The sequence below is a fragment of the Cnephaeus nilssonii genome (genome assembly GCF_951640355.1).
Source record: "Cnephaeus nilssonii genome assembly, contig: SCAFFOLD_46, whole genome shotgun sequence".
NCBI lineage: Eukaryota > Metazoa > Chordata > Mammalia > Chiroptera > Vespertilionidae > Cnephaeus > Cnephaeus nilssonii.
Window position 1 is genome coordinate 3,836 of NW_027645402.1, and position 72,089 is coordinate 75,924.

The 72,089-nt window shown below is 47.2% G+C and overlaps 1 protein-coding gene across 1 annotated transcript; it reads right to left on the reverse strand.

The window, feature by feature from the left end:
• Positions 1 to 6,236: 6,236 nt before the first annotated feature.
• On the reverse strand, positions 6,237 to 7,800 carry LOC307096648 (ubiquitin carboxyl-terminal hydrolase 17-like protein 6; the record flags this gene model as incomplete). Its single annotated transcript, XM_079800962.1, has 2 exons — positions 6,237 to 7,608; positions 7,655 to 7,800. The coding sequence occupies 2 exons, from the start codon at positions 7,798 to 7,800 to the stop codon at positions 6,237 to 6,239; spliced, it is 1,518 nt and encodes a 505-aa protein (XP_079657088.1).
• Between the last annotated feature and the right edge of the window lie 64,289 nt (positions 7,801 to 72,089).

Here is a 72,089-nt window from a genome sequence, read left to right on the forward strand (position 1 = left end):
AAGCAGTGCACTCCTGAATCCTGTCTGGAGGGGGTGGAACAGGAAGGACTCTCCCCAGGAAACTGGTCCTGTGGAAGCGCTGACTTGAGAACAGTGGGAGAAAGTGCTCACAGACTCCAGCTGGCTGCAGTGGACCCCAACCCAGGCACCCCCTCTGGTTCTCAAACACTCGCTGGAACTCGACCCTTATCTCAGGCACCCTCTCTACCCCCCACACTGCCTGCACCAAGACGAAGACATTGCATCCAGGTCTCTCCTCGCCCTTTCCACAGGTGCCAGCTGCCCATTAGAGCTGGGCTGGAGTTGGGACACATAATTCACCTCAAGGTCTCCACTGGCCCTCATGTCCCCGGCCCCTTTCCTCGTGTCCTCTTTCCCATCACATCCTGGCGAAAGCAGGGATGGAAATTCAGCTACAGGGGGTTCTCCTTTTGCCAGGCAACCGCTGTAACCACACAAGCTGGTTAGAGCCGTGATACAGAGTTCTGCTCAAGGTCTTTCCTGGCCACGTACCCCAACAACCACTGTGCCCTTCACAGCGGCTGGAGCAGGGAGGGAGAATATGCCTGCAGGTCTCTCCTTGCCCACTGACTCATGACCCCCTTAAAGGTGTGTTTAAAGGGGATAAGTAATTTGTCTCCTGTTCTCTCCTCACCGCCTTAGCCAAACACCTGCTCTGCCCCTCACATACTGGTCTCAAGGCAGAATGGAAATGTTGTCCCAGGTCTACTACATTCTTCCCCAGACACCCCTCATCTCCTTCATAGCTGGTTCAAACCAGGATAGAAAACCTGCCTCCAGCTCTCTCCTCGTCCCTTACCCCAGGACTCTCTGTGCAACTCACAGAGCAGATGACAGATATGGATGATAAGAATAAAGATCCCTACTATAAAGGGCTCCTGATGAATAACTGAGCTCAAATTTAGCAACAACAATTAAAAAAAAAAAAAAACAACAGAGCCTCGTGTTCATTTCTACACTGGGACTTCTCATACAAACTCAATTCAGGGAGTGACTGCAAATGTCCTACTACATTACACTCACTAATCAAGTTGTCTGAAGTGAGCAAAGAGGAGATGCCAGGACCAGACCAGAACACACAGACTGGAGCACAGTGGAGCTGAACTGTGTCACCTGAAAGGGAATTCACTCACGGCAGCCTGACCCCAGGGTTCCTCAGGGCATGACAAGGACTCTAGTTGGCGTTGAGCTAAAGGCAAGCACCATCATTAACACACACCAGACAGCAGAGCCAGGCTCTGGACCCCAGAAACAGACCCCGGTCCCCACAGCAGCCCACGAACCAAAAGCTAAACCTCAGACATAAAGCCAGACCTTGGGCCGTGAATGCCAGACACCAGGTGCCAGAGAATGACACAGGACATCTTACATCAGGCCCTGATGTCATAGCTGCACGTGGGCCCCACACAGGAATGCAAAAAACCAGCCACACCCAAACAGAACCCAGAACCCAGACAAAGAGCTAAACACAATTCTCCCCGAGACCACAGACACTGCAGTCGGAACTCAGATCTGTGTTTAGGAACCCAGGCCCCTAAGTAGGCACTGGACACCAGACACCAGTTACCAGATGCTAGACACAGGAGCTGAACCACAGGCCCCAGGCCTCACACTGTCAGCAGGGCTCAAGAGCAGGGGCCCAAGAGTTAGAAAATAATTAGAACTGAATTATAATAAAAATACTACATTACAAGACTTACAGAAAAATGTGCAATCTTAGTGCACATGTTAGGGAAAGAAACAAGCTGAATATTTACAAGTTTTACACCCTTCTTGGAATCTAGAATAGTAAATTAAATCCACAGAAAGCAGAGGAAAGGAACTGTGCATGTAGAATTGTCTGGAAGGGCATGTACTTAAAACAAAAGCAGATTTTACCTCTTGGGGTGAGGTTTTGAATTAATTGTATATTTCTGTTTAGTTTAAGTAGGCTGCAAAAAACAAAGCCATTTTCATTTTAGAAAGAAAAAAAAGGACTAGAGGAAAACATGGGATAGTGAAAAAGTATAAGAACCTGGATTGCTGTGGTGAGAACACCAGAGGCCTTTTCTTTGGGCACCCAGTTTGTCTCCTGGCAGTCAGAGGGGGAAATTATTCCAAACGTTTTAGACCACATTCGCTCCTTTTCTCATTTGCACTTCTTCATGTGTAATTGCAGCAGTTCTGGTAGAGGGAACTCCTCTAAGGCTTTGGTCTCTAAAATTGATCTGAGCCTGGGTCTGCATTTACAAGCCATGTTCTTCTGGACATGGAACAAACCTCTTAGGGTCTTTTTTCATTACTAATAAATTTATCATTTTTATAGTTTTCCACTTCATTGTTGAAAAATTTAGGCTTAAGACTCAGCTCTTGTTTCTGAAAGCCTGTAATGTTGGCCCTCGCAATGCTCAAGTAAACTGGGACCAGAACTGTACACTCCTAAATCCACTGTCCAGTCTACAGGATGAGCTCACGGAAAGGTGGTCCATGGTTGGTCTCACTTAAATTGGCACCTGAGACTTGTACCCCAGAAACAGTCCAGGCACACTTTTCTGGTCCTCACAGGCTGGCTGTACCTGCTCCCACCCCACCCCCACCCCCAGCTCACCTCAAGGCCCCCTCACTAGGCCCCATTGCTCACCTCATGTTTGGCCTCATCCCTTGTCTGCCTCACTACTCACCTGAGGTGTGGACTTCGGACTCTGGGTCGTCCTGGCCCAGCTTCTCATTTCAGGTCCTGGGTTGCCATTGTCAACAATTGCTGGGAAGAAGAATCTCAAGGAATTGACGGAGAATTGCAGTTTTTCACCTTGTTTTATACATTACCATCAAAGGAAGTGACTCACATGAAATCCACTGGTGATAGATTAGGGAGGTGGGAGAAAGCAAAGAGGGGGAACCTTGGGATGAGGTAAAAAGTAAAATGATAGACATATACTTCTTTTACTTAGGTGGGTGCAGGATAGTTAATAGTCCAAAATTAACATGATAAAAATAACAATGAGGGAAATTATGGTCTCCGCCCTGATGCATTGGTTGTGCCCTGAGGGGTCCAGAAAAGAGGAAGTTACAAGTTACCCTGACCTGCCCCAAGATATCTTAGATGCAAAAAGACAATAGGCTCAGTTAGACCAAAGTTGATCTTTGTCAGGGGATATACTGGCCTAGGACATGACTACTCACCATAAACTGCTTTTAGTTAAATTTTAATTTCAGACCATCCTTTGGTGTGACTTTAGGTCTCTGAGTTTGCAAGACTGTCATGCAGGCCTTCCCTGAGCTTGTCAGGTCAGCACATGGCCCCTTTGGTCCACAAGAACCAGGAGAGGCAGCCAAAGAGGAAGTAGTTGTCGGGGTTTACCCTGTGCTGCCAATATTTTGTTTGATGGGTCACGGGATAAAGTGAAAGCCAACAGTTACAGGACACTTACTCTACAGGACAGACAGAGTTATATCCACTCTCATTTAATCCTCCTAAGCACATTCTGAGGTATGTTTGTCCATCAGCCTTCTGTGAGTTTGGTTTCTGGGTAACGGCCTCCAAAAGCCTGATTCGCTCTGGGGACCTGATGATACTGAGGATCTGAACTTGCAAAGTTAAGAGTTGGGACATGGGGACTCCACCAACATGCAGCTGCCCAGGATGCCAGGCTGAGGCAGACGGCTGGGCACAGAAGAGATCATCTGTCCCAGCCCTTGGTCGACCCAGGCAGCTTTTCAAAGTCATTCGTTGCGAGATACGAGACTCCAAATATGCAAACTCAGATCGGAACAGCGACATGCCATGGAGGTCCAATGAGTCATCTCTGGAAACCTGAACTGCTTGCATGATACATGCTTCACTTTCGAGGCTTGTAAATAGAAACAAGAATGCGTTCCACTAAAGCAGGTGATGTGTCTCAAACAGCTTATGGGGGCAAAAGAGGGCATGGGGCAGGGGAGTGCATTGGCAAGGATTCTAACTGCTCAGGAAAGAAGAGCAAAGCCTGCTGCCCCAAAAAAGCATCTTGATGGACAATTTGAAACTTAGATCATTGACATCACAATCTTGCCACAATATATGAATATCTAAAAGGAGAGAATCATTATTATTCTAACTGCACTCTGAGCTGATGAGTCCAGAACGCTATTGCCCTGTGTGTGGCCTGTGGCATGAGGAGCACCCATCCGCTCTCTCAGTCGTCTAAGCCAGCAGGGCGGGCGGGGCTGGCGCGAACAAGGATGACAAGCTGGCTAAGTGACTGGTTTGGTGATTAAACCCTTTATTACAGTCTCAAAAGGAAAGCCAGGCCTAGCAACTTTGATAGTGAAATATTTCTACCTTCCTCCAGACTTGAATACTGATTCAGAGATGTAAGTTTATAGCAACAAAGAAATAAAAATGGGTGTTGAAGATCACAGACAACTTGTCAAATAGTACATACCTAGGATCTGGAAGACAGTGAAGAGAAGGGGAGGGAGACGGGAGACGCAGACACACCGAAGCTGACCTTGGAGGTCGTGGGAGGCGGACGCTGGAGTTGAAGGCACTGGGCCAGCGACGCCAGAGGCCACCACCAGCGGCCCCGCCCAGCGACCCCAGAGACCTCAGACGGAAAGGGGTCCCGCAGGCACCTTGATTTTTGACTTCTGCCATCTGGACTCTCGGGGAATGCCTTTCTCTTCTGGTAAGCCACCTCGTTGGTGGTAGCGGGACAGGGCGAATCTAGGAAATGCATAGGATGCCGTCCTTAAGACGTGCTGCACGACGTCTGTCTCTCAAAACCATTTAATCGAATGAGGTCAGTTTTCCTGTAGATGTGATCACAATCTCGCGTGAGCGCCAAATATCATACGCAGACCCGAGCCACGAGGAAAACAGCCACGGTGAATCTCCCAGACGTGGATCACTCGGCAGAAATCTTGGTAGCCGACCTTGTGCTGCCACGTGTTCGCGTGTTCGTCCGCGGTCTCCCTGGCACACTCGTTGATTGAGTGCTCTGAAGGAATCCATGAGCACGCCCCTCCCCCCACCTACCACCAGTCGCCTCGCTCCACACACCCCCCCCCGCCCCCACAAGTCCCTGCATTCTCATAGACAGCGCTCCTTGCAGGACGTTCCCTGCCCCCCCCCGCCTCCCCCCCCCCCCCGCCGCCCCCGCTACCCCCTCGGGTCTCCCCAGACCTGGGGAGGTCCAGGCACCTGGCTCTGCCTTCCCCAGAGGAGGCTGCGGGGCGGACACACACACACACACACACACACACACACATTGGCGCTCATCGACCAGCAGAGGGCGCAACGGGCCTGCCGAAGCGTTTCCTGGGCTTAGAGAGGACTTGGGAGATTCCGAAGGTGCCCAAGGACCCCCGCAGGACACCTTCTCCACGTCTTGCAGGGCGGCACCACCGTTTGCTGGGTCGGAGAGGCGACCACACATGTTTAGACAGGATCGGGTGGGCCCAGGACAACCCTCTTTGGCAATGGCGGACGGACGCGGGGGCTGGGGGCTGCGGTGCAAAACCTGGAGGACGCTGGAGCAGCTGGTCACACATTTCCCGGCCTCTCCAGGGTGGCAAGAGCAGTGACAGCCCACCAGGGAGGGGTTGGAAATGTTTTGTGGGCTCTCGTGCGCCACACAAGCCTCCCCGGCTGTGCCGGGCTGCTGATCCTGGGATCCTGGGAGGGCGCCGGGGCGTTTGCCTGCAGTCGTGGCCGCCCTGCGGGCATGATCCACCCGGGTTCACATCAGTATAGCTGGGCATGCGCCTCGGGAGGGGGACGTCGAGCCATTCCAGAGATTAGTCCCAGGAGTGGAGACCCAGCTCCTCCACGGGGCAGAACTGGGGCCTGGGAGTGCAGGCAGATTTGGGAAGCGGAGGCCAAGGGCTGATGGGCTGATGGACTTCAGGACGCGGGGCACGTGAACAGAGAGACTAAAATCAATGCGCACAACCACGCCCCTTCCTCCTCCTCCCACCTTCCTCCTGTCGCCCCCTTTCTCTCGCCCCTCACCCCCCTACATGGGTTCAGGAGTATCCAACTTTGCCAAAATTGCGATTTTGTGCCGCCCATCACTGACCCTTGACCCGGCACCATGGAAAGTAACCCCCCCCCACACACACACACACAACTTCCACACACCCTCCCAATGCCCCCCGCACCACGCCCACGACGCCCGCCCTCCCCCCCCCCACAACCCCTCAGCGCTCAGCCCGAGGCTCTCCCGCAGGCTCCTGGGCCACTCCTGCTGCTGGCATCACTGGCACGCGGGCACGGACCTGTGCCCCTGCTTCTTCTTCTTCTTCTTCCTGTTCGCCTTGGCTCCCCCTCTGGGACCAGGGCCTTGGCCAGTGCCCTTGGCCCCCCCGGGGAGGACGTCCCCGGCTGGATGGTTGAGCAGGCGGTCGGCCGTGCCCCCTCGGTCCCGGGACTGGTGAATGAGGACGGCTTCGGCGGGCACCGCACGCGCGACCTCCCTGAGGTTGGACTGAGGCTTGGGCCGGGATGGCTCCTGGGGCCGTCGCCGCTGCTCTAAGCTGGTGTGCTTGACTGGCGCCTCTCGCGCGGGCTCCTCGGACCCGGGACCCGGGAAGTTGGGGGCACTCTCGGGGCCCCGTTGGGTCGACGCCGCGACCTTGTGCTCGGTCCCGGGGCATGTGGGTTTCCCACGGTCTCCTTCCAGTTCACTGGTCTGGACGTAAAAGAGCACATAGGCGCGTTGGCTCAGGGCCTCAGAAGCGTCGCAGGCGGTCACCTGGGCGTCGTCCATCTTGAACCACCGGCCGCCCGCGGTTCGGACGTAGCAGAAGTAGTGGCCGCTGTGGCAGGTGCGGCCCGAGTGGACCAGCACGGCGTAGAGCCGGTACAGCAGCGGGCCCGCGCGGCGCCCCTGGGACAGGTAGGGCCGCAGGTCCAGGTGCTCCGGGTAGCGCACGTCCCGCTCCACCTTGCTGTCCGTGAGCGCCGAGAACCGCTTCAGCACGAGCGTGAGCACCCTGGAGGCCGCGTGCAGGCGCAGCGTCTTGGTGGCCGGCACCTTCCGGCGGCACTTGCCGCACTGGTAGCCGTCGGCCCCGCCCAGCCGCTCGGGCCTCACCAGCAGCTCCAGGGCCTGGGTCACGCTCTGCGCCGCCTGGATGTCCAGGCCGATGTCCAGGTAAGGGTCCAGGGTGTCGGACACACCCTGGCAGCGGAGGCACTGGATCCGAGATCTCCAGTGGCCTCCAAAGACCCGACGGATCAGGGTGGCGTCCTCCTGGGAGGGCCGGCCCGGCGGCGACGGCGGCCGCTCCTCAGGCACACAGGCCCGCTGCAGGGCGTCCAGCGTGAACAGGAGGAACTCGTGGGCGTCCTCCTGCCGGTACGCGTGGAAGCCCGTGAGCAGCTCCCCCTCGGGCACGATGACGTCCCCGGGGTGCAGGAGGGCCCGGGTCACGTGAGCCTGCAGGGCGCACAGGGCGCAGGACGCCCGCCGCCCGCAGGCCCCCGAGTGCCGCCCGGACAGCAGGTAGCGGGCCAGGGGCGGGGTGTAGCTGAGGCACTGCAGGGCCGCGTTCGCGTAGCAGGTGTTGCCCAGGTTCTGAAGCCCGGCCCCCACCGCGCGGGGTCTCCCCGGGCTCCAGCTCCCACTCGGAGGAGGGGTGTCGGCGGGAGCCAGTGGGCCCCGCGGCGCACCCGCTCTCCCGGGGCGGTGGTGGTCCCTGAGGCCCGCGGGGGCCCCAGTGGACTTCCGCAGCCCCTTCACCGAATCCAGCGGATTCGACCTTCGGGGGTTGCCTGAGCTGAAGCTCCTCTTCCCGGTGCTCAGAAGCGGCCTCCATGTCCGCGGACAGGGCCTTCGCGAGATCTCTCCCCTGAAAGCTCCCTTGGAGAACGAAGCGTCCAGGGCGGAGGAGGTCTGAGAATGAAGGCCCCGGCCGCCCCACCCGCCCTTTTATAGGCCCAGAGCGTAGTGGGAGGAGCCACGAGCTCCACCAATCAGTGGCCCCCAGGCTTGATGGAATCAACTTTAGGGTGTGGGCCCTCCTGCCCCAGGCGGACACAGGCACGCCTTTCAGGTGGGATTAACGCAAGGGTCTGGAGAAAAGGTGCTCCTGAACAGAGGCTGGACTCCGCGCCCCACGCCTGGTGTTCCTCGAAGATAAGGGGAGGGGGACGGGAGACGCAGACACACCGAAGCTGACCTTGGAGGTCGTGGGAGGCGGACGCTGGAGTTGAAGGCACTGGGCCAGCGACGCCAGAGGCCACCACCAGCGGCCCCGCCCAGCGACCCCAGAGACCTCAGACGGAAAGGGGTCCCGCAGGCACCTTGATTTTTGACTTCTGCCATCTGGACTCTCGGGGAATGCCTTTCTCTTCTGGTAAGCCACCTCGTTGGTGGTAGCGGGACAGGGCGAATCTAGGAAATGCATAGGATGCCGTCCTTAAGACGTGCTGCACGACGTCTGTCTCTCAAAACCATTTAATCAAATGAGGTCAGTTTTCCTGTAGATGTAATCACAATCTCGCGTGAGCGCCAAATATCATACGCAGACCCGAGCCACGAGGAAAACAGCCACGGTGAATCTCCCAGACGTGGATCACTCGGCAGAAATCTTGGTAGCCGACCTTGTGCTGCCACGTGTTCGCGTGTTCGTCCGCGGTCTCCCTGGCACACTCGTTGATTGAGTGCTCTGAAGGAATCCATGAGCACGCCCCTCCCCCCACCTACCACCAGTCGCCTCGCTCCACACACACCCCCCGCCCCCACAAGTCCCTGCATTCTCATAGACAGCGCTCCTTGCAGGACGTTCCCTGCCCCCCCCGCCTCCCCCCCCCCGCCGCCCCCCGCTACCCCCTCGGGTCTCCCCAGACCTGGGGAGGTCCAGGCACCTGGCTCTGCCTTCCCCAGAGGAGGCTGCGGGGCGGACACACACACACACACACACACACACACACACACACACACACACGCATTGGCGCTCATCGACCAGCAGAGGGCGCAATGGGCCTGCCGAAGCGTTTCCCGGGCTTAGAGAGGACTTGGGAGATTCCGCAGGTGCCCGAGGACCCCCGCAGGACACCTTCTCCACGTCTTGCAGGGCGGCACCACCGTTTGCTGGGTCGGAGAGGCGACCACACATGTTTAGACAGGATCGGGTGGGCCCAGGACAACCCTCTTTGGCAATGGCGGACGGACCCGGGGGCTGGGGGCTGCAGTGCAAAACCTGGAGGACTCTAGGGCAGCTGGTCACACATTTCCCGGCCTCTCCAGGGTGGCAAGAGCAGTGACAGCCCACCAGGGAGGGGTTGGAAATGTTTTGGGGGCTCTCGTGCGCCACACAAGCCTCCCCGGCTGTGCTGGGCTGCCGATCCTGGGATCCTGGGAAGGCGCCGGGACATTTGCCTGCAGTCGTGGCCACCATGCGGGTATGATCCACCCGGGTTCACATCAGCACAGCTGGGCATGCGCCTCGGGACGGGGACATCGAGCCATTCCAGTGATTAGTCACAGGAGTGGAGACCCAGCTCCTCCACGGGGCAGAACTGGGGCCTGGGAGTGCAGGCAGATCTGGGAAGCGGACGCCAAGGGCTGATGGGCTGATGGGCTTCAGGACGCGGGGCACGTGAACAGAGAGACTAAAATCAATGCGCACAACCACGCCCCTTCCTCCTCCTCCCACCTTCCTCCTGTCGCCCCCTTTCTCTAGCCCCTCACCCCCCTACATGGGTTCAGGAGTATCCAACTTTGCCAAAATTGCGATTTTGTGCCGCCCATCACTGACCCTTGACCCGGCACCCTGGAAAGTAGCGCACACACACACACACACACACACTTCCACACACCCTCCCAATCCCCCCCGCACCATGCCCACCACGCCCGCCCTCCCCCCCCCCCAACCCCAACCCCTCAGCGCTCAGCTCAAGGCCCTCCCGCAGGCTCCTGGGCCACTCCTGCTGCTGGCATCACTGGCACGCGGGCACGGACCTGTGCCCCTGCTTCTTCTTCTTCTTCCTGTTCGCCTTGGCTCCCCCTCTGGGACCAGGGCCTTGGCCAGTGCCCTTGGCCCCCCCAGGGAGGACGTCCCCGGCTGGATGGTTGAGCAGGCGGTCGGCCGTGCCCCCTCGGTCCCGGGACTGGTGAATGAGGACGGCTTCGGCGGGCACCGCACACGCGACCTCCCTGAGGTTGGACTGAGGCTTGGGCCGGGATGGCTCCTGGGGCTGTCGCCGCTGCTCTCGCGCGGGCTCCTCGGACCCGGGACCCGTGAAGTTGGGGGCACTCTCGGGGCCCCGTTGGGTCGACGCTGCGACCTTGTGCTCGGTCCTTCTGCCAACATGTACACTTGTCTCTCCACTGTTGTACAGTTGAATGCTACTTTACAGTGAATTCTATTGGTTTCAAAGACTGGTTTAATGTGCACTTGCTCTATTCCAAGGATTTCTGCAGTGTACAACATCCTTTCTAGACTATAGACCTACATTTTGGATGTCTTTTCAACTTGTTCTCTCACAATTCTTTTATATTCATTATTATTTGCTCTGAATTACTACTGGTTTTTTGCAGTGTCCTATAATTTGCCTTCTACTCTACTTATGAGACTTCACCACATGTACAAACAACTGTATACACTCTTCTTTGAACTTGAGAAGCTATATACACTTGTCTCTAAACTGTTTTACAGTTTAATGCTACTTTGAGTGGATTCTAGTTGTTTCCAAAGCTGCTTAAATGTGCTCTTTGTTCTATTCTAGAATATCCCGCATTGTATGAAACACTTTCATTACTGTATGCTAACATGGTGATTTCTTTTCCCCTTGCTCTGTCACTATTCTGTTCAATTTATTGCTATTTTGCTCTTAGTTCCTAGTCTTTCTTAAAATGTCTTACAATTGGCTTTCTGCTGTAATTAGAGGCCTTACCTGCATTGTACAAACACCTTTCTATACTCTTCTGTGAAGTTGAGAAGCAATATACACTTGTTTCCCAGGTATGATTTACAGTTTAATGCTACTTTTCAGTGAATTATAGTGGTTTCTAAAGCTGCTTAATTTTGCTAACTGCTCTATTTCAAGGATATCCCACATGTACGAAACACTTTCATTACTATACCCAGAAATTGTGATGTATTTTCCCTTTATAATCTAACTATTTTGTTCAATTTACTGCTATTTTACAGTTAGTTCTTAGTCTTTCTTACAATGTCTTACAATTGGCTTTCTGCTGTACTTACCCGACTTACCTGCATTGTAGAAACAGCTTTCTACACTCTTCTCTGAACTTGAGAAGCATTATACACTTGTCCCTTAACTATGTTTTACAGATTAATGCTACTTTTCTTTGAATTCTAGTGGTTACAAAGACTGGTTTTATGTGCACTGGTTCTATTTCAAGGATTTCTGCAGTGTACAACATACTTTCTAGACTTTAGACTTACATTTTGATGTCTTTTCCTCTTTTTCTCTCACAATTCTGTTATATTCATTATTATATGCTCTGAATTACTACTGGTTTCTTGTAGTGTCCTACAACTGGCCTTTTTATCTACTTATGGGACTTCCCCACATGTACAAACAGCTTTGTACACTCCTCTGTGAACTGTAGAAGCTATACACACTTGTCTCTCAACTGTTGTACAGTTTAATGCTACCTATCAGTGAATTCTAGTGGTTTCAAAGACTGGTTTAATGTGCACTTTTCTCTATTTAAAGGGTTTTCTGCAGTGTACAAAGACGTTTCTAGACTACAGACTTACATTTTGATATTTTTCTACTTGTATTCTCACAATTCTGTTCAATTCACTATTATTTGCTCTGAATTACTAGTGGTTCCTTGCAGTGTCCTATAATTGGCCTTGTGCTCTAATTATAGGATGTCCCCACATGTACAAACAACTTTGTATGCTCTTCTATGTACTTGAGAAGTTATAAACACTTGTCTCTCAACTGTTTTACATTTTAATGCTACTTCGAGTGAATTCTAGTGTTTTCCAAAGCTGCTTAAATGTGCTCTTTGCTCGATTCTAGGATTTCCCGCATTGTATGAAACACTTTCATTACTGTATCCTAACATGGTGATCTCTTTTCCACTTGCTCTGTCATTATTCTGTTCAATTTATTGCTATTTTGCTCTTAGTTCCTCCTTTCTTACATGTCTTACAATTGGCTTTCTGCTGTAATTAGCGGACTTACCTTCATTGTACAAACACCTTTCTACACTCTTCTCTGAAGTATATAAGCAATATACACTTGTCTCCCAAGTTTGATTTAGTTTAATGCTACTCTTCAGTGAATTGTAGTAGTTTCTAAAGCTGCTTAAATGTGCTTACTGCTCGATTTCAAAGATATCCCGCATGTATGAAACACTTTCATTACTATACCCAGAAATTGAGATGTATTTTACCTTTATAATCTAATTATTTTGTTCAATTTACTGCTATTTTACAGTTAGTTCCTAGTCTTTCTTACAATGTCTTACAGTTGGCTTTCTGCTGTACTTACCGGACTTTCCTGCATTGTAGAAACAGTTTTCTACACTCTTCTCTGAAGTTGAGAAGCATTATACACTTGTTCCTTAACTATGTTTTACAGATTAATGCTACTTTTCTTTGAATTCTAGTTGTTACAAAGACTGGCTTAATGTGCACTTGCTGTATTTCAAGGATTTCTGCAGTGTACAACATCCTTTCTAGAAATTTGACTTACATTTTGATGTCTTCTCCACTAGTTCTCTCACAATTCTGTTATGTTCATTATTATTTGCTCTGAATTACTACTGGTTTCTTATAGTGTCCTAAAACTGGCCTTTATGGGACTTCCTCACATGTACAAACCACTTTGTACACTCTTCTGTGAACTTGATAAGCTATATACACTTTTCTCCCAATGTTTTACAGTTTAATGCTACTTTAAGTGAATTCTAGTGGTTTCCACATTTGCTTAAATGTGCTCTTTGCTCTATTCTAGGATTTCCCGCATTGTATGAAACACTTTCAATACTGTATCCTAACAAGGTGATCTCTTTTCCACTTGCTCTGTCACTATTCTGTTCAATTTATTGCTATTTTACAGTTAGTTCTTAGTCTTTCTTACAATGTCTTACAATTGGCTTTCTGCTGTACTTACCGGATTTACCTGCATTGTACAAACACCTTTGTACACTCTTCTCTGTAGTTGAGAAGCAATATACACATGTCTCCCAAGTATGATTTACAGTTTAATGCTACTTTTCAGTGAATTGTCCTGGTTTCTAGAGCTGCCTAAATGTGCTTGATGCTCGATTTCAAGGATATCCAGCATGTATGAAACACTTTCATTACTATACCCATAAATTGTGATGTATTTTCCCTTTATAATCTAACTATTCTGTTCAATTTACTGCTATTTTGCAGTTAGTTCCTAGTCTTTCTTACAATGTATTACAATTGGCTTTCTGCTACAGTTATAAGAATTACCTGAATTGTACAAACACCTTTCTACACTCTTCTCTGAAGTGGAGAAGCAATATACACTTGTCTCCCAAGTATAATTTACAGTTTAATGCTACTTTTCAGTGAATACTACTGGTTTCAAAGACCGGTTTAATGTGCACTTGCTCTATTTCAAGGATTTCTGCAGTGTACAACATCCTTTCTATACTATAGACTTACATTTTGATGTCTTTTCCACTTGTTCTCCCACAATTCTGTTATATTCATTATTATTTCCTCTGAAATGCTACTGGTTTCTTGCAGTGTCTTATAACTGGCCTTTTGCTCAACTTATGGAACTTCCCCACATGTACAAACCACTTTGTACACTCTTCTGTGAACTTGATAAGCTATATACACTTGTCTCGCAACTGTTTTACAGTTTAATGCTACTTTGAGTGAATTCTAGTGTTTTCCAAAGCTGCTTAAATGTGCTCTTTGCTCTATTCCAGGATTTCCCGCATTGTATGCAACACTTTCATTACTGTATCCTAACGTGGTGATCTGTTTTCCACTTGCTCTGTCATTATTCTGTTCAATTTATTGCTATTTTGCTCTTAGTTCCTCCTCTTTCTTACAATGTCTTACAATTGGCTTTTTGCTGTAATTAGCGGACTTACCTGCATTGTACAAACACCTTTCTACACTCTTCTCTGAAGTGGAGAAGCAATATACACTTGTCTCCCAAGTATGATTTACAGTTTAATGCTACTTTTCAGTGAATTGTCCTGGTTTCTAGAGCTGCCTAAATGTGCTTGATGCTCGATTTCAAGGATATCCCGCATGTATGAAACACTTTCATTACTATACCCATAAATTGTGATGTATTTTCCCTTTATAATCTAACTATTCTGTTCAATTTACTGCTATTTTGCAATTAGTTCATTGTCTTTCTTACAATGTATTACAATTGTCTTTCTGCTACAGTTATCAGACTTACCTGAATTGTACAAACAACTTTCTACACTCTTCTCTGAAGTGGAGAAGCAATATACACTTGTCTCTCAAATATGATTTACAGTTTAATGCCACTTTTCAGTGAATTCTACTGGTTTCAAAGACCAGTTTAATGTGCACTTGCTCTATTTTAAGGATTTCTGCAGTGTACAACATCCTTTCTATACTATAGACTTACATTTTGATGTCTTTTCCACTTTTTCTCCCACAATTCTCTTCTATTCATTATTATTTGCTCTGAAATGCTACTGGTTCCTTGCTGTGTCTTATAACGGGCCTTTTGCTCTACTTGTGGGACTACCCCACATGTACAAACCATTTTGTACATTCTTCTGTGAACTCGATAAGCTATATACACTTGTCTCGCAACTGTTTTACACTTCAATGCTATTTTGAGTGAATTCTAGTGGTTTCCCAAGCTGCTTAAATGTGCTCTTTGCTCTATTCTAGGATTTCCCGCATTGTATGAAACACTTTCATTGCTGTATCCTAACGTGGTGATCTCTTTTCCACTTGCTCTGTCACTATTCTGTTCAATTTATTGTTATTTTGCTCTTAGTTCCTCCTCTTTCTTACATGTCTTACAATTGGCTTTTTGCTGTAATTAGCGGACTTACCTGCATTGTACAAACACCTTTCTACACTCTTCTCTGAAGTATATAAGCAATATACACTTGTCGCCGAATATGATTTACATTTTAATGCTACTCTTCAGTGAATTGCCGTGGTTTCTAAAGCTGCTTAAATGTGCTTACTGCTCGATTTCAAGGATATCCTGCATATACGAAACACTTTCATTACTATACCCATAAATTGTGATGTATTGTACAGTTATAATCAAACCATTCTGTTCAATTTACTGCTATTTTGCACTTAGTTTCTAGTCTTTCTTACAAGGTATTACAATTGGCTTTTTGCTACAGTTATCAGACTTACCTGCATTGTACAAACAGCTTTCTACACTCTTCTCTGAAGTTGAGAAGCATTATACACTTGTCCCTTAACTAGGTTTTACAGATTAAGGCTACTTTTCAGTGAATTCTACTGGTTCAAAGACCGGTTTAATGTGCACTTGCTCTATTTCAAGGATTTCTGCAGTGTACAACATCCTTTCTAGACTTTAGACTTACATTTTGATGTCATTTCCACTTGTTCTCCCACAATTCTGTTATATTCATTATTATTTCCTCTGAAATGCTACTGGTTTCTTGTAATGTCCTATAACTGGCCTTTTGCTCTACTTATGGGACTTCCCCACATGTACAAACCACTTTGTACACTCTTCTGTGAACTTGATAAGCTATATACACTTGTCTCGCAACTGTTTTACAGTTTAATGCTACTTTGAGTGAATTCTATTGGTTTCCAAAGCTGCTTAAATGTGCTCTTTGCTCTATTCTAAGATTTCCCGCATTGTATGAAACACTTTCAATACTGTATCCTAACGTGGAGGTCTCTTTTCCACTTGCTCTCTCACTATTCTCTTCAATTTATTGCTATTTTGTTATTAGTTCCTCCTCTTTCTTACATGTCTTACAATTGGCTTTTTGCTGTAATTAGCGGACTTTCCTGCATTGTACAAACACCTTTCTATACTCTTCTCTGAAGTTGAGCAGCAATATATACTTGTTTCCCAGGTATGATTTACAGTTTAATGCTACTTTTCAGTGAATTATAGTGGTTTCTAAAGCTGCTTAATTTTGCTTACTGCTCTATTTCAAGAATATCCCACATGTACGAAACCCTTTCATTACTAGACCCAGAAATTGTGATGTATTTTACCTTTATACTCTAACTATTTTGTTCAATTTACTGCTATTTTATAGTTAATTTCTAGTCTTTCTTACAATGTCTTACAGTTGGCTTTCTGCTGTACTTACCGGACTTACCTGCATTGTACAAACAGCTTTCTACACTCTTCTCTGAAGTGGAGAAGCATTATACACTTGTCCCTTAACTATGTTTTACAGATTAATGCTACTTTTCTTTGAATTCTAGTGGTTACAAAAACTGATTTAATGTGCACTTGCTGTATTTCAAGGATTTCTGCAGTGTACAACATCCATTCTAGACATTAGACTTACATTTGGATGTCTTTTCCACTTGTTCTCTCACAATTCTGTTATGTTCATTATTATTTACTCTGAATTACTATTGGTTTCTTGAAGTGTCCTATAACTGGCCTTTTGCTCTACTTATGGGACTTCCCTACATGTACAAACAACTTTGTACACTCCTCTGTGAACTGCCGAAGCTATATAAACTTGTCTCTCAACTGTTGTACAGTTTAATGCTACCTTTCAGTGAATTCTAGTGGTTTCAAAGACTGGTTTAATGTTCACTTTGCTCTATTTAAAGTGTTTTCTGCAGTGTACAAAGACCTTTCTGGACTATAGACTTACATTTTGATGTCTTTTCCACTTGTATTCTCACAATTCTGTTCTATTCATTATTATTTGCTCTGAATTACTACTGGTTTCTTGTAGTGTCCTATAACTGGCCTTTTGCTCTACTTATGGGACTTCCCCACATGTACAAACCACTTTGTACACTCTTCTGTGAACTTGATAAGCTATATTCAATAGTCTCGCAACTGCTTTACAGTCTAATGCTACTTTAAGTGAATTCTAGTGGTTTCCAAAGTTGCTTAAATGTGCTCTTTGCTCTATTCTAGGATTTCCCGCATTGTATGAAACACTTTCAATAGTGTATCCTCAGAGCAGACACCATCCAGAACCACTGGAGGGCTGGCTGAGCAGATGCTCTACAACTAGAATAAAAGAGAGGGGTACGCGGGATGATGCTGATGCCGGTGACCCAAAGATCACACTTTAAAAACTACGGCTCAGGTGACACAATGGCGGCCTGGAACGTGCTTGGCGCAGTTCCCCCGGCGGTCTCCGGCTGAGGGGACGGCTCAACTCGCTGCCGAGCACGGACAGACGAGCCCCTGGGAGACATGGGGTGGGAGACTCCCCGCTTGCTGACCTCCGAGTCCTTCAAGAATCTCAATGCCCCAGAAGCGGCCAGGTGCGCATGCTCGGCGACCGGCCACCGCTGCAGACCCAAGGGTCGACGCAGCCACCCCGGACCAGCCCGCCGCCACGCACCAGGCACACCGGAGCTTCGCTGAGTCCACCGCCCAACGAGTTCTGCGGCGGGTGCCCTGGAGCTCTGAGAAAATGGCCGAAGGAATTGCTGAGAGGGAATTGACCAACAGGAATTGGGATCAAGAAGATGAAACCCCGCTGAGTCCCGGATCCGGGTGAAGCCGTGCGCCCCTGGATCCGGGTGAGGCCATGCGCCCCTGGGAACAGGTGAAGCTGAATCCTGGGTCTGGGCGAGGCTGTGTGCCCCTGGATCCGGGTGAGGCTGGGTCCCGGGCCCGGGTGAGGCCGTGCGCCCCTGGATCTGGGTGAGGCCACGTGACCCTGGGTTTGGGAGAGGCCACGCGCCCCTGGGTCCGGGGGAAGCTAGATCACGGGTCCGGGTGAGGCCATGCGCCCCTGGGTCCGGGTAAGGCCACGCGCCCCTGGGTCCGGGTGAAGCTGGATCCCGGGTCCGGGTGAGGCCGTGTGCCCCTGGATCTGGGTGAGGCTGGGTCCCGGGCCCGGGAGAGGCCACGCGCCCCTGGGTCCGGGTGAGGCCATGCGCCCCTGGGAACAGCTGAAGCTGAATCATGGGTCTGGGCGAGGCTGTGTGCCCCTGGATCCGAGTGAGGCTGGGTCCTGGGCCCGGGAGAGGCCACGCGCCCCTGGGTCCGGGGGAAGCTAGTTCCCGGGTCCGGGCGAGGCCGTGTGCCCCTGGATCTGGGTGAGGCTGGGTCCCGGGCCCGGGTGAGGCCACACGCCCCTGGGTCCGGGTAAGGCCACGTGCCCCTGGGTCCGGGTGAAGCTGAATCCTGGGTCTGGGCGAGGTCGTGTGCCCCTGGATCCGGGTGAGGCTGGGTCCCGGGTCCGGGTGAGGCCATGGACCCTGGATCAGGGTGATGCCACGCACCCCTGGGTCTGGGAGAGGCCATGCGCCCCTGGGTCCGGGTGAGGCCGCGCTCCCCTGGGTCCAGGTGAGGCCATGCACCCCTGGGGCCGGGTGAAGCTGGATCCCGGGTCCAGGTGAGGCCGTGTGCCCCTGGATCCGGGTGAGGCTGGGTCCCGGGCCCGGGAGAGGCCACGCGCCCCTGGGTCCGGGGGAAGCTAGATCCCGGGTCCGGGCGAGGCCGTGTGCCCCTGGATCCGGGTGAGGCTGGGTCCCGGGCCCGGGAGAGGCCACGTGCCTCTGGGTCCGGGTGAGGCCACACGCCCCTGGGTCCGGGAGAGGCCACGCGCCCCTGGGTCCGGGTGAGGCCACGCGCCCCTGGGTCCGGGGGAAGCTAGATCCCGGGTCCGGGTGAGGCCGTGTGCCCCTGGATCCGGGTGAGGCTGGGTCCCGGGCCCGGGAGAGGCCACGCGCCCCTGGGTCCGGGGGAAGCTAGATCCCAGGTCCAGGCGAGGCCGTGTGCCCCTGGATCTGGGTGAGGCTGGGTCCCGGGCCCGGGTGAGGCCACACGCCACTGGGTCCGGGTAAGGCCACGCGCCCCTGGGTCCAGGTGAAGCTGAATCCTGGGTCTGGGCGAGGTCGTGTGCCGCTGGATCCGGGTGAGACTGGGTCCCGGGTCCGGGTGAGACCATGGACCCTGGATCAGGGTCAGGCCACGCGCCCCTGGGTCTGGGAGAGGCCACGCGCCCCTGGGTCCGGATGAGGCCGCGCTCCCCTGGGTCCAGGTGAGGCCATGCGCCCCTGGGTCCAGGTGAAGCTGGATCCCGGGCCCGGGAGAGGCCACGCGCCCCTGGGTCCGGGGGAAACTAGATCCTGGGTCCCGGCGAGGCCGTGTGCCCCTGGATCCAGGTGAGGCTGGGTCCCGGGCCCGGGAGAGGCCACGCACCTCTGGGTCCGGGTGAGGCCACACGCCCCTGGGTCCGGGAGAGGCCACGTGCCCCTGGGTCCGGGTGAGGCCACGCGCCCCTGGGTCCAGGGGAAGCTAGATCCCAGGTCCGGGTGAGGCCGTGTGCCCCTGGATCCGGGTGACGCTGGGTCTCGGGCCTGGGTGAGGCCATGCGCCCCTGGGTCCAGGTAAGGCCACGCGCCCCTGGGTCCGGGTGAAGCTGGATACCGGGTCTGGGTGAGGCCGTGTGCCCCTGGATCAGGGTGAGGCTGGGTCCCGGGACCGGGTGAGGCCGTGCGCCCCTGGATCTGGGTGAGGCCACGCGACCCTTGGTCTGGGAGAGGCCACGCGCCCCTGGGTCCGGGGGAAGCAAGATCCCAGGTCCGGGAGAGGCCGTGTGCCCCTGGATCCGGGTAAGGCTGGGTCCCGGGTCCGGGTGAGGCCATGGACACTGGATCAGGGTGAGGCCACGCTCCCCTGGGTCTGGGAGAGGCCACGCGCCCCTGGGTCCGGGTGAGGCCGCGCTCCCCTGGGTCCAGGTGAGGCCACGCGCCCCTGGGTCTGGGGGAAGCTAGATCCTGGGTCCGGGTGAGGCCGTGTGCCCCTGGATCCGGGTGAGGCTGTGTCCCGGGCCCGGAAGAGGCCACGCGCCCCTGGGTCCAGGTGAAGCTGAATCCTGGGTCTGGGCGAGGCCGTGCGCCCCTGGATCCGGGTCAGGCTGGGTCCCGGGCCCGGGAGAGGCCACGCGCCTCTGGGTCCAGGTGAGGCCATGCACCCCTGGGTCCGGGTGAGCTGGGTTCCGGGTCCGGGTGAGGCCGTGGGCTCCTGGATCCGGGTGAGGCCACACGACCCTGGGTCTGGGAGAGGCCACGCGCCCCTGTGTCCGGGTGAAGCTGAATCCTGGGTCTGGGCGAGGTCGTGTGCCCCTGGATCTGGGTGAGGCTGGGTCCCGTGTCCGGGTGAGGCCATGGGCCCCTGGATCAGGGTTAGGCCACGCGCCCCTGGGTCCGGGTGAGGCCGTGTGACCCTGGATCCGGGTGAGGCCACGCGCCCCTGGGTCCGTGTGAGGCCACGCGCCCCTGGGTCTGGGAGAGGCCACGCGCCCCTGGGTCCCGGTGAGGCCGCGCTCCCCTGGGTCCAGGTGAGGCCATGCGCCCCTGGGGCCGGGTGAAGCTGGATCCCGGGTCCAGGTGAAGCCGTGTGCCCCTGGATCCGGGTGAGGCTGGGTCCCAGGCCCGGGTGAGGCCATGCGCCCCTGGGTCTGGGAGAGGCCATGCGCCCCTGGGTCCGGGTGAGGCCACGCTCTCCTGAGTCCGGGTGAAGCTGGATCCCGGGTCCGGGTGAGGCCGTGTACCCCTGAATCCGGGTGAGGCTGGGTCCCGGGTCCGGGTGAAGCCACGCGCACCTGGGTCCAGGTGAGGCCGCGCTCCCCTGGGTCCGGGTGAGGCCACGTGCCCCTGGGTCCGGGTGAAGCCGTGCCCCTGGGTCCAGCCAAGACCAAACCAGAGGGAGTCGGACCTGCATTACCACCATTTGTCCACCATCCAGAGCTGAGGGGTCAGTGCCAACATGTACACATAAGGAACTGGTGGACATTGATATTGGGTCTCAAAAGAACTGTTGGTCCAAAAAGAAACTCACTACAGACTGATTCATTTGCCTGTCAGCATAACTATTATTGCTCTTCTACATTCAGTTCTTATAAGTATATTTCTAGTGACACATCATCTCACTCATCTAGGGGAAATGATGAACAACATAGACTGATGAACAAGAACAGAACCAGAAACAAGGAGGCATCGATCGGACTATCGGGCCTCAGAGGGAGGATAGGGGAGGGTGGGGGGAGGGGGGAGAGATCAACCAAAGGTTTTGTGTGCATGCATATGAGCCTAACCAATGGTTAAGTTCAACAGGGGGTTGGGGCATCCGTGGGGAGGGGTGTGGGATGGGAATGGGGGGATGAGGACAAATATGTGACACCTTAATCAATAAAGAAATTTAAAATAAATAAATAAATAAACAAACAAACAAACAAACAAACAAAAAATACTGTATCCTAACATAGTGATTTCTTTTACACTTGTTCTGTCACTATTCTGTTAAATTTATTCCTATTTTACAGATAGTTCTTAGTCTTTCTTACAATGTCTTACAATTGGCTTTCTACTGTACTTAGCGGACTTACCTGCATTGTACAAACACCTTTCTATACTCTTCTCTGAAGTTGAGCAGCAATATATAGTTGTTTCCCAGGTATGATTTACAGTTTAATGCTACTTTTCAGTGAATTATAGTGGTTTCTAAAGCTGCTTCATTTTGCTTACTGCTCTATTTCAATGATATCCCACATGTATGAAACCCTTTCATTACTAGACCCAGAAATTGTGATGTATTTTACCTTTATACTCTAACTATTTTGTTCAATTTACTACTATTTTATAGTTAATTCCTAGTCTTTCTTACAATGTCTTACAGTTGGCTTTCTGCTGTACTTACCGGACTTACCTGCATTGTACAAACAGCTTTCTACACTCTTCTCTGAAGTTGAGAAGCATTATACACTTGTCCCTTAACTATGTTTTACAGATTAATGCTACTTTTGTTTGAATTCTAGTGGTTACAAAGACTGGTTTAATGTGCACTTGCTGTATTTCAAGGATTTCTGCAGTGTACAACATCCATTCTAGATATTAGACTTACATTTGGAAGTCTTTTCCACTTGTTCTCTCACAATTCTGTTATGTTCATTATTATTTACTCTGAATTACTACTGGTTTCTTGAAGTGTCCTATAACTGGCCTTTTGCTCTACTTATGGGATTTCCCCACATGTACAAACAACTTTGTACACTCCTCTGTGAACTGCCGAAGCTATATACACTTGTCTCTCAACTGTTGTACAGTTTAATGCTACCTTTCAGTGAATTCTAGTGCTTTCAAAGACTGGTTTAATGTTCACTTTGCTCTATTTAAAGTGTTTTCTGCAGTGTACAAAGACCTTTCTGGACTATAGACTTACATTTTGATGTCTTTTCCACTTGTATTCTCTCAATTCTGTTCTATTCACTATTATTTGCTCTGAATTATTAGTGGTTCCTTGCAGTGCCCTATAATTGGCCTTGTGCTCTAATTATGGGACTTCCCCACATGTACAAAGATCTTTGTACACTCTTCTATGTACTTGAGAAGGTATAAACACTTGTCTCTCAACTGTTTTACATTTTAATACTACTTCGAGTGTATTCTAGTGTTTTCCAAAGCTGCTTAAATGTGCTCTTTGCTCTATTCCAGGATTTCCCGCATTGTATGCAACACTTTCATTACTGTATCCTAACGTGGTGATCTGTTTTCCACCTGCTCTGTCATTATTCTGTTCAATTTATTGCTATTTTGCTCTTAGTTCCTCCTCTTTCTTACATGTCTTACAATTGGCTTTTTGCTGTAATTAGCGGACTTACCTGCATTGTACAAACACCTTTCTACACTCTTCTCTGAAGTGGAGAAGCAATATACACTTGTCTCCCAAGTATGATTTACAGTTTAATGGTACTTTTCAGTGCATTGTCGTGGTTTCTAAAGCTGCTTAAATGTGCTTTCTGCTCAATTTCAAGGATATCCCGCATGTACAAAACACTTTCATTACTATACCCATAAATTGTGATGTATTTTCCGTTTATAATCTATTTTGTTCAATTTACTCCTATTTTACAGTTAGTTCTTAGTCTTTCTTACAATGTTTTACAATTGGCTTTCTGCTGTACTTACCGGATGTACCTGCATTGTACAAACAGCTATCTACACTCTTCTCTGAAGTTGAGAAGCATTATACAATTGTCCCTTAACTATGTTTTACAGATTAATGCTACTTTTCTTTGAATTCTAGTGGTACAAAGACTGGTTTAATGTGCACTTGCCCTATTTCAAGGATTTCTGCAGTGTACAACATCCTTTCTAGACTTTAGACTTACATTTTGATGTCATTTCCACTTTTTCTCCCACAATTCTGTTATATTCATTATTATTTCCTCTGAAATGCTAGTGGTTTCTTGCAGTGTCTTATAACTGGCCTTTTGCTCTACTTATGGGACTTCCCCACATGTACAAACCACTTTGTACACTCTTCTGTGAACTTGATAAGCTATATACACTTGTCTCGCAACTGTTTTACAGTTCAATGCTACTTTGAGTGAATTCTAGTGGTTTCCAAAGTTGCTTGAATGTGCTCTTTGCTCTATTGTAGGATTTCCCGCATTGTATGAAACACTTTCAATACTGTATGCTAACATGGTGATCTCTTTTCCACTTGCTCTGTCACTATTCTGTTCAATTAATTGCTATTTTGCTCTTAGTTCCTAGTCTTTCTTACAATGTCTTACAATTGGCTTTCTGCTGTAATTAGCGGACTTACCTGCATTGTATAAACACCTTTCTACACTCTTCTCTGAAGTATATAAGCAATATACACTTGTTTCCCAAGTATGATTTACTGTTTAATGCTACTTTTCAGTGAATTATAGTGGTTTCTAAAGCTGCTTAATTGTGCTTACTGCTCGATTTTAAGGAAATCCCGCATGTAGGAAACACTTTCATTACTATACCCAGAAATTGTGATGTATTTTCTTTTTATAATCTAACTACTCTGTTCAATTTACTGTTATTTTGCAGTTAGTTCCTAGTCTTACAGTGTCTTTCAATTGGCTTTCTGCTGTACTACCGGACTTACCTGCATTGTACAAAGAGCTTTCTACACTCTTCTCTGAAGTTGAGAAGCATTATACACTTGTTCCTTAACTATGTTTTACAGATTAATGCTACTTTTCTTTGAATTCTAGTGGTTACAAAGACTGGTTTAATGTGCACTTGCTCTATTTCAAGGATTTCTGCAGTGTACAACATCCTTTCTATACTTTAGACTTACATTTTGATGTCTTTTCCACTTGTTCTCCCTCAATTCTGTTATATTCATTATTATTTGCTCTGAATTGCTACTGGTTTCTTGCAGTGTCTTATAACTGGCCTTTTGCTCTACTTATGGGACTTCCCCACATGTACAAACAACTTTGTACACTCTTCTGTGAACTGCAAAAGCCATATACACTTATCTCTCAACTGTTTTACCATTTAATGCTACCTTTCAGTGAATTCTTGTGGTTTCAAAGACTGGTTTAATGTGCACTTTGCTCTATTTAAAGGCTTTTCTGACTTATGAAAAGATGGTGACCAGCAGGAAGGTATGGAGAGAGAGAGTGTGATTTAGGAACCCATAGAGTAGAGTGTAGACATCTGTGGTGTGTGTGTGTGTGTATGAGCTAGGGTCAGTTAGATTCTGCAGGTCTTCCAAGGGGCTGCCTATTTGGGCAGTCCTGGATGGCGGAGCTCCGTGCACAAAGTGGACACATCTTGGTGGCTGGTGAGGACGTGGAGACCATGCCATCTTGAGAAACAGAGCTGCCTGAAACTAGTGGCTTCAGACACAAACCAGGTCCCTGCATCCACTGGGGACAGAGAACTGCTATCACAGCTTCAGACCAACAGACAACAAGAATCCAGACTTCAAGGCAGCTGGTTTTCATGAGTCAAAGAGCCTATCCTCCCCACAGGCTCGCGGATAGCGCCATAGTAACTGATAGACCCACCCCTCACCCAAGCTGCAGAGCACCTGCACACTGACACACTCCCCTTTATGGAATTTGGCGCGAGTTACAGATGTAGCTCCCCTTAGGGGAAATCTGACAGCGTGCCCAGAGGGCTCCCCGTCAGGGAATTTGGGGGAATTTTGCTTGTGGGACACAGCTCCCCTTCGGGGAATCTTAGAGCATGCACAGATGGGCTCCCCTTTGGGGAATTTGGTGCACAGGAGTACTCCGCCCCCCTTCAGGGAATCTGGGAGAGTGCACGGAGGCAGCTCCCCTTCAGGAATTTGAGAGTATGCGAAGCCCTAGCTGGTTTGGCTCAGTAGAGAGAGCACACACAGGACGCAGCTCCACTTCAGGGAATTTGGCATGCTGGACATAGCTGCCTGGGATCCCTGACTCACAGCGCATTCACACTAAGAGCCAGTGACTCCAATTGTGGTGCATGCACACACAGGGACCCTGATTCTCAATGAGAAACTGCACAATGCAACAGAGACTCTGACACTTGATTCTTGGTGCAGACACAGGGAAACTCTGACTCCTGGCACATGTTAAGGATCTCATTTTAGGCACATACCAACAGTGTGGTGCAGACAGGGCCCCTGATTCTGAGTGTGCACACGAGACCACATGGAACACCGGGGACACTGACCCTGGGCAAGCCTGGTTCCCACCAACCAACGGCAGCCACACATCCTAGTGTCAGAGCATTTCAGTGAAACTCGGGTGGAGCTAAGTCCCCACAGCACATGGCCCAGGTCCACGCAAACTGAAGCTTGAGCTTTCTGGTGATAGTCAGAATGGGGAGACAAATCAATTCACAGAAGAAGGAAAATGAGGAGTCACCAAGAAAGGAAATTAGTGAAACTGAAGCTTGCAACATGACCGAAAAGAGTTCAGAGTAATGGTCGTGGAATTTATACATCAGATGGATGAGAAAATCAACAACTTATGCAAGAATCAGGAAGAAATGAAAAGTGATATAGCTACAATCAAAAACACCATGGAAAGTTTCAACAGTAGACTAGAAGAAGCAGAGGACCGAATTAGTGAGTTAGAAGATCAGGTACAGAAACAAGCTCAATCTGAATAGCAATTGGAGAAAAAAATTAAAAAGCAGGAGGAAAGCCTAAGGGAGCTTCGGGACAACATGAAACGAAGTAACATGTGTATAATAGGGCTGCCAGAAGGACAAGAAGAGCAACAGGGATTAGAAAATCTATTTGAAGAAATAATGACAGAAAACTTCCCGGATATGGGAAAGATAAAAGTTACACAAGTACAGAGAGTCCCAAGCAGGATCAACCCCAAAAGACCCACACCAAGACATGTCATAATTTCAATGGCAAATATAAATGATAAAGAGAGAATCTTAAAGGCGGCAAGAGAGAGACAGAGAGTTACCTACAAAGGAGCACACATCAGAATATCAAATGATTACTCAACAGAAACACAACAAGCTAGAAGAGAATTGAAGGAGGTATACAAAGTGTTGCAAAGCAAAGGACTGAATACAAGAATACTATATCCAGCAAGGCTATCAAAATCGAAGGGGAAATCAGGTGCTTCGAAGACAAAAGAAGGCTCAGGGAGTTTATCACCACCAAACCAGCAATTCAAGAAATGCTAAAGGGAATACTGTAAAAAGAAGAAATAAACAGGTAAGAAAGGAATACAGACACAAAAATAGATATGACTACAAACAAATACCTTTCAGTAATAACTTTAAATGTAAACGGACTAAATGCTCCAATCAAAAGACATCGAGTGGCTGAATGGATAAAAAAACATGACCCATATAAATGCTGTCTATAAGAGACCCACCTCAGAACAAGAGACTCACACAGATTGAAAGTGAAGGGATGGAAAAATATCTTTCAGGCAAATGGAAATGAAAAAAAGAGCTGGGGTAGCAATACTTATATCTGACAAAATAGACCTCAAAAAAAATGCCATAACAAGAGATAAGGAAGGCCATTTCATAATACTAAAGGGAGAAATCCAACAAGAAGAAATAATTCTGGTAAACATATACGCACCCAAAATAGGAGCACCCAAATACATAAAAAAAACTCCTGTAGGATATCAAGGGAGAGATTAATAGCAATACAATCATAGTAGGAGACTTTAATACCCCACTATCACCAGCAAAGAAACATCAATCCTAAATGACTCACTAGTCCAGATGGAATTAATTGACATCTTCAGAACATTTCACTCCCAAGCCACAGAATATACATTCTTCTCAAGTGCACATGGGTCATTTTCAAAGATAGACCATATGCTGGGTCACAGGCAAAGTCTCTTCAAATTCAAGAAGATAGAAATTATATCAAGCATCTTCTCAGATCACAGTGGCATAAAACTGGAAATCAACTACAATAAATGCAATCCAAAGAAATCAAACACATGGAGACTAAACAGCATGCTATTAAACAAGGACTGGGTCACCAGAGAGATCAAGGAAGAAATAAAAAACATCATGGCAACAAATGACAATGAAAACACAACAATCCAAAATCTATGGGACACAACGAAAGCAGTCTTGAGAGGGAAGTTCATAGCTCTACAAGCCTATTGCAAAAAACAAGAAACAATGGTAATAAATTACCTAACCCTACAACTCAAAGAGCTAGAAAAAGAGCAGCAAGAAAAGCCCAGTGTAACCAGAAGGAAGGAAATAACAAAGATCAGAGCAGAGATAAACGACATAGAGACCAAAGAAACAATGCAGAAGATCAACAAAACCAAGAGCTGGTTCTTTGAAAGGATAAACAAGATTGATGAACCTCTAGCCAGCCTCACCAAGAAGCAAAGAGAGAGGACCCAAATAAACAAAATCAGAAATGAAAGAGGTGAAATAACAACAGACCCCGCTGAGATACAAAGGATTGTTACAAAATACTACGAACAACTCTATTTCAACAAACTGGACAACCTGGAGGAAATGGACATATTCCTAGAAAAATATAACCTTCCAAAAATCAATCAAGAAGAATCTAAACAGCTCAATAGGCCAGTAACTATGGACGAAATTGAAGCAGTCATCAAAAAGCTTCCGGCAAACAAAAGCCCGGGGCCTGATGGCTTCACAGGAGAGTTTTACCAAACATTCAAGGAAGAACTAAAACCTATCCTCCTCAGACTATTCCAAAAAAATTCAAGAGGAAGGAACACTTTCAAGCTCCTTCTATGAAGCCAGCATCACCCTAATACCAAAACCAGATAAAGACAACACAATGAAAGAGAATTACAGACCAATATTCCTCATGAACATAGATGCCAAAATCCTCAACAAAATTCTAGCAAATCGGTTCCAGCAGTACATCAGAAAGATCATACACCATAACCAAGTAGGATTTATCCCATGAATGCAAGGATGGTACAATATTTGCAAATCAATAAACGTGATACATCACATAAACAAATTGAGAGATAAAAATCACATAGTCATATCAATTGATGCAGAAAAAGCATTTGACAAAATACAACACCCTTTCTTGATAAAAATTCTCAACAAGGTGGGAATAGAAGGCTCATACCTCAACATAATAAAAGCTACATATGATAAACCCACAGCAAACATCATACTCAATGGACAAAAACTAAAACCATTTCCCCTAAGAACAGGAACAAGACAGGGATGCCCACTCTCACCACTACTGTTTGACATAGTACTGGAAGTATTAGCCATTGCAATTAGACAAGAAGAAGAAATAAAAGGCATCCAAATTGGAAAAGAACAAATAAAGCTGTCTTTATTTGCAGATGACATGATATTGTACATAAAAAATCTGAAAGACTCCGTCAAAAAACTAATAGACTTAATAAATGAATTCGGCATTGTAGCAGGATACAAAATAAATGCTAAGAAATCTATGGCCTTTCTATACACCAATAGTGAACTTACAGAAAGAGATACTAAAAAGGCAATCCCATTTACCATCACACCGAAAAAATTAATATACCTAGGAATAAACCTAACTAAGGAGGTAAAAGACCTATACGCGGAAAACTACAGGACACTGAAAAAAGAGATAGAGGAAGACGTAAACAGATGGAAGAACATACCATGTTCATGGATTGGTAGAATAAACATCATTAAAATGTCCATACTACCCAAAGCAATCTATAGATTCAATGTACTCCCCATTGAAATACCAACGGCATATTTCATAGACCTTGAAAGAACTCTTCAAAAATTCATCTGGAATAAAAAAAGTCCCTGAATAACCACAGCAATCCTGAGAAAGAAGAATAAAGTAGGAGGGATCTCAATACCAGATTTCAAGCTGTATTACAAAGCCACTATTCTCAAAACAGCCTGGTACTGGCACAAAAACAGACATATAGATCAATGCAATAGAATAGAGAATCCAGATATTGACCCAAACCACTACGCTCAATTAATATTTGACAAAGGAGGCATGAACATACAATGGAATCAAGACAGTCTCTTCAATAAATGGTGTTGGGAAAATTGGACAGATACATGCAAAAAAAATGAAGCTAGATCACCGACTTACACCATACACAAAAATAAACTCAAAATGGATACAGGACTTAAACATAAGACGGGAAACCATAAAAATACTAGAGGAATCCACAGGCAGCAAAATCTCAGACATATGCCAAAAGAACTTCCTCACCGATACTGCCCCTAAGGCAATTGAAGCTAAAGAGAAAATAAACAAATGGAACTACATCAAAATAAAAAGCTTTTTTTTTTTTTTTACAGCAAAAGAAACTATCAACAAAACAACAAGAATGCCCACTGTATGGGAGAACATATTTGCAAATGGTATCACTGATAAAGGTTTAATCTCCAACATCTACAGGCAGCTTATACAACTTAATAAAAGGAAGATAAATTATCCAATTAAAAAATGGGCAACGGACCTAAATAGAATCTTTTCTTTTTTAAAAATATATTTTATTGATTTTTTTACAGAGAGGAAGGGAGAGGGATAGAGAGCTAGAAACATCGATGAGAGAGAAATATCGACCAGCTGCCTCCTGCACACCCCCCACCGGGGATGTGCCCGCAACCAATGTACATGCCCTTGACCGGAATCGAACCTGGGACCCTTCAGTCCGCAGACCAACGCTCTATCCACTGAGCCAAACCGGTTTCGGCCTAAATAGAATCTTTTCAAAAGAAGACAGAAGGAAGGCCAAGAGACACATGAAAACATCCTCAACGTCACTAATTATCCGAGAGATGCAAATCAAAACAACAATGCGGTGCCATCTCACACCAGTCAAAATGGCTATCATCAACAAATCAACAAACGACAAGTGTTGGTGAGGATGCGGAGAAAAAGGAACCCTCGTGCACTGCTGGTGGGAATGCAGACTGGTGCAGCCACTGTGGAGAAGAGTATGGAGTTTCCTCAAAAAACTGAAAATGGAACTCCCATTTGACCCAGTAATCCCACTCCTAGGAATATATCCTAAGAAACTGGGAACACCAATGAGAAAGGATATATGCACCACTATGTTCATAGCAGCACAATTTACAATAGCTAAGATCTGGAAACAGCCTAGGTGCCCATCAGCTGATGACTGGATCAGAAAACTAGGGTACATCTACACAATGGAATACTATGCTGCCACAAAAAAGAAGGAATTCTTACCATTTGCAGCAACCTGGATGGAATTGGAGAACATTATGCTGAGTGAAATAAGCCAGTTAATGAAAGAAAAATACCACATGATGTCACTCATTTATGGATAATAAAGAACATTATAAACTGTTGAACAAAAAGATAGATACAGAGGCAGTAAAGCATCAAACAGTCTGTCAAATTACAGCAGGAAGGTTAGGAAGAGGTGGGGAAGATAAGAGATCAACCGAAGGACTTGTATGCATGCATATAAGCATAACCAATGGATGCAAATCTCTGGGGGGTGAGGGCAAATATGGGAGTGGGGTGGGGGGCCAATGGTAAGATATGTACACATATAATACCTTAATAAAAATGAATAAATAAATAAATAAATAAAGGGTTTTCTGCAGCGTACAAAGACCTATTTATACTATAGACTTATATTTTCTTGTCTTTTCCACTTGTATTCTCACAATTTTGTTCTATGCACTATTATTTGCTCTGAATTACTAGTGGTTCCTTGCAGTGCCTTATAATTGGCCTTCTGCTCTAATTATGGGACTTCCCCACATGTACAAACAACTTTGTACACTCTTATCTTAACTTGAGAAGATATATACACTTGTCTCTCCACTGTTGTACAGTTGAATGCTACTTTGCAGTGAATTCTATTGGTTTCAAAGACTGGTTTAATGTGCACTTGCTCTATTTTAAGGATTTCTGCAGTGTACAACATCCTTTCTAGACTATAGACCTACATTTTGATGTCTTTTCAACTTGTTCTCTCACAATTCTTTTATATTCATTATTATTTGATCTGAATTACTACTGGTTTTTTGCAGTGTCCTATAATTGGCCTTCTACTCTACTTATGAGACTTCACCACATGTACAAACAACAGTATACACTCTTCTTTGAACTTGAGAAGCTATATACACTTGTCTCTAAACTGTTTTACAGTTTAATGCTACTTTGAGTGGATTCTAGTTGTTTCCAAAGCTGCTTAAATGTGCTCTTTGTTCTATTCTAGAATATCCCGCATTGTATGAAACACTTTCATTACTGTATGCTAACATGGTGATCTCTTTTCCACTTGCTCTGTCACTATTCTGTTCAATCTATTGCTATTTTGCTCTTAGTTCCTCCTCTTTCTTACAATGTCTTACAATTGGCTTTCTAATGTAATTATCAGACTTACCTGCATTGTACAAACACCTTTCCACACTCTTCTCTGAAGTATACAAGCAATATACACTTGTCTCCCAAGTATGATTTACAGTTTAAAGCTACTTTTCAGTGAATTATAGTGGTTTTTAAAGCTGCTTATATGTGCTTATTGCTCTATTTCAAGGATATCCCGCACGTACAAAACACTTTTATTACTATACCGAAAAAATTGTGATTTATTTTCCCTTTATAATCTAACTATTCTGTTCAATTTACTGCTATTTTGCAGTTAGTTGCTAGTCTTTCTTACAAGGTCTTACAATTGGCTTTCTGTTACAGTTACCAGACTTACCTGCATTGTACAAACACCTTTCTACACTCTTCTCTGAAGTGGAGAAGCAATATACACTTTTCTTCCAAGTATGATTTACAGTTTAATGCTAATTTTCACTGAATTCTAGTGGTTTCAACGACTGGTTTAATGTGCACTTGCTCTATTTCAAGGATTTCTGCAGTGTACAACATCCTTTCTAGACTAGAGACTTACATTTTGATGTCTTTTCCACTCTTCTCTCACAATTCTGTGATATTCATTAGTATTTGCTCTGAATTACTACTGCTTTCTTGCAGTGTCCTATAACTTGCCTTTTGCTCTACTTATGGGACTTCCTCACATGTACCAACAACAACTTTGTGCACTCCTCTGTGAACTACAGCAGCTATATAAACTTGTCTCTCAACTGTTTTACATTTTAATGCTACTTTCCAGTGTATTCTAGTGGTTTCAAAGACTGGTTTAATGTGCACTTTGCTCTATTTAAAGGGTTTTCTGCAGTGTACAAACACGTTTCTATAATATAGACTAATATTTTGTTGTCTTTTCCACTTGTATTCTCACAATTCTGTTCCATTCACTATTATTTGCTCTGAATTACTAGTGGTTCCTTGCAGTGTCCTATAATTGGACTTCTGCTCTAATTATGGGACTTCCGCACATATACAAACAACTTTGTATACTCTTCTGTGAACTTCAGAAGCTATATACACTTTTCTCTCAACTGTTGTACAGTTGAATGCTACTTTGCAGTGAATTCTATTGGTTTCAAAGACTGGTTTAATGTGCACTTGCTCTATTTCAATAATTTCTGTAGTGTACAACATTCCTTCCTGACTATAGACTTATGTTTTGATGTATTTTCCACTTGTTCTCTCACAATTCTTTTATATTCATTATTATTTGCTCTGAATTACTAGTGGTTCCTTGCACTGTCCAATAATTAGCCTCCTGCTCTACTTATGGGACTTCACCACATGTACAAAAAATTTTATGCACTCTTCTTTGAACTTGAGAAACTTTATACACTTGTCTCTCAACTGTTTTACAGTTTAATGCTACTTTGAGTGGATTCTAGTGGTTTCCCAAGATGCTTAAATGTGCTCTTGGCTCTATTCTAGGATTTCTCGCATTGTATGAAACACTGTCATTACTGTATCCTAACATCGTGATCTCTTTTCCACTTGCTCTCTCACTATTCTGTTCAATTTACTGCTATTTTGCAGTTAGTTCCTAGTCTTTCTTACAATGTCTTACAATTGGCTTTCAGCTACAATTAGCAGACTTTCCTGAATTGTATAAACACCTTTCTACCCTCTTCTCTGAAGTGGAAAAGCAATATACACTTGTCTCCCAAGTATGATTTACAGTTTAATTCTACTTTTCAGGGAATTATAGTGGTTTCTAAAGCTGCTTAAATGTGCTTACTGCTCTATTTCAAAGATATCCCGCATGTACGAAACACTTTTATTACTATACCCTACAATTGTGATCTATTTTCCCTTCATAATCTAACTATTCTGTTCAATTTACTGCTATTTTACAGTTAGTTCCTAGTCTTTTTATAATGTCTTACAATTGGCTTTCTGCTACAGTTACCAGACTTACCTTCATCGTACAAACACCTTTCTACACTCTTCTCTGAAGGGGAGATGCAATATACACTTTTCTCCCAAGTGTGATTTACAGTTTAATGCTACTTTTCAGTGAATTCTACTGGTTTCAAAGACTGGTTTAATGTGTACTTGCTCTATTTCAAGGATTACTCCAGTGTACAACATCCTTTCTAGACTAGAGACTTACATTTTGATGTCTTTTCCACTTGTTCTCTCACAATTCTGTGATATTCATTAGTATTTGCTCTGAATTACTACTGGTTTCTTGCGATGTCCTATATCTGGCCTTTTGCTCTACTTATGGGACCTCCCCACATGTAAAAACAACTTTGTACACTCATCTGTGAAATTGAGAAGCTATATACACTTGTCTCTCAACTATTTTACAGTTTAATGCTTTCTTTCAGTGAATTCTAGTGGTTTCAAAGACTGTTTTAATGTGCACTTTGCTGTATTTATAGGGTTTTCTGGAGTGTACAAAGACCTTTCTATGCTATAGACTTATATTTTGTTGTCTTTTCCACTTGCATTCTCACAATTCTGTTCCATTCACTATTATTTGCTCTGAATTACTAGTGGTTCCTTGCAGTGTCCTATAATTGGCCTTCTGCTCTAATTATGGGACTTTCCCACATGTACAAATAACTTTGTACACTCTTCTTGAAATATGGTAGCAAACATACTTAGGTAAAAACTGCTTTTTAAATTTTAACCCTGCTATTCTGGCTTATGCACTCACTTGCTTAAACAATAGGGTAGTTACCTCAGCTACAAATTGAGACCTGGAAACTCACAAAGGTTATTTTCCTGTGCCTGTGGACCAGAACCACAGAAGATTGATTCCCACTGACTCAGTGGCTCCAGGAGTTGACTACCTTTAGAGATTATTAACCATGCTCAGTCCTGCTTTTGTACAATTTGCTTTCGCAAGATAAGTCTGCATTCCAATGTCTAGAATTTAGAATTTAGCATTTAGAAAAAGAAAAATTCTTGTGGTTTAGACCTTTAAAAGCACTGCCTACACCTGGGACAGTGCGGTCGTGAGGGTGGCCACCTGCGTGAGGTGCCCTCGCGGCTGTCCTGGCCAGTTTTTAATAAATCCTTGCCTGCTTTTTTAATCAATTAGCAGCCTCCAGTGGTCTTATTTTTACTCCAGGGTTCGACCCCACAACATTTGGAGGCCCCAGCGAGATACCCAAGAGGGAGGTGAGAGGGACCCCCCAGAAGGAGCTGGAGGCTCTCCCGCTCAAGGGAGGTGAGAGGGACTCCCCAGAAGGGACTGGAGGCTCTCCTTCCCGAGAGGGAAGTGAGAGGGACCCCCCAGAAGGGGCCGGAGGCTCTCCCTCCTGCGAGAGGAGAGAGGGACCACCCCAGTAGGGGCTGGAGGCTCTCCTTCCCGAGAGGGAGGTCAGAGGGACCCCCCAGAAGGGGCTGGAGGCTCTCCCTCCTTTCGGGGACCTTAGCCGGAGACAGGAGCTGCAAGGATTTATTGAAAACAGGGAGACGGGTCTCACAGGAGGTAAGGCACCTAGGTTGAGATCTCAAGGGTGAGTCTGTTGGAGGGCTGGACGCAGCATAACCTCCAGACTCTGGCCGGAGGACATGACGTGTCCTTGGCCCAAGGTGAGAGGAGAGAGGGACCCCCCAGAAGGGGCTGGAGGCTCTCCCTCTCGACAGGTGTTTGTTTTGTGTTTTTGTCGTGTTGGTGTCAGGACTGTTTGTTTTGTCTTTTTGTCTTGTGTTTGTCTGTCATATTTGGGCCCTATGTGTGTATTATTTGTTGAGTTTTGATTTAGCAAGGTTTTGTCAGTTTGTTGAAATCGTCTTGGAGGACATTGAGTGGTTTTAACTTTTTTTTTTCCTTCAACACACTGATCCCGCCCACTGGCCTGCGGCAGCCAGTAAAAGCGGCGGCTGCGGCGGGGTGGCAGAGTTTGCAAGTCTATTAGTGTTGTTTCCTTTGTCCAACATGAGTGCTATTTCTATTTTGCTGAAACATGGGTCAAGAATCCTGTCCTGGGATGTGGGAAAGGGAGGTCCCCACGTCTGTTCCTGTTATCTACTCAGATCCCAAGACTCTAAGAATACTTGTTTACTAAAAGAGTATAAATGCAGATATTTGTTTGACATTTTGTTTTTCTGCCTGGGTATAATTATTTGTTCATGTCAGTGTGGAAGTCTGTAAGAAGAAAAAAGAAACATTTAATTTGTTTAAGGCTGAGTGCTCTGACGGATAGCAACCCCCCCCCCCCCCCCCCCGAGTGGCACTGGGATTCCTTTTTCCCAGGGGTGCTTGCTCTCTGTCAGAGGGGAATCGGCCTGCCTAACAACATTTATGTCTATGTTTATTAATTTGAAGGTATGAAGTTATAACAATTGTGGTCCAAAGAGGTTAAAAGCAGGGACCACATTCTAAACTTAACTATTTACAAGAAAGAAGCCAGAGCTGGCAAAGTCACCAAGTGTGCCCAGAAAGCTCAAAAACTAACTGAATCTTATTTCTGACACCTGCCGCCACCCAGTCTTAATCAGTGGTGGAGGAACGGTCTCAGAAGTGTTTGTCTCAATTGGCCATTTAAGTTTGATGTGGTTAATGATTACAGTACATTGCAAAATCTTTAGAAGAGAAGGAAAATATTTTGTGGGCCACTTGGTTCTTGTGTGTGTGTGGTAACTCTTAAGTTATAGTTTTAAAATCAGTAATTTTAATGGAAACACACTCAAGCAGAGGGGCTTTTCAGAAAGGTCAGGGAGTCTGATTGCAGTGTAAGGGTCACAAGGTTTCCCCCATGCCACCTTTGTTGGCAGGAGGCAAGCGCTTTTCTCAGTGGACTGCCAGATAAAAATGCCTCGGTGGGAACACCTCCTTCGCCACCTGGGACCCGAGCCACACTCCCTGCCTCCGCCCACCCGGCATCCAGTCCATCCCCTCCAGGGGTTGTTTTGAGTATCTGGAGAAGCGGCTAAGAGGGAAATTCCCTTGTGACCCCCTGCATCCCAATGAGACCCAAGAACCCCCAGCGACTCCTTGGACACTTTTCACCGTGTTCTGTTAGGGGGGCTTAAAGGTGTGTTTTGTTGGGGGGCTTAAAGATGGCAACTAGAAATTCCCTCATTATCTCTTAGGAAAAATGTAGCAGTTTGCATTTCAAGTGGCTGGAGGCCTGGGAACAGGGTGCTGGACCTGCTCCCTCCTCCCTCTGCCTTTCCTAAAGAAAGAAAAGGCCAGCAGCAAATAAAAAGGAATTAGTATACCTATTATGGGAAGCAGGGGCACTGGAGGAGAGAATGTCCTGGCAGGTTAGCTAGAGAAGCAAAAGGGGAGACTCAGACTCCAAAGGTCTTTAACTTAAAGGAAGAGGACTGACAGGACTGGGGCTCCTTTCCATTAAGCCCCCAGGGTAACCTTACAAGTGGGAGACAGACCTGTTAGTTTCATGGTAGACACTGGGGCAGCCTATTCAGTCTTGACAGAGCCGATGGGACCCGTAACCTCTAAGAAGACATCAGTTCAGGAAGCTACCGGAAAAACTGCCTGTTTTCCTTGGACATCAAAGAGGACTGTGGACCGGGGTTCGTGGAGATTGCTGAACCTCTATACTCAAGTACTGGGGGAACGCAGCCACTGAACTGAACTGAAGTGGAACAACGGGCCTTTGAGGAGCTAAAGAAGGCTCTCATCTCAGCACCTGCCCTAGCCTTGCCTGACTTCACGAAGAAAACTGCTGTTTACCACCTCTACGTGAGTGAGCCCCGCATCCGGTTCCATAAGACACTGGCCATCAACCCTGCCAGCCTGCTTCCAGATGATGATCCAGAGGAACCCATTCATGACTGCACAGAGGTAACAGACGCAGTACAAACGGCTCGCCCAGACATGACAGATGTCCCCCTATCATCACCAGACGAGGTGAAAGGGCAGAGCAGGACAGCACAAAATGTACTGTACCCTTCATCCTGTGTAACTATGTATATGACTCCTTTTTCTTAGAAAACCGCGAGAATGTAACAGTTGCATAAACCTTCCAATAGGAATGTAGAGAAGTAGACTCAGTCCAAATTAGGCAATCTCTGTAACCCACGTCACTTCCCTAAGCCCACCCAAAATGACCAACCCTTTATAAACTACCGCTCTCCAGGGGTTCCCTCTCTTTGGTCTCACTGCTGCGTCAGGAGGAGGCCGGGAGCCAAACCCGGGTTTGAATAAAGACTCTTTGCTTTTGCATCGGAGAAAAGGCTCCCTGGTGGTTGATTATTGGGGACCCTGAACTCTGGGCATAACATTTGGGGGCTTTCCCGGAGTTCTCCAATACCCACGAGGGACCCGATCCGAAGAGTCTGACTGCTGACTGACCGCAGTAAGTGTCTGTATTGTCTGTTCTGTGCGAGCTCGCTTCTGAAGCCAAGTCTGAAGTGCCCAAAAACGGTCTAAGTGGACGCACAGGTGGATCTTGGGTAGGAGGGTCAGAGGACGCTCTGATTCTCCATCTGGAGGGGCGTAAAAACCCCCGTCTGGAGGGGAGTGGCTTCCCCTCAAAACTCTGGGACGAAGCGGGTCGCTCCCGCTGGTTGGCACAGGGCCATCGTCCAGTTTTTCAGTGTCTTTGTCTGTTTGGTTTCTGTGTCTTTCTGTGGACTTCTGTGGACTTACTGGATGGACATTATGGGATAGACTCAGTCCACTCCAAGTGAGTGGAAAGGGGAGCTTAACCCCCCCCTCCCCCGGAGGCCATAGAGTTTCCTCAGGCAAATTAATCAGGTGACTGTTTAAACTCTGGTAAATATCTAATAGGAGTCAAAAACTCAGACTGTTTGGCATATAAATATAAATGTGAAAGTATTTGTTATCTCTTTCTGCTGTTTAATTTATTTAAAGATGGGGCGGACCTGCTATGGCGGAATACAAAGGTCTTTAGCAGCTGCTGAGACACCTTTTTCTCAGAGTCCTTTGTTCTCCGTCAGAGAGGGAATCAGCCCACTTAGATGATAAAAATTCCTCTGTTTGTATAAATGAAGGTTTCAGTTTGCTCTGATTTGTGAATTTACTGTATTAAATTGAATTTTAAAGTCCTAGGGTTGATTTAAAAGTATCCATTTATAACATTTCAAAGAACAAAAGAACTTTTATTTACAGCTTCCTTATCTCTTTTGGTGCTGGGAGACTCCCAGCTAACAGCTTCACAGGGCGGAGAGATTTACAGGCCCTGTCCCTGCCTGTGACATCATAGTCCAACGTGAAATTAAGGCTGAAGTTACTATTAACTCTTTATAGACCCCGTTAACTGTTTGTTTAACTGACTCTTTTCAGTTATTAGGATCCTCATAGAGGACACAACCTGATCTTTCCCTTCCTCTCTCATTCTGATTCTAATAGCATCTGTAACTGGATTAAAAATCTTTTCTTTCAGGAGGCCATCCAGACTTTCAGCTCACAAGAAATCTCCTCCTGCGAGAGGAGAGAGGGACCCCCCCCCCCCCCAGAAAGGGCTAGAGGCTCTCCCTCTCAACAGGTGTTTGTTTTGTGTTTTGTCATGTTGGTATCAGGACTGTTTGTTTTGTCTTTTTGTCTTATATTTTCTGTCATAATTGGGCCCTATATGTATATATTATTTGTTGAGTTTTGATTTGTCAAGGTTTTGTGAGTTTGTTATCAGTTTGTTAAAATCCTCTCAGAGGACAATGAGTGGTTCTTCCCTTCCTGTTTAACCTTTGACTGTGTGATTGGATTACTGAGCTTTTATCAAGGTTTTGCCTCTCCTGAAATAACGCTCTATGTGTAACCTGTCCCTCCCCGAGCCATACTGCAGGATGACTTTTCCTTCAACACACTGGTCCCGCCCACTGGCCTATGGCAGAAGCCAGAAAAAGCGACGATAGGAAAGGGAGGCCCCCATCAGGGGACTTAGAGGCAGTGTTCCTGTTATCTGCTTAGATCCCAAGAATGTAAGAATACTTATTTATTGAAATGATATAAGGACAGATGTTTGTTTAATATTTTGTTGTCTGCCTAGTTATAATTATTTGTTCATATATAGAAGTCTGTAAAAAGAAATAAGAAACATTTAATTTGTTTAAGGCTGAGTGCTCTGACGGGTAGCAACCCCCCCCCCGAGTGGCCACTGGGATTCTTTTTTCCCAGGGGTGTTTTCTCCCCGTCAGAGGGGGAATCGGCCTGCCTAACAACATTTCTGTCTATATTTATTAATTTAAAGATATAAAATTATAACAATTGTAGTCCAAAGAGATTTAAAGCAGGGACCACATTCTAAAATTAACTATAAGAAGGAAGCTGGAGCTGGCAAAGTCACCAAGTCTGCCCAGCAAGCTCAAAACCTAAATAAATCTTATTTCTGACACCTGCCACCACCCAGTCTTAATCAGTGGTGGAGGAACAGTCTCAGAAGTGTTTGTCTCAATTAGCCATTAAGTTTGATGTGATTAATGTACATTGTAAAACCTTTAAAAGAAAAGGAAAATATTTTATAGGCCACTTAGTCCTTGTGTGTGTGTGGCAACTCTTAAGTTATAATTTTGAAATCAGTAATTTTTAATAGAAACACACTCAAGCAGAGTGGCTTTTCAGAAAGGTCAGGGAGTCTGATTACAGTGTAGAGGTCACCGGTTCCCCCATGCCACCTTCGTTAGCAGGAGGCAAGCGCTTTTCCTAGTGGGAACAGAGAGTGGACTGCCAGATGAAAATGCCTCAGTGGGACCCGCGCCGCGCTCCCTGCCTCTGCCCACCTGGTGTCCATCCTCTCCAGGGGTTGTTTTAAGTGACTAGAGGCAGCAATGAGGAGGGAAATTCCCTTGTGACCCCCTCCACCCCAATGAGACCCAAGAACCCTCGGTGACTCCTTGGACACTTTTCACCATGTTCTGTTAGGGGGCTTAAAGGCGGCAGCTAGAAATTCCCCTTTCCAGGCTTATCAGACTCTGAGATTCTTATCTGTAGGAAAAATATGACAGTTTGAAATTCAAGAGGCTGGGCCTGCTCCCTTCTCCCTCTGCCTTTTCTAAATATTTTAAAATAATAGAAGATTTGAGGCATGGTTATGCATTTTTGAAAGACATAGAAGAAGGTTTGAAGGCTAATTTAAAATTGTGAAATTTGTAAAGGTTTGTATATATAGTAAGAAGGAGAACAGAGAAATGTTAGAAGGAAGAAAAAGCCAGCAGCAAATAGGAAGGAATTAATATGCCTATTGTAAGAACCAGAGGCACTAGAAGAGAAAATGTCCTGGCAGATTAGCTAGAGAAGCAGAAAGGGGAGACTCAGACTCCAAGGGTCTTTAACTTAGAGGAAAAGGACTGATAGGACCGGGTTCCTTTCCATTAAGCCCCCAGGGTAACCTTACAAGTGGGGGGCAGACCTGTTAGTTTCCTGGTGGACACTAGAGCAGCCTATTCAGTCTTGACAGAGCCGATAGGACCCGTAACCTCTAAGAAGACAGCAGTCCAGGAAGCCACCAGACAAATTGCCTGTTTTCCTTAGACATCAAAAAGGACTATGGACCTCGGAGAGAACACGGTAACGCATTCATTTCTGGTCATGCCAGAATGCCCGTACCCCCTGTGTAGATGTGACCTCCTACAGAAACTATTTGGACTGCCACCATATCCTTTGAGGGGGACGGAGCGGGAATTCTTAGAGGCAGTTGGATACTACAACCTGTGGATACCGGGGCTCATAGAGATTGCTAAACCTCTAGACTCAAGTACTGGGGGAACCCAGCCGCTGAACTAGACCGAAGTAGAACAATGGGCCTTTGAGGAGCTAAAGAAGGCTCTCATCTCAGCACCTGCTCTAGCCTTACCAGACGTCACAAAGCCCTTCCACCTCCACGTGAGTGAGGTAAGAGGCATTGCCAAAGGGGTTCTCACTCAGACTCTAGGTCCCTGGAAGAGACCTGTTGCCTATCTGTCTAAGAGGCTAGACCCCGTGGCAGCAGGGTGGCCAGCGTGCCTCCGGGCAGTGGCCACCACAGCATTGCTGGTAAAGGAGGCAGGTAAGCAGATTCTGGGCCAGGAACTAGCCCTGACAACACCCCATGGTGTGAAGGCCCTCCTTCGAGGTGCTCTGGAGAGATAAATATCAAACACCAGGATCACCCAGTGCCAAGCTCTTCTCCTGGACCAGCCCTGCGTCCGGTTCCATAAGACACTGGACATCAACCCTGCCAGCCTGCTCCCAGATGATGACCCAGAGGAACCCATTCATGACTGCATGGAGGTAAAAGACGCAGTACAAATGGCTTGCCCAGACCTGACAGATGCCCCACTATCATCACCAGACAAGGTATTGTTCACGGTTGGGAGCAGTTATGTTCAGGATGGCATCCGATATGCAGGAGCAGCGGTAGTTACCCTGGACTGCACCATTTGGGTGCAGTCCCTGAATAGGGGAACCATGGCACAGAAAGTCCAGCTTTTGGTCTTAATCCAGGCCTTCTGATGGGGACACAGTGCCATCCACCGGAAAAGAGGGTTACCAACTGCAGTGAAAAAGGACATTAAAAATAAGGAAGAAATTTTAGCCTTATTAAAGGTCATCTGGCTCCCAAGGGCAGTAGCAATGGTGCACTGCAAAGGACATCAGAAAGGGGAGACAATTGAAGCCAGAGGAAATGGAGCCGCAAACCAAACTGCCAAGGAAGCCGCCCCAAAACCAGTGGGGCCTTTACAAGTTTTAGTAACCCTGGCGGACCTGGACCTACGCAGACCCCCTCTTACACCAAATAAGAGGAGGAATTGGCAGAACAGAAGCAAGCTATTAAAGGACTGGATGGTTGGTGTACCCTACCAGATGACAGACTGTTGGTCCCAGATGCTATAGGTCAGACGTTAGTTACCCAGTTACACCAGGCTACCCCCTTGGTGTCACCAAGACTTCTGAACTTCTGCAAGGCAGGTACTCTTAGATAAAATAATTAAAAGCATAGTCACTAGAAGTACAGTTTGTGCACAGATAAATACTAAGCAAGGTAAGAAGGTCCCCCTGGGAATTCAGGCCCCAGGGAAATTCCCCAGGAGAGCATTAGGAGGTAGATATCACAGAAATTAAGCCACCAGCATCAGAGTACAAGTACCTGCTAGTTCTCATAGACACCTTCTCGGGTTGGGTTGAAGCATACCCCACTAGGACAGAAACTACCTCTATAGTTGCTAGGAGATTATACCTAGATTCAGGCTGCCAGTAGTCATAGGATCAGATAACAGCCCCGTCTTTGTAGCCAAGATATCTCAAAATATAGCTCAAGCCTTAGGACAGGCATGAGCAAGACTCAAAAAAAGAATTTAACTAAATTTATCCTAGAAACCGGTGAAAACTGGACCAACCTCCTGCCCTTCACCCTCTTATGGGCCAGGTGTACCCCCTACCGGTAGGGGTTTCCCCCTTTTAGAGATCATATATGATAGACCTCCCCCTGCCACTTCCTTTCCAGGGTCAGGAAGAAACTGAAAGCTGGAATTCATAACCATTCCCTTACTCAAGTCCTTACAGGCTCTGCAGTATACCCAGAGAGCCACCCATAAGCTTGTTCGTGATGCTCTACCAGTGCCCACTGCAGACCCTGTACATCCCTTCCAGCCCAGGGACTCGGTGTGGGTAAAGAAGTTAACTGCCCAAGGACTCACCCCAATCTGAAAGGGACTCTACACTGTTATCCTGAGCACGCCCATGGCTATTAAAGTAGACGGCGTCCAGACCTGGCTACACCACTTCCAGCTCCTGCACCAAGAAACGGCCTGGATCCTGGCAACCACCCGTGAGATCCTTAGCCTGGGCTCCATGAAGGCCAGGAGGAAACTCGACACCTGCAGGAGAGGAACTGGAATTCACTGTGGACAGTACTTTTGGGGAATGTAGTACTAGAGGCCTTAGCTAAAAATAAGAGACAAAATAGAAATGCAAACCGTCTCATGATTGAGCCGGGTGTCCCAAGACAAGGGGGGAATGAAAGGGCAGAGCAGGACAGCACAAAATGTACTGTACCCTTCATCCTGTGTAACTATGTATATGACTCCTTTTTCTTAGAAAACCGCGAGAATGTAACAGTTGCATAAACCTTCCAATAGGAATGTAGAGAAGTAGACTCAGTCCAAATTAGGCAATCTCTGTAACCCACGTCACTTCCCTAAGCCCACCCAAAATGACCAACCCTTTATAAACTACCGCTCTCCAGGGGTTCCCTCTCTTTGGTCTCACTGCTGCGTCAGGAGGAGGCCGGGAGCCAAACCCGGGTTTGAATAAAGACTCTTTGCTTTTGCATCGGAGAAAAGGCTCCCTGGTGGTTGATTATTGGGGACCCTGAACTCTGGGCATAACAGAGGTACTGTTCACGGTTGGGAGCAGTTATGTTCAGGATAGCATCTCATATGCAGGGGCAGCAGTAGTCACCCTAGATCGCACCATTTGGGCACAGTCCCTGAATAGGGGAACCACGGCACAAAAAGCTGACAGTGCCATCCCCCAGGAAAGAGGGTTACCAACTTCAGCCAGAAGGGACATTAAAAATAAAAAAGAGATTTTTAGCCTTATTAGAGGTCATCTGGCTCCCAAGGGCAGTAGCAATGGTGCACTGCAAAGGACATCAGAAAGGGGAGATAATTGAAGCCAGAGGAAATAGAGCCGCAGACCAAACTGCCAAGGAAGCCGCCCCAAAACCAGTGGGGCCTTTACAAGTTGTGGGAAACTGTGCTCCCAGAACTGCATTTGGATGACCAAAGATAACATTGTTTGCACAACAGGGGGCTCTTGACAGTTATTACTTAGGCACCCTGGCGGCAGACATTCTGGCGGCTGGGGCACAACAAGACCTCTCTGTTGAGATAACCTATTCTTGATATTTACGGCCTAACTACCCTCCCGCTGACATCATTAGAGGAATTCCTTCACTCTCCCTGACTATATCTATCCCCGTATACCTTGCAATAAACGAGACTTGATCAGAAAGCCTGTCTTGTCTCCGTCTCTTGTGCCTCTTGTCCTTTCATTCCCACTCCCCCTCTAGGGTCCGCGTTGACTTTACCCGCGGGTCGGGGCAAAGTGGCGCCCAAGGTGTGGGTCCGAGCACGGGGGACTCCGTGAGGAACGCTGTTCGGAGAGCCGGCGAAAAAAGAAACTGAAAGGAGGAGGAGATTAAACGGGAACCTGCTGTTTCTTCTGAACCTCGGTAAGTGAACAGCGATTATGGGACAAGAAATAAGTCAACATGAAATGTTCGTAGAGGGACAAAAACAGGCTTTAAAGGCACGAGGGGTAAAGGTTTCTGTAAAACAATTGTTAAAATATTTTGAGTATGTTAAGGATGTTTGTCCGTGGTTTCCACAGGAAGGTACTATTGATGAAAAAAGATGGAAGCGGGTAGGAGACGCTCTTAAAGACTATTATCAGACTTTTGGGCCAGAGAAGGTCCCCATTACTGCTTTTTCCTATTGGAATCTCATAGATGAAATCTTATCTCAGAAACAAAGAGACCCCGTCATAGCAGGAGCGATTGAGGCAGGAGAAGAGCTATTGAGACAAGAAGGGAAAAGAGATAGAGTTTCCCCAAAACTTAAAAATTCTAAACCTAAGGAGGAGGAAGACTTAATGTCATTTGATAGCAAGGACGAAGGTCCTCACCCCAAAAAAGAAAAAGATTCACACAAAAAACCTCAGGAACCCATGCCTCCACTGGGGGGGGGGGGGGGGGGGAAGCCCCTCCTTAACGGAGCGGCCAGAAAAACCCCCTAGCCATAACCTCAGGTCTCTGTCTCCCTCTAGCAGTAAATGGTCTCTGGAGGCTCCACCTAAGGAAAAGAAACTTTATCCCTCCCTTAAACAAGTTCTCCAGGTTTCAGATGGCTTAGGAGATAATGACTGGGCTGATCTTAAAGAGGAAGCAACCAAATACCATAATCCTGACTGGCCAACCCTCACTCAGCACCCTCCGCCTTATGCTCCTGTGCCCAGTGCGCCTGCCTTGGCATGTCCTGCCATAGACCCTCAGAAACTACTTGGAGAAAAAATTCAATTTTTAAAGGAACAAATAAAATTAGAAAAGGAACATCAAGAACTAATCCAGCAACTCGAATAATTAAAGACAGGTAAAACTGAGGAGAGTAATAATATAGAGCCCAAGACTAAACCAAAGCCCCCCGTTAGAGGGGCAACCCCTAAGATCCAACCTAAACCTGAAGCTTCCATAGAGCATGGGGATTTAGAGGCTTTTCCCGTTACAGAGACCACTGATGCTCAGGGACAGGTTTGGAGGCACCATAATGGTTTTGACTTTAAAGTTATAAAAGAAATTAAGACAGCGGTAGCCCAGTATGGTGCTACTGCACCCTATACTATGGCTATTGTAGAATCAGTAGCAGAAAATTGGCTTACCCCTGGAGACTGGCGGTCCTTGGCTCGCGCCACCCTATGGGGGGGCGATTACTTATTATGGAAATCAGAGTATGTTGAAAACTGCCGTGACACTGCTAGACGCAATGCGCAAGCTGGCAATAACTGGACATATGACATGTTAGCTGGAGAGGGTAATTATACTACCAGCGACCAACAAATGCAGTTTGATGCAGGTCTTTTTGCTCAGATCCAGGCGGCAGCCACTAAAGCCTGGAGAAAAATCCCCTCAAAGGGGGACGTGAGCGCCTCACTCACTGGTATCAAGCAAGGGCCTGACGAGCCATTTGCTGACTTTGTCCACCGCCTCATTACAGCTGCAGGTAGAATTTTTGGTAGTGCTGAGGAGGGGACTGATTTCGTTAAACAACTTGCTTTTGAGAATGCTAACGCGGCTTGTCAAGCAGCCATTCGCCCTTATAAAAAGAAAACTGATTTATCTGGCTACATTCGCCTTTGCTCAGATATAGGGGCCGCCTATCAGCAAGGTCTTGCTATGGCTGCTATGCAGGGTTACACAGTCAGGCAGTTTTTGTCTCACCAAAATAAAAATAAGTGTTTTAGTTGTGGAGAAATTGGTCACTTTGCAAAGGATTGCAAAGCAGGTAAAACAGCAACTACCTCCAAGTCACCCGCTCCAGGGCTCTGCCCTAGATGTAAGAGGGGAAAACACTGGGCTAATGAATGTAAATCAAAAAGGGATGCCCAGGGCCAACCCCTCCCTCTGCCACAAAGTCAGAGCCAGGGAAACGGGAATGGGGGACAGCCCCAGGCCCCCAAACACAAACAAATTTACGGGGCAGTCAGCTTTGTTCCAGCAACATACAATCCATTTCAAGCCTCCTCAGGGCAACAGCAGGAAGTGCCGGATTGGACCTCAATTCCACCACCCACGCAGTCTTAACTCCAGAGATGGGAGTACAGGCGCTTCTTACGGGAGTGTTTGGGCCTTTGCCTAAAGAAACTTTCGGGCTCATAGTTGGTAGAAGTAGTAACACTATGGATGGGCTTCTAGTGTACCCCGGAGTGATTGATAATGACTATACTGGAGAAATCAAAGTGATGGTCTCTTCCCCAAAAAATATTAATACTGTCCCCTCAGGTCAGAGATTCGCTCAGTTATTACTCCTTCCTCTTATCTCTACTACTAACAAAGCACTCATTGGTGTCCGAGGTGCTCAAGGATTTGGTTCATCTGATGTCTACTGGTCTGAAGTACTTTCAGCCCAAAAACCTCTAATGACTTTATGGTTAGACGGGAAGGAGTTTTCTGGTTTAGTAGACACTGGTGTTGATGTAACCATTATAAAAGAGGAAGATTGGCCCCAAACATGGCCAGTAGAAGATATCCTCACACATCTTAAAGGTATAGGACAAAGTAGAAATCCAAAAAGAAGTTCTAAAATACTAACTTGGAGGGACCAGGAAGGCAACCAAGGTACTATCCAGCCCTATATTATCACTGGGCTCCCCATTAATTTATGGGGAAGGGATTTATTAGCTCAGCTAGGAATGATCATCTGTAGCCCTAATGAAATTGTCACTCTTCAAATGTTTAAACAAGGATATATACCCGGGAGGGGATTAGGGAAAAATTCCACAGGTATTACTCACCCCATTGAGCCAGTTCCGCGACCCCCTCGGGCAGGACTTGGCCATTTTCCATAGGGGTCATTGACACTCCTGCAGGCCATGCTGATAAGATCACCTGGCTCTCAGATGATCCAGTATGGGTTGATCAATGGCCCCTATCCCATGAAAAATTATTAGCAGCCCAGCAGCTGGTGCAGGAACAGCTTCAAGCTGGCCATATTATCCCCAGCAATTCCCCGTGGAATACCCCTATTTTTGTCATTAAAAAGAAATCAGGAAAATGGAGGCTTCTCCAAGACCTTAGAGCAGTTAACAAAACTATGGTTTTAATGGGAACTTTACAGCCAGGCCTTCCCTCCCCTGTGGCCATACCTCTTGGATATTACAAAATTATCATAGACCTGAAAGATTGTTTTTTCACCATCCCTTTACATCCTAACGACCAAAAACGTTTTGCATTTAGCCTCCCCTCAATTAATTTCCGTGCCCCTATGCAGAGATTCCAGTGGCAAGTCCTCCCTCAAGGCATTGCAAATAGTCCTACACTATGTCAGTCTTTTGTAGCCTCGGCTATTCAATCTATTCAAGACCGATGGCCTGATCTATATATCATTCATTATATGGATGACATCTTGGTAGCAGGCAAAATTGGAGAGGAAGTTCTAAGCTGCTATACTGATCTCCAGCAGGCATTAAAATCTCATGGCCTACAAATTGCTCCTGATAAAGTCCAGCTAAAAGACCCTTATACTTACCTTGGATTCCAAATGAGAGGGTCCACTATCTCCTCTCAAAAACTAACCCTCAGACTAGATAGTTTAAAAACTCTGAATGACTTCCAAAAACTATTGGGAGATATAAATTGGCTAATGCCTTACTTAAGACTCACCAAACATGAGCTTAAGCCTCTTTATGACATCCTCCAAGGAGATAGCTGTCCCACCTCACCGAGGGAACTTACTGCTGAGGGACGCAAAGCCATTGCCATAGTAGAGCAAGCTATCCAAAATCAAACCATCACCTTTATGGATTACGATTCTCCGTTACAATACATCATATGTAGGACCACCCTCTCCCCCACTGCAGTTTTCTGGCAGACAGCACCTCTTATGTGGGTTCATCTCCTAGCATCTCCCAAACGAGTCTTAAACCCTTACTATAGAGCAGTCTCTGACTTAATCATGATAGGTAGAGATCATGGCAAGCGTTACTTTGGAAAAGAACCTGATATTATCATTCAACCTTACCCTAAAGAGCAAGTTGACTGGCTAATGCAAGCCACCGAATTTTGGCCAGTCGCTCTTGCCTCTTATACGGGCTCTATAGACAATCACTACCCTCCAAACAAACTTATTGATTTTGCTAACAGACATGAGTTTATCTTTCCAAAGATCACTTCCACTAAACCTCTTCCTAAAGCATTGTCCGTTTTCACGGACGGTTCTTCCACAGGCATAGCTGCCTATTTTTGGGACTCCAGCACTATCCAATTTCAGACTAACAGCTCCTCCGCCCAAATAACCGAGCTACATGCTGTCATAGGAGTTTTTTCAGCCTTCCCCACGAAAGCCTTTAATCTATACACAGACAGTGCTTATATCGCCCAGGCTGTATCTCAATTAGAGACATGTGGACAGATAAAACATAGCTCTCAGACTGGCAAATTATTTAGCCAATTACAGGATTTGATCAGAAAAAGGTCTGACCCTTTCTTTATTGGACACCTCCGTGCCCATTCTGACCTACCTGGGCCACTGATAACAGGTAACCAGCTAGCAAACCTGGCCACTCGTCCCTCCACATCAGCCTACTCACTAATTGTTGATAGTCCCTCCCAAATAACCCGAGCACAAGAAGCTCATCAGTTACATCATCTTAACGCTCGCACCCTCCGGCTTATGTTTAAAATAACCAGAGAACAAGCTAGACAAATTGTTAAAACTTGCTCTATTTGCACTCTACATCTCCCTACCCCTGATCTAGGGGTAAACCCACGAGGCTTAATTCCTAATGCTCTATGGCAAATGGACGTCACACACTTCCCTGAGTTTGGAAATCTCAAATATATACATGTCAGCATTGACACTTATAGTGGATTTATATTTGCAACTCTACAAACCGGAGAAGCTACAAAAAATGTAATAGCTCACCTTTTGACTACCTTTTCAGTTCTCGGCTGCCCTCAACAAATTAAAACTGATAATGGTCCTGGTTACACCAGCTCTGGCTTCTCTAAATTTTGCAAACAAATGAATATTACTCACATAACAGGCATCCCATATAACCCTCAAGGCCAAGGTATTGTAGAAAGAGCTAACCTTTCCCTCAAAATTACTATAGATAAAATAAAAAAGGGGGAATGGTACCCCATCAAGGGGTCCCCCAGAAATCTAATATCACATGCACTCCTTATTCTTAATTTTTTAAACTTGGATGCCAATGGGTCATCAGCAGCTACTCGCTTTTGGCAAACGGAAACAAAGAAACAATTCACCTCAGTAATGTGGAAGGATCCCTTAAACAACTCATGGCACGGGCCAGATCCTGTGCTCATCTGGGGCCGAGGGTCAGTATGCATTTACTCCAAAGAAATGAAATCAGCCAGATGGCTCCCTGAACGCCTAGTAAAACAAGTGGATAAGAGCATTGAGAACGATAACGAGTTAACAGACTCCAGGGAAGAAGACTCTCCCTGAGACAAGCTTTTCTTTATTTATAGGTCATGGAGACAATTACCCAGATCCTACTACAAGGAATAATGTTGATCCTGATACCTATGACTAATGGCGGACTGGGACCCCCAATAAACAAGCAAGAGTTACTTTTGAAGCTGTTTGGAAACCCTTGCGACTGCAGAGGAGGTAAGAGTGGGGTGATTCCCACTTCTTACACCCGGATAGCCGATTGTGGCAGCAGTACAGCCTTTTTAATTTATAAGAGACAAATGGGGGGAGGATACGAACAAAGCTGGAAATGTGTTGAGAAGCCCAAAATCATACCTATGGTTAATGGCGAACCAGGGCCCTGCCCCAGCGATTGTCAAAAGGCCATAGTGCTACACTCTACCTGTTATAACAGTGTCCAGCAGTGTTCTCACACAGATGGCAAAATATACCTAACGGCCGTCTTACAAAGAACGTATAGTGGTTCCTTTGGAGGCGAGTATGATTATAGCCACCCTCTAGGGCACTCTAAATATGCCCAAGCCTCCTGCCGCGGCACGGTCGGCAAAGATATTTGCTGGCCACCGCAAGCACCGATCCACGTGTCTGATGGCGGTGGGCCAACAGACAGGGTAAGGGAAGCCATGGTTCAGAAACAGATTGAAGAAATTATTAAACACATGTATCCGCCCCTACAGTACCACCCTTTGGCTCTGCCCAAATCTCGGGGCATAGATCTTGACACCCAAACCTCCAACATCTTGGAGGCTACACTCAGAGCTCTGAATGTTACCAACCCAACCCTTGCGGGGGACTGCTGGTTGTGTATGACCCTTGGTACACCCATGCCCCTTGCCATCCCAGCAAATACTACCAATGTACAACCTAAGGGGAACTGTAGTGTTGGCTTGCCTTTTAGGATCCAACCTATAGGATTTAATACATCCCTGTGCTTACAAAGCCACCCCCAAAATGATAACTATGATTTAGACGTAGGATTCACTACCTTTACAAATTGCTCCTCTATTGTCAACTATACCTCATCTCTCTGTCCCGCTCCCGGGCAAGTGTTTGTGTGTGGAGGAAACATGGCCTTCACGGCCCTACCTACAAACTGGACGGGACTATGCGTACAGGCCATTGTTCTCCCCGATATTGATATTATTCCGGGACGAGCCTATTCCCCTACCCAGCCTTGACTACATTGCTGGACGCAGTAAGCGAGCTATCCAGCTCATCCCCTTACTTGTAGGTCTAGGGGTCTCTGTAGCTATGGCTTCTGGCACAGCAGGTCTAGGGGTAGCAATACATTCCTATACAAAATTATCTAACCAATTGATCGACGATGTCCAAGCTCTCTCTGGTACCATTAATGATCTCCAGGACCAGATTGATTCACTGGCTGAGGTTGTCCTACAAAACAGAAGGGGGTTAGACTTACTCACAGGAGAACAGGGAGGGATATGCTTAGCCCTACAGGAACGCTGTTGCTTCTACGCCAACAAGTCCGGAATCGTCCGAGACAAGATAAAGAAATTACAAGAAGACCTGGTGAAAAGGCGAAAGGAGCTGTTCGAAAACCCTCTTTGGAGTGGGCTGAATGGATTCCTCCCCTATCTCCTTCCCTTATTAGGACCCCTGCTCGGCCTGTTGATCCTACTATCGCTAGGTCCTTTCTTATTCAACAAACTCATGGCATTTCTTAAGCAACAAATAGAAGCCATCCAAATGAAACCCATACAGGTCCATTACCACAAACTTGAAATGGCCGACAGGGACGCGTATATGGGAACTTACTCAGACGCTGTCTGAAGGTAAACATTCCTCTTTCCTACCCTTGGTGAGCTGGGCTGGATAGCCAAAGACGGACAACTGGAGAGTATACCCAAAATTTGAAACGGGACCTCCACACCACCTAAGACAGGCGCTGGGCCAAAAGCTGCCCAGTCAGCCCATGACGGGTAAGGTGTGTAGGCCGGGTATATGTGATCTCCTGACCTAAGACAGGCACAGCCCCCTCAAGGAGCGTTCCCTGGCCAATATAATATAAAAACGGGTAACCTGTGGGAAACTGTGCTCCCAGAACTGCATTTGGATGACCAAAGATAACATTGTTTGCACAACAGGGGGCTCTTGACAGTTATTACTTAGGCACCCTGGCGGCAGACATTCTGGCGGCTGGGGCACAACAAGACCTCTCTGTTGAGATAACCTATTCTTGATATTTACGGCCTAACTACCCTCCCGCTGATATCATTAGAGGAATTCCTTCATTCTCCCTGACTGTATCTATCCCCGTATACCTTGCAATAAACGAGACTTGATCAGAAAGCCTGTCTTGTCTCCATCTCTTGTGCCTCTTGTCCTTTCATTCCCACTCTCCCTCTAGGGTCCGCGTTGACTTTACCCGCGGGTCGGGGCAACAAGTTTTAGTAACCCTGCCGGACCTGGACCTACGCAGACCCCCTCTTACACCAAATAAGAGGAGGAATTGGCAGAACAGAAGCAAGCCATCAAAGGACCAGATGGTTGGTGGATCCTACCAGATGACAGACTGTTGGTCCCAGAGGCTCTAGGTCGGACGTGAGTTGCCCAGTTACACCAGGCTACCCACCTAGGCATCACCAAGACTTCTGAACTTCTTCAAAGCAGGTACTACCAAGCTTAGATAAGGTAATTAAAAGCATAGTCACTAGAAGTACTGTCTGTTGTACACAGGTAAATGCTAAGCAAGGTAAGAGGGTCCCCCTGGGAATTTGGGCCCCAGGGAAATTCCCTAGGAGAGCATTAGGAGGTGGATTTCACAGAGATTAAGCCACTAGTGTCAGGGTACAAATACCTGCTAGTTCTCATAGACACCTTCTTGGGTTGGGTTAAAGCATACCCCACTAGGACAGAAACTGCCTCTATAATAGTCAAGATATTACTCCAGGAGATTATACCTAAATTCAGGCTGCCAGTAGTCATAGGATCAGATAACAGCCTGCCTTTATAGCCAAGGTATCTCAAAGTATAGCTCAAGCCTTAGGACAGGCATGAGCAGGACTCTAAAAAGGAGTTTAACTAAATTTGTCCTAGAAACCGGTGAAAACTGGACCAACCTCCTGCCCTTCGCCCTCTTATGGGCCAAGTGTACCCCCTACCGGGAGGGGTTCCCCCCCCTTTTTTTTTTTGAGATCATGTATAGTAGACCTCCCCTCATCCTTCCCAGGGTCAGGGAGAAAATGAAAGCTGGAATTCATAACCATTCCTTGCTCAAGTCCTTACAGGCTCTGCAGTATACCCAGAGAGCCACCCATAAGCTTGTTCGAGATGCACTGCCAGTGCCCACCGCGGACCCTGTACATCCCTTCCAGCCCGAAGACTCGGTGTGGGTAAAGTTCACTGCCCAAGGACTCACCCTAACCTGAAAGGGACGCTACACTGTTATCCTGAGCACGCCCACGGCTGTTGAAGTAGATAGCATCCAGACCTGGCTACACCAATCCCAGCTCCTGCACCAGGAAACGGCCTGGATCCTGGCAACCAGCGGCCTCACCTGTGAGATCCCTAGCCTGGGCTCCACGCAGGCCAGGAGGAGATTTGACGTCTGCAGGAGGGGAACTGGACTTCAGTGTGGACAGTACTGATGGGGACTGTGGTACTAGGGGCCTTGGTAACTGTAAGAACATTTTTGCTAGCCAGTGAGAAAGTCCAGGGCTAACTAAGTCTAGATGTGCTAGGGGACGGGAGATCAGGAACAGAACAGAGAATGCCCTTAAAGCAAGTAAAATGAGTCCATGATTTGACTCATGCACATAAAACCAGTGGGGAATGAAATATGGTAGCAACCATACTTAGGTAAAAACTGCTGTTTAAATTTTAACCCTGGTATTCTGGCTTCTGCACTCACTTACTTGCTTAAACAATAGGGTAGTTACCTCAGCTCCAGATTGAGACCTGGAAACTCACAAAGGTTATTTTCCTGTGCCTGTGGACCAGAACCACAGAAGATTGATTCCCACTGACTCAGTGGCTCTAGGAGTTGACTACCTTTAGAGATTATTAACCCTGCTCAGTCCTGCTTTTGTACAATTTGCTTTCGCAAGATAAGTCTGCATTCCAATGTCTAGAATTTAGAATTTAGCATTTAGAAAAAGGAAAATTCTTGTGGTTTAGACCTTTAAAAGGACTGCCTACACCTGGGACAGCGCGGTCGTGAGGGTGGCCACCTGCGTGTGGTGCCCTCGCGGCCGTCCTGGCCAGTTTTCAATAAATCCTTGCCTGCTTTTTTAATCAATTAGCAGCCTCCGGTGGTCTTATTTTTGACTCCAGGGTTCGACCCCACAACATTCTCTGATGTCATAAAAATCATTGGGTGACAGGGGTTTGAAGAACGCTGAGGCATCAGGCAAGACCTGCTTCAGCCTGATACTGCATGTCTTCCTCCATAATGTGTGCTGATTCTCCTGCCATCATCGTGTCTGCTGCTCCCATAGGACCGTGGAGTAGGGGTTTGAGGGGTGCTGGATGATGGAGACTAAGTATCAAGGAGTGGCAGGGAGACTTCCAGGACTGAGAATACAGAGCCGTTATTGATAATGATTTCAGCAGCAATTGGACAAATGGAGAGCATACTCACTCAGCCAGACATGACACACACTAGTGTGGCACCCGCACAACACAAAGGACATGAGTATAGGGAATGTCAGACAGCAGGTTGCTCAAACCAAAGGGGCACTCACATGCTTTCAAAGGAACCCAACAGGACGGGATTGTACACTGTCATGGGAGGCCTTGGGAAAGGTTACAGGAGGGAAGGGAAAGAAAAAAGGATCATACAAAGATCCATAGGCTGTAGGCCAAAGAGCGGGGGAGGGGGGGAGCCTGTGCTAGCACACATGCCTGAGACATCCATACACAAACACAATGGGCAGCCAAGGAATGGGAAAATAAATCACAACAATTGAAAGTGCATACACCACCTTGAGATACTACCCAGCACTCACGGATTTTCTGCTCACACAGAAAATACCCTATCACTGAGCAGGCAGCAGAGGGATGCAGCCAATTAGGACCAAGGGAAGGGTGAGGGGGCAATAAAGGTGGGGGGGAGGAGGAGGTTAGGCTCTGATTCCAAAGATCAGCCACACAGACTGCCAGAAATCCATACGCTTGCTTACTTGCAACACACCAACACTGGGAAACACTGCAAGCTGTATACCTTCATACCAGATATCCAAAAAACCATGACTAGAGCTTCAAACATGGTCTCCAGTGTTCACTAACTCGCTCATGGTTAAGAAAGGATGACAACAAGACACACACTTCCCCAGGGCAGGTGAAGGTGGCTCAGAAGATGCACACATCACCAGAACACACACAAATCCTAGGGAAAATGACATGTCCTGCAAACAACATTTTAGGGACTTATGGTTCACAATGCACAGCGGGCAGGTGGACAGGCGGGCATGCAGGTGCAGCTGAGGAACAAGACACCACAGATGCTGCTGACATACAGCTCGGAGGGAGGAAGAGGCTGCTGCAAGTATGACCACTGCAAAGAGACAGCAATGCACATCTAACTGCACTTTCTGGGCTGCTTCTGATTTCGGTCTGCACACTCCAATAGCAGTAGGTCCCCATGAGAGAAACTGCAGACCGTGGCAGGATACTTTGAGGGATAAAAAGCAGCCCAAATGTGCTTCACTCACAACACGGTGGGGGGAGGGGAGGCGTCAGGAATGGCAGATAAAGACTGAGGAAAATTGGGGGGGGGGGGGGGGCCCTCCTTACTCCAGCTATGTAGAGGATCGGCTACAAAGCAACTAGCAGCCCCTGAAGTCGTAGACCATTAGTGTGCTGGGGAAAGAGCCAGGCATACTTTGCCAATCATCTCAGCGGCAAGGAAAGGAACACAGCAGCCCAGAGAATGCAATGGGGATGCAGAATGACACAACACATCTACAACAGCACAGTGATTGCACCAAGCATATGATGACACCTGGGTCCACCCAAACAAAAGCTATAAACTACTGCCACACACATTGCACATGCTCAACTTGGCTCAATTAGGATAAAGCCAATAGACCAGGAACCGAAAACAACTGAAGACTCCAGAACATAGCTGAGCAACAAAATACTTGCAGCATGCATACAAAGTCTTGGATACAGGGTTTAAGATTATACATAGTGGATGCAAAAATAAATTGGAAATATCCAGGACCTTGAACAAGCAATACTATTTGGAATGGGGTCCTTTCATTGGATGATGGGGACTGGCATCAGAGAAAACGGGGCAGAATCATAATTCAGTACCAGTGATGGTGATGGCAGAAAAGTAGAGGGACTGCAAAGTGATGAAAAAGGAGTCCCATGATACATGGGGTCCAACAACAACATTGCTGAAGGTGTCAGAGATCTGATGATGCAGGCAAGGAAGGATGAGGACACTGCAGATGCTTCTGGTATGCAACTCTTCAGGGAAGGGAGGAAGAGCCTGCTGCCACCATGACATACATACAGCTACAGCAGAGCACGTGCAACACCAGATTCTGCCCTCCTTCCAGCCTGCATAGGACACCAGCAGCAGAAGCTCCCCATCACAGCACAGAACATGGCAGGATACCTGAGAGATAAAAAGCAGTCCAAAGAGCAATCTTGCAGGACTCACAGGGCAGGGGCAGCAGTGATAGGTGAATGGGAGAATGCTGGTGGTGGAGGGGAGGGGGGGTGTGCTCATACACACACCTATGAAGGACACAAGGCGCACTTAATACCAAAGGCTTTCCATGGAGCTGCACAACACTGCACAGCCCATGGTGTGCCACCTGGGTTCTAGGAGAGCAGCCAGGAATGAGGCATACTTTCCAGCCATGCCAAGTGCAGGGAAAGCAGCAGAGCTGTCCAGAGCTTGAAATGGAGTTTAAGGAGGGGGTCAAGCAGGAAATGGAGATACAGCATGCCACTTGCACGACCCAGATTGGATAGCACAGCAAATGAACCATGCACATACTAACAACTGGGGCTGGCCAACAACATCATCATTGACCAGAAAAGAAAACTTCCATGTTCCTACATTCTATGAGAATACAGGATATACAGACAAGCATAATGGGAAAGCAGAAACACACCACCACTATAGAATGTTCAAGGAAAAAAAAAAGTAAATACTAAACAGTGGACATAACTGACAGGTCACCAAATTTCACTGACCTATGTCAGCAGGCACACACAAGTAATGCAGGTATAGGGATGGTTCCCACAGCAGGACCTGTGGGCAGCAGCACTAACTACTAACTACCACTGCCTCTGCACCCCTTTAGGCAAAATGGTGGGGTGCTTGGCACACAAAGCCTCCATGGGTGGGGGAAAATCCAACAAAGCTGTGCCAAGATTTCAGCTGCTATACAGCCATCCATCAGGGCTGGGGAGGTGCAGGGCTTTACTCCCCTACTGTGAAAACAGAATACACTTCTTGACCACAGACTCTGCAGATGCCCAGGAATGAGGTCCATGAGAATAGACATCAGCAAAAGCTGGTTTCTATGGCAAAAAGGGTGCTGTCACAACCTTTGAAGAGAAAGCGGGGAGACGGGTAGGGGTGGGGTCTGCTACACTCATGGTAGCACACAAAAAAAGGAACAGAAAAAACGAGGGAAACCTGCAAAGCAGAAACCTGATACAGTGAAGTTGGGGGGGGGGGGGGCGCTGAAGCTGTGACCACACATACCTCAGACAGAGATACAAAAGCAATAGGCAAACAAGGAATAGAAACAGGAAAGCAAACCACTTGCAACACCAAGCACCACATTAAGATAGAGATGCGTACTCAAGGGTCCCCAGCTCAAAAAAAGATACCCATGACAAGCACACAGCAGTGCCATAAACTCCATAATGGCTGAGGAAGGGGTGAAAGACTACAGGGAGTGAGGAGAAGGATGTCCACAGGGTGGGTCCTGATTCCACAGCTCAGCAACACAAACTCCCAATAAGAACGTAAACAATAATCAAAAAAAAACAAAAAATGAAAGTACTGACAGTTGAGAGAATTGCGATGCAAACATGAGAGCTTCGATGACGAGCTCCTGGGTACATCAAGTGGAGGAATAGGGAAGGATGGGGCCCCAGAACATGGAATCCCAAGGGCAGGTAAAGGCGGTTCACAGGATGGACACGTGGCCAGAATGCACACAAAGGAATGGGCTATACTATGCAAGACCCCTTTTAGGTAGCTCTGCTTGCTCACACTGCAAGGAAAGTGGATGGAGATGAGGGACGACAAAGCAAATGCTGCCAGTAGGCAATGATACAGGTGGGAATGATAGGGGCACAATGATCTTCACTGCACATCACGATGCATATTCAGAGTTGATTCTGCTCTGCAAAATGCAGTACCAGCAGGTCCCCCTGGAAACTGCAACAGCACAACACGGGAAGGGTAAAAAGCAGTCGAAACATAAGGCCTGCAGAACTCAGGACAAGAACACCAGTAATACCTCAAGACCATGAAAATAATTAGGGTGGAGGGGAATGCACTTTGCTGCAATGAGGAAGGGGACAAGCTGGATTTAGCATCAAAAGTGTCCCTGGCAGGTGCAAAGCAAAAGGAAGCCCATATGGAAGCACCATATCCATGTACTGGGAAAGCAGGCATTAGGCAAGCATACCTGCCATTCAGCTCAGCAGCATGGAAAGGAGAACAGCAGCCCAGAGGGCTGCGGGGGGGGGGGGGGGGGGGGGGGGCAGAGGGAAACGAGGCTAGGACACGATGGGGGACTGACACCACACATAACAGCACAGCAACTGCACCAAGCATACACTAACACCTACAATAGCCAAAAAAAAAAAAAATTTGACAGCACAGACACTACATTGTCCAATCCGTTCCATTGGCATACGGAAAGCAACAAACCAGGCGTGACCCATAGAACATGAACAGATGACGACCACTTACAACAAAGTGAAGACTGACGTGGGAGATAAATGAGCAACAAGGGAACACTTGCAGCATGGGGGAAGCATTGCATACAGGATGACACACCACACATGCAGAATCATGGCAGAAACATCCAGGACCATGAACTGCTTTTCAGAACAGCGGCATTTCGGTAGAACATGAGGAGTAGCATTGGAGAGGCAGAGGCACAATCTAAATTCATTACCATGGACGAGCAATGATGGAAAACTGGAGGACAAACTCATGCTCTACAGGCGTCACACAATTGCGTTGGGGTTAAGTGTAGGGAACAACATGATGTGGGTCACATAGAGGAGCCTATGAATGCTGACAGAGTCAGTACTGTTGAAAAACTCATTGGGGGACAGGGGGGTGAACGACACTGAGGCATCAGCCAAGACCTGGTTCAGCCTAATGCTGCATGTCTTCCTCCAGAATGTGTGCCGATTCTCATCCCATCATCCGGTGTCTGCCACTCCCATAAAACCGTGGAGTAGGGGTTTGAGGGGTGCTGGGTGATGGAGCGTGACTGTTGAGGAGTGGCAGGGAGATTTCCAGGACTGAGAATACCGGGCAGGTATTAAGAATGGTTGCAGCAGCAATTGTGGGACAACTGGAGAGCATACTCACTCAGCCAGACATGACACGTACACACTACTGCGGCATCTGCACAACACAAAGGCCATGAGGATAGAGAAGGGCAGAGAGCAGGTTGGTCAAACCACAGGAGTACTCGCACATCCCTTCAAACGAACCCAGGAGGAGGGCATACTACACTGCCGTGGAAGTAATTGGGGAAGGTTACAGAAGGTAAGAGAAGGACAAAAATGATCACAAAAACCACCATAGGCTGTAGGCCAACTGGGGGGGACCTTTGCTAGCACACATGCCTGACATACATATGCAAACACAATAAGCAACCAGGGAATGGAATGGGGGGAAAAATCACCAATTGAAAAGGCATGACCCACCTTGAAAAAATACTCAGCACTCACTGATTTTCAGCTAGCACGGAAAATAAGCTGGCATTGAGCAAGCAGCAGTGTGATGCAGCCAAATGGGTCTAACGGAGGGGTGAGGGGGCAATACAGGTGAGTAGCAGGTGAGGCTACGATTCCACATGTCAGCCACACAGACTGCCACAAATCCATACACTTGCTTAGCTGAAAATACCTGAAAATAATGCAGGTTGCAAAGCTTTATCACAGACATCAATACAAACATGAGGAGTGCTACAAACAGGATCTCCTGTGTTCAAAAGGTAAAGATTAGGAAAATAGGACAGCAAGGCACAGAGATCCAGAGCACAGGTAAAAGTGGCTAAGAAGATGCACAAATAACCAGAATCAACACAAATGCTAGGGAATATGACATGCGCTGCAACCAACATTTTAGGGACTTGTGGTTCACAATGCACAGTGGGCAGGTGCAGCTGAGGGATAGTACACCACAGATGCTGCTGACATACACCTCGGAGGGGAGGAAGAGACCGCTGCAAGTATGGCCAGTGCAGCAAGAGAGCAATACACGTGTAACTGCAGTTTCTGGCCTGCTTCTGATTTCGGTATGCATACCCCAATAGCAGCAGGTGCGCATGAGAGAAACTCCAGATCATGGCAGGACACTTTGAGGGATGAAAAGCAGCCCACATGCGCCTCACTTACAAGATGGGGGTGGGGCGCTTGCGTCACCAATGGCAGCTAACGACTGAGGAAAATTGGGAGGGGGGACTCCTTACTCCAGCTATGAAGGGGACCGGCTACACAGCAAGTGGCAGCCAGTGACAATGTAGACCATTTGTGTACTGGGGCAGTAGCCAGGCATAGTTTGCCAATCATCTCAGAAGCAAGAGAAGGAACACAGCAACCACGAGGCTGCACTGGGTATGGGGAATTACACTGGTACACGGTATGGCTCTGACACACCACAGCTAAAACAGTACAAAAATTGCAACAAGCATATGATGGGACCTGCGTCCAGCCAACAAAAAGCAATGACGTGCAGACTCAGGAACAGAGCTGACAAACAAAGCAATACTTGCTGCACACAAACAAACTCTTCAATACAGACTTTAGGACCATACACTGTGGAAGCAAAAATCAATTGGAAATATCCAACACCAGAAAACGGGAACAAGCAATGCTATTTAGAATGGCGTCCTTTCATTGGATGATGGGGACTGGCATCAGAAAAAGGGGGGCAGAATCGGAATTCAGTACCAGGGACGAGTGATGGCAGAAAAGGGGAGGGACTGCAAAGTGGTTAAAGATAAATCACATGATACAGGCGTCCACCAACAGCATTGCTGAAGGGGGGACAGAATTGATGATGCAGGCAAGGATGAGGACACTACAGATGCTTCTGGTATCCAACTCTTCAGGGAGGGGAAGAAGAGACTGCTGCTACCACAGGATACTGCTACAGCAGAGCACATGCAACACCAGATTCTGCCCTCCTTCCAGCCTGCATAGTACAACAGCAGCAGAAGATCCCCATGACAGCAGAGACCATGGCAGGAAACCTGAGGGATGAAAAGCAGTCCAAAGACCAATCTTGCATGACTCACAGGGCAGGGGCAGCAGTGATAGGTGAATGGAAGAATGCTGGTGGAGGAGAGGAGGGGTGTGCCCTTACACACACACACCTATGAAGGGTACAAGGTACACTTAATACCACAGGCTTTCCATGCAGCTGCACAACCCTACACAGACCATGATGTGGCATCTGCATGCAAGGAGGAGAACAGCCAGGAGTCAAGCATACTGTCCAGCCATGCCAGGTGCAGGCAAAGCAGCAGAGCAGTCCAGAGCTTGAGTTGGGATTTAAGGAGGAGGTGAGGCAGAAAATTGGGACACAGCATCCCACTTGCACGCCCCACATTAGATAGCACAGCAAATGCACCACGCACATACAAACAACTGGGGCTGCACAACAACATAAGCATTGACCCAAAAACAAAACCACCGTGCTCCTACATTCAATGCAGATTCATACCGGGAACACCCTGCACCATGCAACTAGAACTAGCAATACTTTTGGGATGGTCTACATCCTTTTGCAAGATCTTACTGAGTGCAGACGCTCTGGATGCTGACGGAGAGGCAGGGACACAATCCGAGGTGAGTCACCCTGGGGGTGAGAGATGATGGAAATTGCAGGGACTGTGAGGCTGCCAAAACTAAGTCACACGGCACAGTTGTCCCGCAACAACGTTGGCTGGGGGGGGGGGGGGGGGGGCATGATAATGCAGGTGAGGATGAGGACAGCACAAATGCTGCAGGCATACAGCTCTGAGGAAGGAAGGCACTGCTGCCAGCACAACTAATGCAATGAGATGCCAATGCACGTCTAAAAGCAGTTGCTGGGCTGCTTCTGATTTCGGTCTGCATACTCCAATAGCGGCAGGTACCCACAGGATAAACTGCAGACTGTGACAGGATGATTGAGGGATGAAAAGCAGTCCAAGGACGAGATTTAAAAGAGCCACTACACAGCGGTACCAGTGATACCACAACACTAGGAAAATGGTAATGGGGGGAGCACACTTTCACAGACTTATGAAGGAAGAGGACAAGCTGCATCAATATCACCAGCTTCCCTTGCAACGACACAGCAACAATAAGCCCATGGAGATGGAGATATGCCATCTCTTGATGCTTGAGACGCAGCCAGGAGACTATACTTGCCACTCATCTCAGCTGCAGTGAAAGGTAACCCAGAGGTTGCAGTAAAGGTAGTGGACTAGGCTGCAATGCAGCAGCACAGATGATGCAGACAAGGATGACACTGCAGAAGCTTCTGGTATCCAACTCTTCTGGGAGGGGAGGAAGAGGCTGCTGCCACCACACAACACACTTACAGCAGTGCACATGCAATGCCAGATTCTGCCCTCATTCCAGCAGGCATGGCACAACAGCAGCAGAAGCTACCCATGACAGCACACACCACAGCACTTATGAAGGATACATGGCACAATTAATACCACAGGTTGTCCATGCAGCTGCACAGCAATACACAGCCCATGGTGTGGCATCTGGGTGCTAGGAGAGCAGCAGGGACTCAAACATACTGTCCAGCCATGCCAGGTGCAGGGAAAGCAGCAGAGCACGCCACAGCTTGCATTGGGGTTTAAGGAAGAGGTCAGGCAGGAAATTGGAATACAGCATCCCAAATGTACGCCCCAGACTGGATAGCACAGCAAAAACACCACACACATACTAAGATCTGGGGCTGACCAACAACATCAGCATTGACCCAAAAAGAAAACCTCCATGTTCCTACATTCAATGAGGATACAGGAAATACACAAAAACATAATGGGAAAACACAAACACACGACCACTTAGAATATTCAAGGAAAAAAACCAAGTGAATACTCAAGCAGGACATGGATCAGAAAAATAAGAATGCAGCAGTGAATGAGGGGGGGATTCTGTACAGGAATTAGGATAACACACGGGATGCAGAATCATACCGAGAACACCGCACATCATACAACTAGAAGTAGCAATGCTTTCAGGATGGTGTACATCCTTTTGCAAAATCATAGTGAGTGCAGACACGCTGGCTGCTGATGGAGACAATCCTAGGTGAGTAACCCTGGGGGTGAGAGATGATGGAAAAGTGGAGGAACTGTGAGGCTGATAAAAACAAGTCACATAGTACAAGTGTCACAGAACAACGTTTGTGGGGAGAGGGACATGATGGTACCAGTGAGGATGAGGACACCACAGATATTGCACACATACAGATCTGAGGAAGGAAGACACTGCTGCCAGCAAAACTACTGGAACAAGGTGGCAATGGATGACAAAGTGCAGTTTCTGGAATGCTTCTGATTTCAGTCTGCATACTCCAGTACCAGCAGGTACCCACGGGATAAATGCAGACTGAGGGGATAATTGAGGGATGAAAAGCAGTCCAAGGACGAGATTTGAAAGTCAATAGACAGCAGTAGCACTGATGCAACACTAGGAAAATGGTGGGGGGGGGGGGCACATTTTGACATACTTATGAAGGAAGGGGACAAGCTGCATTAATATAACCAGCTTCCCCTGCAACGAAACATCAACAATAAGCCCATGGACATGGACATGTGCCATCTCTTCGTGCTGCAAAACCAGCCAGGAGGCCATACTTGCCACTCTGCTCTGATGCACGGAAAGACACCCCAGAAGTTGCAGTACGGGTGGGGGACTAGGCACAACACACAGCTAGAACAGCACAGCAACTGCACCAAGGAAACACTAACGCCTGGGGCTGTCCAAAGCAATACACTGAACTGCAGCCACACACATACATGCTGCACTGAGTACTCAGATGGGACATGGCTGAGCAACAAAAGAATGCTTCTGCCATAAGATGTGACTTGTTCTGTACAAGGTTTAGGGTTACACACTGGTGATGCAAAATCATACCAGAATGATCCAAGCCCATACAACTGGAAAAACCAGTGCTTTTAAAGGGGTATTAGCCTTTCACTGCAACATAGCCTTTCACTGCAGAGGTGCAGGGACATGACCAGAACTCATTACCAAGGAGCAATGGAAAACGAACTAAAAGGCTGATGAAAAGTCACATGTTGCAGGTGTCCTGCAACAGCACTGTTGGGAGGTGGGAAGTAGACATGATGATACAGCCAAGGATGAGGACACAACAGATGCTGGGATAAGGCTCTCATGGAGGGAGTAAGAGGCTGCTGCCATCACAAATGCTGCTACAATCTGGCACAGCACATCCAACTCCAGATTCTGGAATGATTCTGATGTGCATACTCCAGTAGCAGAAGGTCCCATGCTGCAAACTGGAATGACGTGATACTTCAAGGGCCGAAAAGCACCCCAAAAACCAGGCTTGCAGGACTCACAAGGCAGGGGCAGCTCATGGCAATGAAAATGGTGAGGAGGGGTACTCTTGCACACACCTATGAAAGGAACAAACTCCACTCAGTTCCACACTTGCCACTCTTCTCAACTGCATGGAAAGGGGTACAAAAGTCCAGAGGATTGCAGTGGGAATGGGAAACTAGACTAGGCAACGGTAGCACACGGACACACAGAACAGCACAGCAACTCCACCAAGCATGCAATAACAGCACGGGCTGGCCACGAAATTGAAGAATGAAATACTACCACACACACCACATATTCCACTTCATTCAATTTGGATGAAAGCCAACAGTGATGGTACAACAGGAACAGACCACCACTTACGAGAATAGCCAACAGGAGAAAAACAGAAATCAGGTGAGAGATGGCCGACCAACAAAAGATTGCTTTCACCATGGGATAAGACATACTGTGTACAAGATTTAAGCTTACACAGTTTGCAAGATGTATCCTACTAGAAATGTCCAGGACCATAAACTGGTTTTTACAATGGCATCCTTTCACTGCAACATGGGGACTGGCATGGAAGAGGTGGCTTTCCAATCAAAAGTCAGTAGCAGGGGGATGGGCAATGGCAGAAAACTGGAAGGACCACACAGCTGTTAAAATGACTCATGTACTCCAGGTGTACCACAACCGTGCTGTGAGCAGGGGCAGTGACATGATGTGAGTGGCACACAAGAGACTATAGCTGCATCCAAAAGTACTACTGTCTGAGAAATCACACAGGTGAGTTTGGGGGAGAGTGGAGGCACAGGACACCAAAGCATGAGCCGAGACCTGCTGCAGCCATGCTGATGATACATGACTTACTCCACAATGTGTGCTGACTGTCATCCATCCGTTACTTGATGCTCCCATGAGCACACATGAACCATACAGGAGGAGGTGGATGTGGAGTGTAATAGAGACTGACTATTGAGTGCCAGGGAGACTCAGAAATCAGAATACCAGGCCAGGGGCAATACTAATCGCAGCATCAGTAGAGGCAAAAAATGGAGGGCAAGCTCAGTTATCTCACACTCTGCTCCAACATCTGCACAACACAGCCCTTGAAGATAGACATCAGCGAGACCACCTTGTGCTAACAACAAAAGTGCTCGCACAACCTTTCACAAGCAGCAAGGGGGAAGGGGGCCATGACACGGTCATGACAACACCAGGGGAAGAGAAGAGGAGGACAGGGAAGGAAAACTGCACAGCATAAACACAGATAGACTGGAGGGGGGATCAGGGCTGCTTGTCGTTAGCACACATATCTGAGGCACACATGCAAAAAGACAATGGGCAGCCACGGACGGCACACAGCAAAGCTCACCACCTGCAAGGGCATGCACCACCTTTACATAGTCATCGGCACTCACGAAATCCCAGCTCACAAAAAAATACCAACACTGAGCAGACAGCAGTGTGATGGGGTCAACTAGAGCTGAGGAAGGGGTGCAGGAATAAAGATGGGGACCACCACAATGTCCACAGAGTGGACTCTATTCCACAGATCAGGAGCAAAAACTCCCAAGAAGAATCCAGACTTGCTTAGCAGGAACACCAAAAAGCCTAAAAATACGGAGAGTAGCATGCCTTCCAATGTCCAAGATGTTGTGAATGCAAACATGAGAACATCAAACGCAACCTCCTGTGTGCATAAGGTGGTGAAATACAGAAGGATGGGGTCACAGCACATGGAATCACAACGGTTAAGGTGGCTCACAAGATCCTACTGCAGATTCAGGATTGCACTACAAGGTGGCACTACAGATCCTACTGCAGATTCAGGATTGATTCTACTCTGCGTAATGCAATAGCGGCACATCCCCCTTAGAGAAACTGCAAGGGCAGGATACCTGAGGGGTGGGTGAAAAGCAGTCCAAAGATAATGCTTTGGATGAACTGTCAAAAGCTTCCCCTGCAACTGCACAGCACACAGAAGCCCATGAAGATGCACCATCTGCGGGTACTGGGCAAGCAGACAGTAGGCTAGAATGCCTGCCATTCATTGCAGCAGCATGGAAAGGGGCACAGCAGCCCAGAGAGTTGCAGTGGGGGGCAGCAGAAAACTACGCTAGGACACAGTAGGGGACTCACACACCACAGCTAGAATAGCACCGCAAACGCACCAGGCATACACTGACACCTGGGGCTTCCCAACAAAAAAAAAAATTAAAAAAGGCCACCACAAACACTACATGCTCCAATCCATTCACTTCACATACAGAAAGCAGCGAGCCAGGCGTGACAGTACAACAGGAACAGACCGCCACTTAGAGGAAACTGAAGACTGAGGTAGGACATGAATGAGCAACAAAGGAAGACGTGCAGCATGGCAGAAGTATGGCATACAGTATTACACACTACACATACAGAATCATGCCAGAAATGTACAGTACCATGAACTGCTACCATAGGTGACAAATGGAGAGCATGCTCACTCACCCAGACATGACATGACACTTACACACTACTAAAAACATCCACAGAACACAGAGTCCATGAGGATGCAGAGGATCACACAGCAGGCTGCTCGACCCACAGGGGTGCACGCACATCCTTTAAACAGCACACAGCAGGGGGGACACTGCACTGTTATAGGAGGACTTAGGAAAAAGAAAAAACACAAATTGAAAGGGCATACCCCACCTTGAGATACTACTCAGTACTCACAGATTCTCAGCTGGCACAGAATATACCCTGCCACTGAGCAGCCAGCACTGTGATGCAGTCAATTAGGTCTAACAGAGCTGTGAGGGGGCAATACAGATGAGAGGAGAACATTACACTGATTTCACAGATCAGGCACACAGACTGACAAAAATCCATACACTTACTTACCTGTAAGACCCCAACACCTGAAAATACTGCAAGTTGTATACCTTGATCGCTGATGTCAATGCAACCATGAGTACTGTTTCAAAAAGGGTCTCCTGTGTTCCACAACTCATACTTAAGAAAGGATTACAGCAAGGCACAAAGATCCCCAAGGCAGGTAAAAGTGGCTCAGAAAATGCACACATCACCAGAATACACACAAATGGCAGGAAAAATGACATGTCCTGCAACAAACATTTTAGGGACTTCTGGTTCACAATGCACATTGGGTGGGTGGAGGGGCGGTCGGGTGCAACGCAAGATGAGGATACCACAGATGCTGCTGACATGCTGCAATGCACATCTAACTGCAATTTCTGGGCTGTTTCAGATTTCAGACTGCATACTCCAATAGCAGCAGGTACCCACAGGAGAAACTACAAACTGTGACGATATGATGGAGGGATGAAAAGCAGTCCAAAGACCAGGTTTGCAGGAGTCAGTAGACGGGGGTAGCAGTTATACTCCAAGACTAGGAAAATGTTGCTAGGGAGAAGCACACTGACACACTTATGACAGAAGGGGACAAGCTGCACTTCATATCACAAGCTTCCCCTGCAACTAAACAGGAACAATAAGCCCATGGAGAGGGACATGTACAATCTATTGGTGCTGGAGAAAAATCCAGGAGGCCATACTTGCCACTCCTCTCAGCTGCAGGGAAAGGTACCCCAGAGGACACAGTTAGGGTGGGGGAGTAGGCTACGATACAGCAACACAGTGACACCGCACAACAACTGCTGCAAGACAACACTAACACCTGCGGCTGGCCAAAACAATACACTGAACTGCAGACACACACATACATCCTCCACTAACTGAGTCATCAGGTGGAACTTGGATGAGCAACAAAAAAGTTCTTGGAGCATGACATGGGAGTTATTCTGTACAAGATTTAGGCTTACACACTGCTGATACAAAATCATAACAGCAATATCCAAGCCCATACAACTGATAAAGCAGTACATTTTGAAAGGGTGTTAGCCTTTCACTATAACATAATTACTGGTAGCAGCACTGTTGGAAGGTGGGAACTACAAATGATGATACAGCCAAGGATGAGGACACAACAGATACTGACAAACAACTCCCATGGAGGGAGGAGGAGGCTGCAGCGAAAAAAAATACTGCTATGATATCAAACAGCAAATCCAACTCCACATTCTGAGCTCATTCGGATCTACATACTCCAGTAGCACAAGTTCCCCATGGGAGAAACTGGACTGGCGTGATACTTCGAGGGATGAAAAGCAGAGACCAGTCTTGCATGCAGGACTCACAGCACAGGTGCAGCAATGATAGCTCATGACTAGCAAAATGGTGGGGGTGGGGTTAGTGCTCTTGCACACAGCTATGAAGGAGACAAGCTCCACTTAGTGCCACAGGCTTTCATGAAGCTGCACAACCCCATAAATGTGCGCCATCACATTAGTGCAACAGCAGCCAGCAGACGAGCACTTTCCATTCATTTCTACTGCAGGGAAAGGGGCACAGCACTCACGAGTGTGCAAGGTTACAAGGAGAGAAAAGACGGGGAGGAACTAGAATACGCTGGCATACCATACATAGAATGGCACAGCAACTACACCAAGCGGGTGATAACAAAGGTCACTACAGAAAGTAAACGGGAAGGCGTGGATCCCTCCAGGACAACAGCACCATGAGAGCTGAGGATGTAGACAACAGACGACGTAGAAACCAGGAGAAGAAAAACCTATAAAAAACAATAACAATATATAGTGTCATCAAAAAGCAACAGGATAACAAGACTCAAGACAGGATAGGCCCATAAATAAGCCAGACACACACCCACCCAACCATCCATCCATCCATCCATCCATCCATCCATCCATCCATACATCCATACATCCACATACATCCACCCATCCATACATCCACAAATCTACCCATCCACCCATCCATCCAACCACCAGACACATGGAGTTCAGCATGCTATATAGACAAATAACACTTACGCACAAGCCCCAAGCAAACTCTACAAGACTACAAGGACATAAATTACACTACAATTTGCTTAACATTTAACAACACCAATTAGGAATGCTTCAGACCCCTTAGAGCTAATATAAAATGAGATCATCCCTTGGAGAATCGATACGGCTACCGAGATGACCTTGCACACCTCACAGCTACGCTGGCTTCCGTGCAATGACCTTCACTTTCAAGGACTGCACAACGGTAGAGGAGGCGGCTCTCAGCTACATATAGAACGAGATAGCCATGTAGGCTGCTTCTTAAAGACCAACGCATGCACCGTAACACATCACATGGACTGGCTTCTCCATAGGAGGCACGATCCACACAACAAGAGACCTGCGGACGGCTACCCCTAGGAACTTTCCCAACATCCCACTGGCACTGATGACTGACATCCTAAAGGACTCTACCTCAATCACGCTCAAACAGGGACCTCTGGAAAAACTTTTCTTGCTAAAAGGATACTCTGTGGCCTACAACACACACACACACCACACATGCCCTTATTCTGTCCCAAGGGCTACAATGAAACAAGACCTGGGACTAAAGAGATGGCAACGGGAGAGAGAGAGGCATGGGAAAAAACGACACTCACAGACAATCCCAAAAATGTGCACTGAACACCGGGCCTAGTCCAATCTCACATGGACTATTCAAAAGCCTATCACAGCTGTCTGTCTCCTGCACTATCGAACCTTGAAAGCACTGTGCCTACTGAAAACCTCAACCGGCCCCTGCCATACAACAAGAGAGGCATGTCCTAGGAGGCGCTGACAATTCTTTCCTAAATTACAGGTGCACTAGTGCATTTACAGTACATAAACAAGTCTGACGCGCCTTGCAAGGGGCAGGGGAAGGGGCATGGCATGAGGGGCCCAGGGGAACAAGAACAGCATCCAAAAAATAAAATGGAATACAATCACCGATACGGTAAAAATGACAGGCCCTCAGGATGACACGTGGGAAAAGGAGCTTCCAACAGGACCATAAACAGACACTGGTAAGCACACACTCACTCAAGAAATGGACCAATTTTGGAAAATGACTTGGCAGCTCCCAAGGTTCAACAAACAATTTAAAAACGACTCAACGATTCAAACTCAGTAGGTAAGAATCTTCCTAGAAACACGCTCGGGCCACAATCCCAAGACCACCTTACAGGAAGAGAATAACACCATAACAAACAGCCTACAAAATGCAATGCACCTCACGATACTGATTTCCCACAGGGAACATAGTCACTGAAACATAAAAACATCGTGCGTGGCACTTCCACACCTGGGGGGAATATTCCAAGAACCGTGAATGGGATGACCCATCATGCTGGACAGATGCCTTTACATTGTATCACATAAGCTTCTGTTTCCTAAAAGTACTATCACATGACAATTCCTTTACATAAACAAATACTATGACTTCACCTGTCACTGTGCAGAAAAGGACCCAACCTGCACAACAAGGCAGGGCTGCATAAAACGTCATGTCTTAGGGATCCCTGTTGGACGCAGAATCGCGGGACACGCCTACGTAAACACTCTAAACGTTACCTGATGCTCGTGCTCTGAGTCGTGCTCTACAAACAAACGGCGACGATGAGTGTAGCGATGATCGTATACAAGCCGGGGAACGGGTGGCCAATCCGTCAGACCTCCCAAGACTCAGCTAACACAGATTCACGGCCGGTGGCTGCCTCGTCCGGACACTCCCGCTGCAGCTCCGTCCAAGGAAATCTCTCCATCTGAAACACATGCCATCAAAACAAATATGAAAAAATACACTTCCAAACAGACTCATCACATAAACAGTGTTTCCTGATATCTTTGTATCATGAATAACACATTTACAAAGTATAAAAATAAAATAACACAATAAAAACATATTTCCTGTACAAAAAACACTTCTTCAACTGCTTTTTACAGATACTGCAATCAAGGAAAGACGATTTAAAAAAAAAAAAAAAAAAAGATGGGAGAGAAAAACTTCGTTTCGATTACCTAATGCATTGGATAGCACCTTGGCAATGAATAAAACCTACAACGTGGGGACACGGTACATGCACAAACACTGACACCGATGAAGG